This window comes from Glandiceps talaboti, chromosome 3, assembly GCF_964340395.1.
Source record: "Glandiceps talaboti chromosome 3, keGlaTala1.1, whole genome shotgun sequence".
NCBI lineage: Eukaryota > Metazoa > Hemichordata > Enteropneusta > Spengelidae > Glandiceps > Glandiceps talaboti.
Window position 1 is genome coordinate 23,587,531 of NC_135551.1, and position 70,378 is coordinate 23,657,908.

General features: G+C 37.1%; 3 protein-coding genes across 3 annotated transcripts in view; all 3 read left to right on the top strand.

Annotated features, from left to right (window-relative positions):
* LOC144453893 (uncharacterized) overlaps positions 1-5,006 on the top strand; it is an 8,974-nt gene extending 3,968 nt beyond the window's left edge. Inside the window, exon 2 of the mRNA XM_078145244.1 lies at positions 2,778-5,006. Within this exon, the coding sequence (XP_078001370.1) occupies positions 2,778-3,898 (1,121 nt within the window). The 3' untranslated portion in view covers positions 3,899-5,006. The remainder of the gene's footprint in view (positions 1-2,777) is intronic.
* A 37,802-nt stretch (positions 5,007-42,808) lies between these two features.
* Positions 42,809-45,183, top strand: LOC144433238 (C-type lectin lectoxin-Lio2-like). The gene is made up of 4 exons (XM_078121547.1): positions 42,809-42,890; positions 43,051-43,274; positions 44,153-44,261; positions 45,083-45,183. Exons 1-4 carry the CDS (start codon positions 42,809-42,811, stop codon positions 45,181-45,183), a joined length of 516 nt encoding a protein of 171 aa, XP_077977673.1.
* Positions 45,184-51,236: 6,053 nt separating this feature from the next.
* On the top strand, positions 51,237-53,125 carry LOC144433239 (potassium channel subfamily K member 18-like). The gene is made up of 2 exons (XM_078121548.1): positions 51,237-51,615; positions 52,263-53,125. Exons 1-2 carry the CDS (start codon positions 51,237-51,239, stop codon positions 53,123-53,125), a joined length of 1,242 nt encoding a protein of 413 aa, XP_077977674.1.
* The last annotated feature ends 17,253 nt before the right edge of the window (positions 53,126-70,378 follow it).

Consider the following 70,378-nt stretch of genomic DNA (forward strand, 5'->3'; position numbering starts at 1 on the left):
TATGTTTGACAATTGAGGTCAAATCGAACATAAACACACATGAAATGCTGAGAACTATGGGCCTCGAACAGAGTGTTTCCATGGTCCGAAGAAACTAGTAGGTGGATTCTATATAAGATTTTTTTAAACTGCATAGCGAAATAAAAGCTATCAAAGTCGGATGAGTTCCGTCAGACGAATATATATATATATATATATATATATATATATATATATATATATATATATATATATATATATATATATATATATATATATATATATATATATATATATACTTTGAAAAGGACAAAACTGTTCTGTCTGAGTATACGATAAATCAGGTACGGGTCAAGGTTCCGTTTCCCGCCTTCTCCACTTTGACCGAAGACACAATCAAATATTTAAAGACCTTGATAGTTAAATGGTGTCTCTTTGTGATGCGACCTCGTTCATAGTAATTAGTCATGTCCCAAATACATGATAATTGCTCTTAACGAAAGTCCATTATCGACTGGGGAGAACCTGTGGGCATTTTTATCAAAATTAGTAAGATAATTAGATTATTTTGAGCTTTTCAGATGAGTTCCTGTGAGAGTTGTTTTCATCATATCTAGGTCACAAAATATCGTCATTGAGATTTAAATGCTTCATGATCAGAAAAAATAGAGGCGCCGTGTGAGCTGAGCACGCCTCAAGTCCTCAGTTGAATTGAAAAAAAAAAAGATTATTGAATTGTACATGTATGTGTTTTGTAACAATGACTTCTTTTTCATACCTCTTCGTATAACGCAATTTTGCTAGATACAGTTGGGTAAAGTGGCATTGTCTGTACTCGAGTACACTTTTTGGCCAAAGTCCGAGCATATATAAAACACACACTAAAAATGTTATTATAAGCAGGAGTCGATATTTCAGTGACGAAGATGGTAAAATGCAAACCAGAATGTTTTTTTTCCTAGAATTTATTTATACCTAGAGTAAGTCTATCCCAATGTGAATTCTACAACTAGTAGTAAAGTTATTTTTGGAGTTAGTTGGGATAATATAATCTGAATTTGAAACATAAAGATGACCACAAAAACCTTACACTAACTGACTGTGCCCCTGTAAGCTTGTCGATACGCAAAAAACTCACTCAATTATTTATAAAATTTGCCATGCGTTGTTGTTATAGCTAGTCCCAGTGGTACCACATATCAGTTGCCGTATCTGTTCACTCGGTGCCATAAATCGCGTAATTAGTCAGGGAAGGAGACTTTCACTATGAAGTACGCTTTATGAATAGTTACTTAATTAAACAAAAGAAATCCATAACTCATCGATAGAGGTCGGATATGTTCATGATGTCTCACATCATGATCACGCATCACTTGCGAAGTCTGAGTTGATGGAATGTGAACTAGGCTGTGCCACTCCCCTTTGTTATAGGGCATGTATCAGATATTGTAGGGAAGGGAAACGTCACTTCAGGAATGAAAGTTATTTTCGATTCATAAACATTGGGTTCTGGAGAAATATTTACACGACTACGAAGAGAAACGTCGAAATGAAACTCTAACACAACTTTTATTCTAGCAGTGGTGTACTTTTGGACTTAGAAGACATGCATATTAAACAATGGTTACTCATGAATATTTACTTGCTGGCAGACTAAATACTTGGGAGTCATGAATATTGGGCGTTCATCTAGTATGTATGTATGTATGTATGTATGTATGTATGTATGTATGTATGTATGTATGTATGTATGTATGTATGTATGTATGTATGTATGTATGTATGTATGTATGTATGTATGTATGTATGTATGTATGTATGTCTGCCAAGTCTCATCAGGCAACAGTCGACTACTATATTAGAACAAAGAATGTGAAATCGAGTTGAAATTTGCCAAATTTATGTGATTTGAAACCATGAAATTTAAATGACTCCAGAATCCAAAGTTTGTGAAAATGCTTGTAAATCATGAAGATACTGTCAAATGAAAACAGGAAACAATTGTAATCTGATATAAAAAAAATGGTAACAAAATAGACTACGTATTTGTGATTGACTAGCGTCTCTGGGACTGACGTTGATAGTTAAAACACAGCAAGGACTACACTGCGCAATGTGTATTAAATGTTGATGTTCATAATCAACAAAAACGTTTAAGAAACTCTGGAGTTTCAAGCAGCATTAATGCCAACTGTTTTAGAAATCTTACTGAAAATTGGACCATGCTTCTTCTGTGATCTATGCTGTAGATTCGTTATTGGTGATTATGATAATATTGCATTGCACACTAATCGCCTTTACCGACCCATGTAGTACACAAAGTCTAGGTGTGTCATCGTCGTCAACCACAGCCATTTTTACGTGCGCTCAATTCAAGTTCGTTATTTCGCATGCGCGGTCATTGTGTGGCGGACGAAATTACAGCTCTGCTTTGCGAGAGTTTGGGTGTGTTTTCATTTCCGCAATATTGTACAACGGGGAGTCTTCCTGGGAAGCTTTCTTTGTAAATGCAGTCTATTTCGGTATGGTTATAAGGAAATTATTCAGCCTGGGTAGTTGATCATTTTACATTATGTAAATTCTGCAACTTGGGTTCAGATAACTGTTTCAAAAGAAGAGATCAGAGATCATCAAACAAACTGTAAGGGTGTTTTCATATCGTGTTCTATCTATTAACTGCATGCAGATATGGCTTCATGGAGACTGACCGCTCCTTGTAGTTCTCATTTTCTGTATTCCAGAACCCAAGACAATTTTTGTTAATGAAATAAACGTTTTTTCATTATTTCCGTTCACAGGCTATGGTGCTATGGTTCCTGTAACTAGGGCGGGGAAGATCGTCTGTATGCTGTATGCTGCTGTTGGCATTCCTTTGTTTTTCTTGTACCTCATAAAACTTGGCCAGGTTTTATCACAACCAGTGAAGACATTGTACAAAAAGTACGTACGCATGCGTAGCAAGTCAACAGAAGCCGCAGTGCGCTGGAGTAAGCGCTTTTCGTCAAGACTTTCACGGTCGTCGCAGAAAACGGAACGTAGAAGAGAGGATAGGGACGGAGTCGTGACACAGAAGACTGACTCAAATGGTCACCCAGTGGACGAAACAATCCCAATGTCGTCACAAGATCAAGTTCAAGAAAACGGACCTAAGGGATTTGAAGAACAAGAACTTGAACATGAACATGAACACGAACGCGAACACGAACACGACAGACCTCTGGAACTATCGGGAGGAAGTTTATATGAAAGCTGTGAAGAGTTGAAAGAACTCGAAGTAAAATTAAACAAACGTGCCAGTGAGAATAATGTATGGAACCATGATAACGGCCAAGGTAAGAACAACGCCAGCGACCAGCAAGACTCGATCGAAGAACTCCCCGATGAAACAAAAAGTGTTGAGCACGACGACCCAATTTCAAGTTCACGTGACATTAGCCCTACGCAACGCAGAATCAGGCAACGCAGACGAAGATACGCAAAGCCCCGTAGGATTGTAAGAAGAAAACCGTATGATAAAAAGTCGAAGGAAAATCAGAACGAAAAAATTCAAGTTTCTATATTTTGGCTTGTTTTTATGTTGGTTGGTTATATATTACTCGGGGCTCTGATGTTTGTTCGTAGCGATGGTTGGTCTTACCTCGACAGTACCTACTTTCTTGTTATGACATTTAGTACTGTCGGTTTTGGAGATTTTGTTCCAAAATATGACCGGGAGCATCCTGGTCGTCAGCAGTTATATCAGACGACGTATTTGATTGGCGGTCTTCTTATTATGTCGACTTGTGTCAATTTGTCACAGGATCGCATTAGGAATCTCGCGTCGAGGCTATTTGACGAATCTGCAAACAATCCAAAAAAGAAGAAAGTAAACGAAGTTCGTCTAGGTAAAGAGTCTACTCAGAGTGAAACGCAAGTATGAGTATATATGTTTTTGTGCCTTCGTCTTCAGATTGCTCACGACAGCAATATATCGCGACATTGACATTATCAGAGAGAAAGTTGAAGGCTTATTTACCATAGAGGCACTGAGTCAGATATTTGTCTCGTATTTTGCCAGTTCTTGAAATGCAACATGTCAGGATTCTGCCCATTACAGAGTGCCACTTATACTCAAATATTGGTCGTCTTGCACATTCAACGACAAGGTGTATGTGTGCATGAGCAGAATTGTGTGAATGCATGTGTGGCTGTATTTGTGCAATATGTGTGAGTTTGCTTGTGTGTATGTATGGTGTGTATGTATGGTGTGTGTAAGGGATGGGTGTGTGTGTGCGCGCGCGCGCGCGCGCGTGTGTGTGTGTGTGTGTGTGTGTGTGTAATGTATATGTGTTTTATAACTGTTCTTTCTGTGTTATCATGTATATCCAGGGATAAAGTAGCTATGCAAGGTACGACACTTATTTCAGGTTGTTCCCTTTCTTTAATATGTCAAACTATATATGGATATTGATCATAGGAAACAACACACTACTATGACTAAAAGTATATTCTTGGAAGCAAGTTTTTGTTACAGTTCGACTATATTCTACCAGTGGTTTGAACACTCTATCACGCGTTGCGTGTGTTTGTGTTTTAATTATCGCCACGTGTGTGATGAGATACAGTACACAAAGCCCATGTTTGAACTTTAACAGTATTTTAAAGTGTAATATATATATATCAAGATAAAGATACCTGGAATGAATTTTGTTATAATTCTTGTCACAGTCACTGTTTGTTGAAAATTACGATTTTACTCCATTGATTCTTTGATACTGATATACCCTTTAACGAACGTTATATTAGAGGCATCTCTTAATATTTACGTACTGCCTTTAAGACTTTTTTTACCGCCTTGTACCTTTATGAAGTCAAGATTACTTACTGTTCCATTTCTCTATAATGCAATAGAATTAATTAAATACAATTGTACAAACAGTGAATAGGGACGTTTGGAAGTTAGAAAATGTGTATTGTTATGAAAAGGCAAATAGTTACTGTAGTGCGAATTAAGTAATAATCCATCTTGTGTATATCGGAGAGAGAGAGAGAGAGAGAGAGAGAGAGAGAGAGAGAGAGAGAGAGAGAGAGAGAGAGAGAGAGAGAGAGAGAGAGAGAGAGAGAGAGAGAGGGGGGGGGGAGGGAGAGAGAAACATACACAGACAGACAGACAGACAGACAGACAGACAGACAGACAGATAGACAGACAGTCAGGCAGACACACAGACAAGTGTGTGCGAAAGACAGAGACAAACAGGCAGACAGACAGACAGACAGACAGACAGACACAGAACCAGAAACGACATATGTTCACGCGACCTGCTGTAATACCTTGTCACTTGTGTCTGAATGTTTTCATTTCATGTGTACATCTGATAGACTGCAGTTGTCTTAATATGCCACAAACAATCACGTCACTCATGCAACACAGCCCATATCAGCATACCATATTTGCAATATGCACGTCCTTACCATATGTGCTCGTGAAATTGCATGGTGAGGCATGACGAACAGCGAGTTACTTTTAGTAGCTCAAAGCTTGCTCGTTACTCCGTAGCTCGCTGTTCGGCATGATGGCCTCACTGTCGTAGTTCTGTATGATCGGCCTGATGGCCTCACTGTCGTGGTTCTCCGAATATTGTCATGAATTTGTAAATTATTGTGTTTGGTTTCAGACATGACGCTGTTAATACATGTCGCCAAACACCTAGGCTTAGTTCGAGAAATGAATATTTATTGCAATGGCCCACATGGGTGCCATGATAATGGGTACTAATATCGTATGTTTAGAGATGTCATTCAAGTTAAAGTTTAGTGTCATTTGTTTCAATTCCATGATGAATAACCTATTGTTATCTTAGGAAGCTCACCTCAGTCCTATGCGTGACTTACTAGTATTGCCTATTGTGATTTAGTTATTCTAAAGATCATAGCGTCACAGTTTTCAGTACTTGGGATTTGACCGTGGAGCTGTGAGCACTGATCTGTCTCACCTCCTGGCTTCGAGTGAGGCCAAACTCAGGACTTTGTCTGTGTTCCAGTTATAGACACCATAAATCGTATCATAAGCAGTTTATATTTTACTAGACATACTTGCTGATCTGTCCTAAGTTATGATACTATCATTATATAGCGACTTCACGAGCACCTGCGGACAAAAAAAGATAGAATTGTTTCTGGTCAGCGTTCGCATCACTTAAATACCCTCGCGTCAGTCTTTTTGTGTGTGTTTGTCCAGCCCACGCAGTCTGCAGATCCGTGGGGAAACACAAAATTAACCCTCCCTACTTCGGTGACGACAACACTGCAGAGCCAATCATGAACAAGCAAATGACGTCTGTCCCACATACACACTTGCTCTAAAGTACTAAATAAAAAGAACAGTAACTGCTATAGATAGTAGACTAAGTGACAGGTTTCTTGAGGATAAAAAAAAATCCACGTCGTCGCACCATTTTAAACAAACTGTCCTGACCAGAAACAATGATTCTCTTTGTTGGCATAATACAACTTCTGCAATTCGATTAGCGCCCGCTAGAGGTATCAGTATCTGTGTGATGAATGTACGTACATACTAGTATATACTAGTATGTTCCATGCATCAACATTCACTGGTATCCTAGACTACAACAATGTCTGGCTGTTACGTAAATGCACCATATGGTGCGAATGCTAAAGACTAAAATCATTTTAAATTTGAAAAATATGTTAAATGTGAGTTCCTACTTTAGAAACGATTATACTGCTGAAAATCAATAACACTATATTTACATACTAGACATTGTGTGAATGTGAGTGTGCGCATCTGTATGTCTATCTGTGTTTATGTGTGTGTCTGTGTGCATATGTACTTTGTTGATTTTTTCAAGCACCCCCTCAATCCCCCCTCCTCCGGATCAGGTGTCTGTGAATGTTACTGTATATACTTTAAAATACTATACGCAACTATGGTTGTGTTGTTCTCTATATATGTTATTTGCAATATGCAATCCATGACCAGATTACAAGACCAGCCTAGAGATGATGGTGCCGGGTTTTAATCTTTGGTCACGTGAGAGCCTTTCTACTATAGCCCATGGCCAGCAAGCATAGTGTTGACGGAGAGCTAGGAACGTTCAGGGAGGTATCATTTATTTACGGGGAGGGAGAAGGGGTGCTGAAGAACCATTGAAAACTAATATCGTTGGTGTACATTGTGTATATGAGCGCCACATAGAGATGGTATGTACTGCAATTTAAAATTCGGTAATGTTCAGCAATATTTAAGTGGATTAAAGTGACGACAAAAAGCTGTAGCTCACTTACTTAGAAAGTATACTTTGAATTGTATGAACATTAAGTAATAAATTGTTTCACAGCCGCAACATTTTTTAAAAATAATTAGTACCACTTGTAGTTTGTAAGGGGAGAGAGAGAGAGAGAGAGAGAGAGAGAGAGAGAGAGAGAGAGAGAGAGAGAGAGAGAGAGAGAGAGAGAGAGAGAGAGAGAGAGAGAGAGAGAGAGAGAGAGAGAGAGAGAGAGAGAGAGAGAGGGAGAGGGGGGGGGGTCAATCCTGGAGGGGTTATCATCCTGTCACCGTGTGGAACTTCTGTTAAATTGTATTTGCTTAGGAAGTATTTTATCAATATCGATATGTAACGTTATTTATCTTAATATGGGCAAGTCGAATTTGCAACTCACAAACTAAAATACAAACAAATAATTCGATAAATATCACAAGTACTATTATATCACAAAGAGGCATTCATTCCAGACATTTAACATGACGACAGGTCATTGGAAATCCGCATTGCGATGGTGGTCATATAAGAAAACGTGCAACGGGTTGACCTGCAAGCCAGCTATCCGAAGTGTATCAAATTTAGGTGTTATTCGAAACCTGGTTCTGGACGACTAGTCTAAGAGTAACACAAATAGCAAATTTACTCAAAATTATATTTTTAATAGCATCCATGCTTAAATTTTCTCATTATTTAGTTCGAGAAGTATCCCCTCGTGTCAAGATCCTATGTATCGATATCACTGATGTCTTCAGTGGCTGCCATATTTGATTCTGATTGGATGTTTGTGACGACTTGTAAACAAGATGGCGGCCTGCAACCATGACATAGTGTAAAGCATACACGGGACTTCTTTTTCCAATCAACTTGTTATTGTGATCAGAGATGGTGGATGAACCATAAACACCATTTCGTATCAATGATGTTATTCCTTCTCAAAGGTTATGAATATACTGTAGATTATCTGACAACAGTGCAATGCGCATGTGTATGTTTTTATTTGTGACATGGCCACTACTGAATGCAGTATTGTCTGAACTATTCCATTGGAAGCGGATGGCGGGAGATAGGTTTCAGCAACGTTGTGGTGTGTTGTTGCCTCTAGCTCCTCGTGCATGTGGATCTTTCTTGTGACCATCTAACATCCTCCGAACCTCTCCCCAGCCATATAGATAATAACGAATTCCTTGAAAGTTTGAGGGAGCGATTTATGGGCGATTGATTGATGGATGGATAGATAGATTGATTGATTGATTGATTGATTGATTGATTGATTGATTGATTGATTGATTGATTGATTGATTGACATGATTCTGGATGTGTAACAATATCACCAGTTATGGTCCTTACAACATTTGCAGTCCTACCGATACACCAATTCCAGTTTCATGGCACAGAAGTGAAAGTTAATCAAAATAGCTAGAACGGAATGAGTTTGTTGACACGATAAAGACATGTCAAGGCTATATACAGCAGCTAAGCTAGAGATGGCCCGGACTGAAACAGCACAATAATTAATTATAATTTCCCTACATATCGAGATTTAGTAACACTTTGCGTTTCACTTCCAAATCAAATTGAAAATATTTGAGTGCTATTGAGTATGTATTTGAGAAGTAACAGATTCTATTTAATTTGTCATAATGGCCATATTGGATATCCATATGGTTTAATGCGTACTTATGCTTTCTGTACATGTACACGCATATGAAAATTTAATCATGACATACGATATGTTGGTATTAGTAAAATTCTCATATTTTACGCAACCTGGCGTCGAAACTCCTAGTGTGCGTCATATCGGATTTTTGTTCTCTTCCATACGTTTCCACGTCAAAGCTGTTTTCGAAAAAAAAGTAACCATTTTAACGCATTCTAATTTTCGTTTGGACTTAATCCCCGGATGTAACCTGAAAAATTATTCATTTATGGACATCAACAGATCTACTTGACACTTGTGTCCAAATTTTGATTTTCTGAGTGCGGTTCCCTTAGTTCTTGTCTGTAAAGAAAGAAAAGGTTACAGGTATAGTTTATTCCAAATCGGACAATAAATAAAAAAAAGAAATGTCCCTAGAAGCATACAAACACTTGGACATTTTCAAAACTATGTCATAGAACTAACTAGTACTTGTGCATAATTTCTCCACTCCGGGTTGGTTTACCTAATGAACAAACTTTCTATTATAAAACAAATATTTTAGTGTATACACAGGATATGTTAATGACTATAATTAGTATGCACACGTCTTTAAAAAAATACCCCTGTATTTTATGGCCAAAGACAAGTGTAACTAGCAAATTTCAATCAGTTTAAATTTAGTGCGATCCTATCGAAGTATACGTGAAAAGCATAAAAATATGCTAATATGGTCATCAATTGACATGCATAGCTTTTCACATAAAAATTCTTATTGAATGTGGTTGAATGAAATGGCATGTATATGGAAACTTTAACTCAGTTTAGGCCTAAACAAAATAGAAACTCGGAAAATGTAAAATGTAAATATATGCTAATAGACCTTATTTAGTATACATGTGTTTCCACAAACAGGTAAACTGTGTTCTATCTGATGAGTATTGTCCTTAGTAACAAGTTCCCTTTCTCGAGGTACACACAAATATAACAACTATGCTAATTAGTCAATTAGTATACACGAATTTTAACCTTTCAGTTTCTGACGTATTCCCGAACGAAACACTAGCTTATATTCGAGTTCTCACGACGATCTTAGTTTTATAGCCTCACGAATACGAATAAATTAAGTTGTTGATGTTGGATTAAGGTGGGCCAAATAATACTCAGTTTAGTTCTTCCCAGACAACTTTCTTGACGCTATACACATTTATTGATATCAAGGTATGAAGTTTGAAAGCTAATTCTAGTTGAAATGATTCTAGAACGCTATAAAAGAGGTATACATGGACAAGGTTTCTTAGAGTAAAAATAAAAAGTGATAAATAATGAAATTTTCAATGTTGACCACCAGGTGGTGAGTGAATCTGTATCTTTTTTTAGGTGAATTGAGACTGCATGGCGGCTAACGTCATATTTACTTAGTATGTGTCCTCTTTTTGCTAAAATAGAGCTAATATTCTCTCATATGCATGAATTTGAGAGATGGAGTGATTTAATGAGTAGAATCAATATTATGATCAGAAGTTACACACAGCTTGCAACTTGGTATATCCGTAAACATAATTCCATACATTAAATATTGTCTATGTTGTAATATGAAATCCTGTTATAAAGAGTTCATAGAAGCTGAAAGACAAGTGTGTAAGTGTTTACTCTCCGAATGCATACCAATACCCAATATACATACTGTATATATATATATATATATATATATATATATATATATATATATATATATATATATATATATATATATATATATATATATATATATATATATGAAACTTAGTATATACATTGTATATACATTGTATATACTACATATAATTCACGTAATTAATTACATTAATTACTTGCTAAAATGTATATTTACATATTACTCAATAGGAGAAGTTTTACGATCACAGGAGGGTACTAGGGTAATTACTCTCAAGCTTAGAGCTATCCACAAATATATTACTTGCATGGGCTTTCACTGCACAGATATCATGTCAGGAATATGTCATTTCCACTATTTCTATCAATTCAATAAACGTAGTTTTTAATCATCTTCCATAAGTTAGATTTTCTAGCCATAGAATTATAATATGTAGTTCACTATAAAATCATGAGCACAACTGATTAAAATTCACTTGTAATAAGTCAACCCCTCTTTTGACTGCACTATATACATGGATATAAAGATAGATACGTACATACATAGATACAAAGATATATACATAGATACATACATACATACATACATACATACATACATACATACATCCATACTATATACATGGATACGTAGATAGATACATAGATATATCCATAGATACACACATGCATACGTACATCCGTCCATCCATCCATCCATCCATCCATCCATACATACATACATACATACATACATACATACATACATACATACATACTTACATACATACATACATACACACATACACACACATACACACATACATACATACATACATACATACATACATACATACATACATACATATACATACATACATACATACATACATACATACATACATACATACATACATACATACATACATACATACATACATACATACAATGTACATACATACATACATACATACATACATACATACATACATACATACATACATACATACAATCTCTGCTGGCAGCTGTCTATAACATAAGAGACACATCCTGTTCTGCTTTCATATTGTTTAAAAATCTGTGCATATATTTTATTATCATAATACGTGACGTGGATAACTACAATTATAGCACTGTACTGGTGCCAGCTTTAACACGTACTTCCATACTTGGTATGACTCATACACGAAGAATGGTACCAAATGAACAGTCATGTTTTCATTAAAAGTGGATATCAAAATAAAGACATTATGACATCACTTTGTCAAAAGGCTGTCTTTTTAAAAAATACCTAGATAGTATTATGATATCAGATTAATAAAAAATAGGATTTTATTGACTAGGACTCGTATTTTACAAATGTGAGCAAGGTGACTTTTGGGGAGTATCGTGACTTTCTGTAACTTACTGGCTCAGTATGTACCGGTTCAAAATGCCACTGCCGCCACCATGGAACCATAACATGATCACACCATATTAGTCAAATCACTGCAGAGAATCAATTTTTAGTGGTGATGTGAAGAGAAAATGGGTCTCTCTGGAATAAAGTTGAATAAAACAAGTCTGGTAAGATGTTTGGTACAGTGAGGATGTATGTTTATAGTAATATTAGTAACCGACTGACATAATTATGTCCCGATAATTTACAAAACATCGGTGTCAGCGCCCTAATCTAGTCTTTGGGAGGTCTGGCCCTTTATTTGGCTCTGCCAATTTTACTGTGGTGGTATACGTAGTAATGGGAAAGAACGTCATGCCTTAAAATCGTCAATGTAGTGGCAGTGGTGGGATCGAATCCTTACCATTGCTCCTGTGACGTGTGCCCCTAATTATCAATGTAGTGGCAGTGTATGTTATGTATGTTATGTTCAGTGAGGCTCAGGACGTCGTGTTGTACTATTGCAACTAATATCACTTTATTGACATAATGTTGACATGTACATATGATAGTGATGATGTCATTGTCAGAATGATCCCATGTATAATTCATTAGATATTAATGTATAGATCATATCATTACAGTGGGATCGAGTCCTTACCATTGGTTCTGAGACTTGTGCCCCTTATCAATGTAGTGGCAGTGGTGGGATCGAATCCTTACCATTGGTTCTGTTACTTGTGTCCCTTATCAATGTGGTGGCAGTGGTGGGATCGAGTTCTGAGACGTGTGCCCCTTATCAACGTAGTGTATGAGTATATATATAATACATTGTGAATAATAACATAATATACGTTGTGTAGGTGAAATACACGTGTGTGAACGCCTATGCATTATTCTCTCTTATCTCATTACAACAAAAGATAACATATTGTATCGTGGTCAGAGTCGACGGTTTGATCTCGGGGGAGGGGGGGGGGGTTAGCTGTAGATACAGGTGGTAAACTGCATCGGGTAAGGACAAACACATATTGCTACTTCCCAGGTTTTGTGACCAATTTTTCATTTTCCCTTAATATAATTCATACTGCACTGTCCTCATCCAAAACGGGAAACGTGAGCAAATTGTATACATGTATTGTTGAAATACCCCCCCCCCCCCACTGGCCGTAAAATCTGAACGTTCCCTATAACTGTGGTCGGTGGTCAACGAGATGGATGTCTATCGTTTGCTATTCCACCACTGTCAACTACATTCCACAAGTACAGTCAACTTGTACCGTGACGCCTGTCTACGTATACGGTAATCACGGTTACACTTGGTCTGACGATACTGTGTTGCCACGCATCTTTGAACTCTAGTGATCGCTGGTGTACTATCTATCGTGACTAATAACCAAAGACAGATGACAAAGGTCTACCACGATTTATGAGCAATCCAACCTGCTACCGAAACACATGCATCGAGTACAATGGCGTACATATATACTGTTAAAAAACAAAGGATTATGAAGGTAAAAATAACAACAAAATTGATACATTAATGACATGAAAATGAACCGTGCAGTGCGCAGTACAGTGTGGCGTGACATAATAGCTGACTTGAAGTAAGACGATATGTTTTAGCGATAAAAAGCTGTTTACGCTTTCATCCGCCTTCATAACAATTGTTTTGAAGCACAGCCCAATGCTAACTAGTTCAACAACGAATACGGCGTGTCCAACTTGTATTTTAATTTGGCAGAGCTCAAAGGTCACTGATCTACATAATAATGGAAACAACAGCTTATCTTCGCCAGTTGTTATCACTGAACCTTTAGCCTCCAAATATCAATTACCAGATCAGCAATGATTGCCTGTCAACGTTTAAACAGACGCAAATCAGTAGTTTTCAAAATGGCAGCGTCCCCAATTGACAACTCCGGTGCTGCACGTCGACTCAGTACCGAGAATGAATTCACTCACTCGTCTCCTCCACACATTGAGGGATCGGCGTTCTGGGGGACAGTGTGCAAGTCGAGTATATTTTCTTGTCTCATCATTCTGGTGTATATATCGTTGGGAGGACTTGTTTTCAAAATGATCGAGACACTGCCTAAAGAAAGGCTGGAGACAGAGGATACTACTCTTTACGTGCACAGCAATCAAACAAATGCCAACACCTCTACAAAAAACAAGACCGTAAGATACAAAATAGAAACGTTTCAATTACGGAGAAAATTCTTCCAAAACTTACATGACATTTGGGCAACAGAGTCCACCAACTGGACGGAGTCTGCTACGATGGTGTTAATGAAGTACGAGAAAAAAATGAAGAAAATTAAAGACAAGAGGAAGATCGATCTGGCGGACTTGACTAAGAATCCGTTGATGGACTGGTTAAATTCGTGCTTCTTCTGTCTCACCGTTGTTAGCACTATAGGTAAGTCGAGTGCCTGACCTCAGTATGTATATGACCGAGCAAAGATTATTAAACACGGTCAGTCCCTATCAGCTATGATAAGCCGCTAGCCGTGGTATTCACCCAAATACCAGCAGTAATTCATGTCACTACAGCATAAGAACATGTTCCATGACGATCTCATGATCAGACAATGAAAATACAGTGTATATATCCGATACTACTATCAACAATGAAAATGCAAATATTATCTGATTCTGGTATCAATCAATCAATCAATCAATCAATCAATCAATCAATCAATCATTCAGTCAGTCAATCAGTCAGTCAGTCAGTCAGTCAGTCAGTCAGTCAGTCAGTCAATCAATCAATCAATCAATCAATCAAAAGAATTTGTATAGCGCCAAAATCCAATACGACGTATTATAAATATTCTATGGCGCATGATTTCCAGTTCCAGAACTAAAGCTATCTATCGACTACAGTAGTACCAATCAAGAGTTTCTCCCCGGGAGTTTCCCCGTGTTTTGTGTCAGAAGTTTCCTTCTCTTTCAATTATTCTCTGACTTTGATTTTAGCTTACACAACAGATGACACTGTCACATTCCAAACTCCATTAAGTAATTTACGGTGCCGCTATCCCTCTCGAAGAAAAGCATCCACGCCAAAATGCTCAACAAAGACAAAAGTGCACCAACCTAAATATGTTGCAGCCAACATGTACATGCTTACTGCTGTTACGTAATATGTTTTAATTTATCTCTCGTCTGTTTAATATCGCCTTATTGCCTATATTGTTCAAATCCGTCACAGCTTGGTAGCTGCAAATGTTTGAAATTACAGTTTCATTGATTAAGTTGAATAGCAATATAATGAATCGACCTTCCACATGTTTCGAAAATAACTTCGAGAAATATTGTATTTGATAAATAAGTAACCCAACCCAAAACTCAGCTAACAGTATTGTGCTAGCAAAGAAACACTTTTCCTCCACACTTTGCTCATCTTTTAATTTATCATCAGCATTTGCCTTTTTTCAGTACATTTTTGATCGTATTGGTCGAGTATTTACTATGTATGATTTTGTTGTTTTTCGTGTCTCTATAATTTATCGTATTACAATTACAATAATATGTATATGTGTTCTGTTGTCAGTGTTAATGTCAATGCAAGCGATAAATGTTAATGTAATTTTTTTAATACCCGCTAGAATACAAAACTCCCTAGACAATTCTATATACCGGATGGTTCTTTAGTTTATTTTTGGACCTTGGCACGAGCGAGTCATCTGGTGAAACACAAAAAAGATGGCAGTTATTTTTAGAACTGAGAAATATTGCTCCCGCTGTTTGATCGTTGTCTAAATAACGCACGATTCGAATTAATTGACCAATACAGTCACTTTCGAAGTCTTTATTCACTCTGAAAGATTACAAGACTTGTTCGCTACGTATTACACGTACGAACAAATACAGCTCGTTTTATGTTAGTGTTCGCTGTCTCTATTTTGAAAGACTACCAGATCTAGACTTGTTCGCTACACGTAAGACAAACTACAGCTCGTTTAATGTTAGTGTTCACCAGTCTGGTTCTGTTTTGAAAGACTACCAAATTTAGACTTGTTCGCTACACGTACAACAAATACTGAGTTTAATGACAGTGTTCACTGACTGTTTGATAAAACTACGCAGAAGCCAATACGAAAGTGCACACTGTACACTTTCTAAGATAGCAAGATCGCCGCAGTTTCTTGGTAGTAAACGCAGACACGCGGGTACCAATTTTTCAATGTCTGCATAGACGTACGTTAGTTCATTTCACCTTGACAAAATTTAACAAATTTAATGATGAAAATGTATTCATACAGTCTTGGTACTATGTGTAGTTTCTCATTGGTTTCTGTATGAATGGATGAAACAGGGCCAGTGACCACTTATATATGAAACAGGCAATAGTAAAGTTCTGGAATTGACAAAAGTATGGCCATCATTTTGCTTTTGAAATATAATCGTAAAATTACATACAACCATATTGTATATGTTACGTAATAAATGGAGATAAGATCGTCCTTGACTACCACTGTACCAGTCTATGCATTGATGCATGTACTCTAAGTCGGTTGTTTTTGAAGGATTATGCTGGTTGGTCAACGTTTATAGAATAGGCGAACGTAACAATACTTTATTTGATGAAGGACACAAACTGACGTTTTCCGTCGATATTTGGTTAGAAATGACAACATGAAGTTCTGCAATTTATCGCATTGACGCCAGACCCTCTCCCCTCTAAACGAACCGTCGAAGTTCGCTTTTTGAGTTTGTGTGGCATTCATTGTGAGATGGTCCCTTACAATCAGAAATGTGTGATTCTCGGTGATTTCAACTTCGATGCATCTTAGGCTGGAGTCAGAATTTACGGCGCGGGAGATGGGGGGGGGGGGGTAGAAATGGTGGGAGCAAAAAGGGGGCAGCGAATATTATGATAGTCTGAAAGGGGGACACGAACTGTTTTGCTCATGACATGAACCAAATTAAACCTCAGGAGCGGTCGTTTACCAAGTAAATTAAAAAAATTCTCCCGGCTTTGCTGCAATACCTTCTAAAACCTAGATTCAGTGATGAGTTGGGTGACAGCCATACGAATGTATTTGTGCATGCCTTTCTCTGTCTGTCTGTCTGTCTGTCTGTCTGTCTGTCTGTCTGTCTGTCTGGATGCATGCATGCATGTATGTATGTATGTATGTATGTATGTATGTATGTATGTATGTATGTATGTCTCTCTCTCTGTCTCTCTCCCCCCCTCTCTGTCTGCCTCTCTCTCTCTCTCTCTCTCTCTCTCTCTCTCTCTCTCTCTCTCTCTCTCTCTCTCTCTCTCTCTCTCCTCCTTTGTTTGAACATTCAAACCTCCTCCCACACCCTCCCCAGTAGCTACCATGAGGGATGCTGTTTCTGCCCAGAATCAAGATCGAAAGAGAAAACCCTGCTAGCTAATAAGTATCTCTTTAAGTTTATTTGTATAGAAATATATCATTATTTGTTATGTATGGACGCTGAAGTTGATTTCCACCCCTGAAGTGTGATATGTATGTTTCTTTGGTTCATTTTGGGAGGTCATGAAATTTCTTGAGAGCGCGAAGTGCGGGAGGGGGGGGGGGGGCTGCGAAAAAAAATGTTGACCTATATAATTTCTCCCCAGGCCCCCCGTCGTAAATTCTGATCCCAGCCTTACCCTCCTGAACGGTTACAACTTTGAGTTAAACTTGAAAAAAACGACACTTCAACTATATTCGCCAGCTTAGGCTGAAACAGCTATTGATCACGTGATTACAAATTAATAGTACTAGCTATTTTATCAAGTGTGGGATTCGAACCTGTGTCAGGTGATACACACACTCACTCGATCAGCGACCACTTTCCGGATGGGGGATTCTTTCACTTAAATCTCAGAATCATATCATTCAAACTGCTGAATTTAGATCAGATCGATTTATCTCATTTGCATCATTGATAAGTTATTTAAAGGAATCGAATAACAATGGTGCACAATCAAGGTCTTACGTATTTGCTTACGTTATTGGTCCCAATCAATACCTTTTACATTCCATATTCAGACGCACAATGTCGTGACTTAGAATGACCAGCATATAAATTCAGTATTTTCAGTTCGAATGCTTACAATTTCGCTTACACATGGTATAAATACTGCACTCGATAGAGTATCGAAACACTCTATGAAATAGTTATATCCACATATTTTTTTCTGTCACATTTCTCTACTATACCGGTGACACAGTAGTAAGTGTGCCTTCAATATTATTGCACATCATCACATCATTCATTTTGATTTGATACTGACTAACATTCAGTTTTGACTGTTATAGTACCCCTTGATAAAGAGAAAATGTATACATTTACATGACATTTACGTGTATTACGTCACAATAACGTGTGTTTTGACCTTTGGAATCGTACCAATAACCTCAATGATTAATTAGAAAGTGCTTCGCGAATAAGGTGTTCCTTCGTTTTTGTTGTTGTTGTTGTTGTTGTTGTTGTTGTTGTTGTTGTTGTCGTCGTCGTCGTTATTGTCATTGTTGACCACAATGACATCATATATAGTGTAATACACTAGTAACGTCAAACTTGATACCACCTGTAACATGGAAATATTCATGAGCACAATAATGTATGCACAAAAATTTCCAATTAAGTATAATATTTCTTTTGTTATGATTACTATAATAGTGTAATTCAGGCATCGCATTGATGTACGCTAAACGAACACACGTGTTACGTATCTGAAGTAGAGCTAGAGTGCATTTAACGTGGTATTAGATAACCGTTGAATGCTAGCGCTGTTGTGAGCTTTAAACCATGGTTAAACATATGTTCTATGGACAATGTATTCTGATACCGTGTAAATACTAGAACAAACTATACTATCAATCTAGCTTTTAATAATGCATTTCATCAATGTTTTTTCTCTTCCGAACCGTTTGCAATCGTTATTCATTTAATAATTGGATACTACATCAGTGGCACATCATGCTTGGCTATCTAGCTGGCAGAGGTCACAACCGCCAATGATGGCCGGTAAAAAGTTAACAGTAATTATAACATGATTGGTTGTCAATGTAATGCCTGCCTTCAGAAATCTGCGTTAAACTTAAACTTGGTGCTCCCCCAGCCTGTGAAAGGCCTATAAACATTTTGTTTGGTTCCTGTTACCCGACCCCACCTAGTTTTTCGCTGTGGACCTTAAACCTTTTTTACGTGTTCGAGAAAAAATAGTAAAATCGCGAAAATTGTGAAGTCTCGCCTGAAATAGCGTACACGGAAACTGGCATCAACTTAAAACAATAAAAAAAACTGTTCTTCCAATCTGTAATGGCTGTACATCTGATGAGAAAAAAACCCCAATAACACAGGCCATTTGGAAAATACATAACTACCCGACCTAGACTACCAACCCGTGTAAAAAAATATATATATCTATATCTATCTACCCGCTACCTATTCTAAAATTGAGTGTAATCTGAACTACACAATTTTTTATTAGGCCTAACAGTAGATTAATGATGACCCGTCTCTCAGAGAACGCATGTCCATTGACGAAGAGGGCGTTAAATGTTATGGATGCTAAATTTTCGCGCGTTCGCGTTTCAAATAAACAAGTTGAACAAGATCTACTTGAATTGGTATTCATCGTGTTGAATTGCATATGACGTGACTGTTGGTTAAAATAACACTTAATAAGAATATGTAGGAAATAAACGAATGAGGAATAAATTAAAGGAACCCAAATAGTCCTCGGTAACAGGCCCCGTAATCATGATTGGTCCGCTTACAGTGTAACCACTGACTATACCCACGAATATCATGACAGTACTAGTACAACGATGACCATGTACATTAACGTAGAAAGAACGCTTGAATCTTTAAAGTAAGTACCGAAAGTGTAAATTAAAAACAAAAGAGAATTTGCAATGTACACACAAGTGTTTTTAAATAAACGAATGCGCAATACAGTAGTGAAATGTGTGCATACGTAAAAGAATATGGAATAGACTTAATTGGCGAATTTAGAATACTACAAGCGAATGCGTAAGGCTGAATTTGTCATATGAGTGTGGTCTACGTCATTAGTTATGTAGTAGTGCTGGAAGTCAAACGTTAAGTTCTTTATCGTCATGTTCCCAATTTTATACTTAGATAATACGATTGCGCTGGTCTACTTATGTTTTCTAATATCGTCCTTCATTCAGCCGGATAATGCGCATGACAAAAGGATTGTGTCACAACTCGTCTCCAACTCGTAGTGACAAGGCCCCTTATACCACTCGTAGTTTCTTTGGTTGAAATAAGAAAAATGTTGTATGTACATGTTTGTCATATAGCTAATGATGACCTCTAAATCCACGCTTGTTCGATAGGCAAATCTAACATTTGCTAAATCGAACACAGCTTATACTGTCAGTACTTTAGTTTTACTGTTCTAAAAACTTTCAAGGAAAGATCACGTGTAAAAGGCGGTATACAACAAACACACCAAAAGCATATCTATTTAAATTTTCAAAACAGGAGTGTTGCGGGCAAGCAAATTTCTCTTTTGCTTTAATTACCCTGGGTGAAAATGGTCAGTATTCATCATGAACATGATCCTGGGGAAACATAAACATTCTCGTATCGGTCCGATCTAGTGCTGAATTTTCAGCCAAGAATAACCAACTTGAATACAACAAGATCATCGGTTTTGTCAGTGATAGCAAAACATTTACATCAACTTAAGGGGCTCAAACCCCGCCAACAGTCCACTGGCCTTGTGCAAAGGCATATTGGAAACGATTTCACAAAGTGTAGCATCGACAGCATGTCGGACAGCCTTGACAGTTACCATATGACGAACATTGATTACAATGGCTTTTAAAACCAACCTCCTCACTTACCCAAGGATCTAATATATATTTAGTTAGATACAAAATGTGGTTTATGTAACATCGAATGTTACACATGCAGTTTACGTCATCTGTTTAAAATATTTGTTTCATCTCTCTACAGGTTATGGTCATGTTTCACCAACAACGACACTTGGTCAGATGGTGTGTATAGCATACGCCGCTTTTGGAATACCTATATTTTTGATGTGTATAGCTAAACTTGGACAATGTGTCGCTGTTGTGTTAAAAAGAGTATACGTGAAATGCAATTGTTCATGTAGGTACACCATACCATCTCGCCCTTCCCTCGCCACAATGTGTGGCAATCGTCGCGACCGTGATCTCGAATTAGAAGCTTTAGCTTCTCAAGACGGGAATGCAAACCAGGCGTACATACCAGACAACGCAGGTGAAAAAGATGGCTACCTCGACTCACGGGAAGATGCGCATGCGCCAAAACTACTGTTGCAATTAGATGAATCTGAAAATGAATTACAAGTGACAGACCAACATACTTCACTAGAAATAAATGAACATGTACAAGTGATCAAAAGTGAAAATACATTCGAAGAAACAAAATATTTAGAAGACGAAACACAGCATTCAGAAGATGAAGAGTCGATCCCTTTTATAGGGCCCGAAAGAAATTCGCAAGAATTTGATCAAGATGGAGTTTCTATAACAAGTCTTGCTTCGGATAGCCTCTACGAATATGACGATGACCCGGATATTCCAGTGCTACTTTTAACAATGCTACCAGTTGTCTACGTTTTGATTTGCTCTTTTGTAATTTCAGCGATGGAAGACTGGTCGTACGCCGAGTCCGTATATTTTTGTGCAATAACTTTTTCAACTATAGGTTTCGGTGACTACGTTCCGGGGTTTGATACGATCTTGAAACATGTCGTTGTAGCATGTTATATTGTTATAGGAATGGTTATTATTTCGGCTTGTTTAAATCTATCGCAAATTAGAATTTCAAAGTTTGCTAGGTGGTTCCTCAACTGTCAATTTACAAGCAAAACTTGCTGTTGTACAAGTTAAAATGACACAGTCTGTAACTAAGGTTGCTGATGTACTAAAATACACAATACTCTATATTAGACGCAAACCTGAATCTCCAAAGTGTGGTTTCAGAGATGGTTAGATATATGCCACAAGAATTTTGAAAATTGAGATGGCGGGGGGGGGGGGGGAGGTGTTATTGGTGCTCGAACCTGGAAATTATATTAATTTTCATATAATGTCAGCCGGAACTGTCCGGCTGGTTAGAGTTCTGTCAGTTAAAACACTCGGTTCTGCATGTTGTATTCGTTGGAATAATCGTGAAGTTTTATTTACCTCCATGAGATATATATATATCATGATTTCCGTATGCCAAAATAATCATCAAAGACCTTGAGTCAGTACTCTGACTGCGTTTCTGTAATGTTAGAAACAAACAAACTAATATATATGTCATATACTTTTCCTTGCTCGGGTGAATAATGCAATACTGCAACCCGATACTATAATGCCTAAAAAATAATTGTTTGGTTCCGGTTACTCGACCCAACCTAGCTTTTCACTTCCGACCCTAACTTCTTTTTACGTATATGAGAAAAAAATAAAATCGCAACAATTGTGAAGTCTCACGAGAAATAGTGGATACGGAAACTGACATCAACTTAAAAAGACAAAAAATAAAGCTGTTCTTCCAATCTTTGATGGCTATACATCTGATAGGAAGTAATAAACAACACAGAGACCATTCGGAAAACAATGGAAAACTTGAACTAGACACTCACACAGAAAAAATAAAAATAAAAATTCGACCTATCCCACCTATTCTAAAATTGAGCGTAACCGGAACCACACAATTATTTTTATTAGGCCTAACCTGAAATATTACGAGTTCATTTTTACTTCGATGCAGTGTAAACTGTTCAGAACTTATTCGCAGCTATACTCTATATATTTCATGCTAGCCCCATTGCCATGATTTGTATCTACAAATGTTTAATATCACAAACTGAAATAAAAAGAAAGAAAGAAAGAAAGAAAGAAAACCGGTGGGATAGTTGTTTACAAGGCATCGGGTTTAATTTTACACGTGCTTGAAAAAAAGCTAATTTTGATATCAAAAGAAATACAATGAAAGTGAAGACAGGGTTTTAGCAACTGACAAGTCCATATGCATTAACTGTAAAACACTGTCGTTGGTGACTTCAAATACTGCGATCGTTTGTCAGTGCGCCACCAACGACGCCGTCTGGATTTTACTCTTCATGACACGGAGTCACACGAATTGAAATCATCTTCAAGTCATTTTTCATTAGGTGTAACAACATATTATCTATAAACCTGTCAAGATTAGAACATGGAGTATTTATTGAGTCCTTGGAAAGCTATAATAATCGTTGTCTTTGTGATATTATTGTATGTTATTATGTGTTATATTTTGGAATAGATAAATTAAAATATGTTTTTAATATAAAGAAACACTCAAGGCAAGTCAGGACTAACAAAATGTTATGCGGATTGCGTATGTAGAAAACAAAACTGGTGATATAGATAAATCAAAACAGGACAAATCAAATGAAAATAAGCTATGTGAATTTGAAGAATCCAACTTTGCGTGCGAGCGCCCTCAACACAAATATTATGGATACTGTCGTTTATTGAGCATGACACCGGTGACTCTGGAGCGATTAATTAGATAATGCAGCTAGGCTTGTGTCTCTCATCCCTTTATAACCACAACCCTTCCCATCGTCCATGGATCTCTGAAAGCGCAATTGTCACACCACAACAGAGAGAGAGAGAGAGAGAGAGAGAGAGAGAGAGAGAGAGAGAGAGAGAGAGAGAGCGAGCGAGAGAGAGAGAGACATAAGTACAGACAGACAGACATACAGACAGACAGACAGACAGACAGACAGACAGGCAGGCAGGCATCGAAACGGGTAGGGAAATAGAATGATGTTTGTGTTTTATGGTTTGTTAACTAGGAAATAAACATCTAAAACATTGTATAAAATAATTTATGTGAACAACAACAGATGTGCTCACCCCAAAATATATATTCTATAATTGTCCAATATATAGCCTACACATGATGAGTGAATAAAAGATGAATTCATGGTGAAAATACATGATTTATTTACAAACCTTCTGTTCAATCATAATTGATGTCTCGTTTTCATCTCATAATACTGTTAACGATGCTATCATTTTACTCGGGTGACATGAATATGCAATCGTGGTAGATATATAACAGATAGATAACAGACACAGCGCTTCATCGACCTATATGTATACGCTTAAAGATTAGCCGTCTAACATTGGAAGAATACACTATTATAATTACGTGTTGTCATGGAATCCCTCTCATCCATCACTGGTCGTGTAAAGGTCACCACAAGGATGGGTGGTATGGACCCTGGGCAAAACGTTGTATTGTAATATGGGTAGTTATAAAATACTTGTCGCAATCTCGAAATCGTTAAAATAACATAAACATGAGTTATAAAGTATTATTAACACACGGAGCTCATGTACGGAGCCTAATTTCTAACAATCCAACGTACGTGTATCGATAGAATCATGGGTTATTGCAATGATAAAAGTAAATAAACTATACAACAATGTTCGACCAACTGTATCTCTTAGCCTGTCTCAAGCTGTGTTGAAACTACCTACTAACAGCAAGTTTCTAAGACCAAGGCTGGATAGTCATTGCACAGATAATATGACAGACAGTAAACAAACAACTCCAATATTTGATGTTAAATTAGCAACTAGAACACAATACAACATTGCAACTTTGTTTATTATACCAGGTTAGATATCCCATAGTGTCACTATCCTGAAGATTCTACTTATAAAACACTACTGGTGAAATGTACACTAATTAAATATCAGGAGTGAAAGATTATACTGTGATCAATAGAGTAACTTGCTGCTACAGTAGGTAGTTGTAGCATAGCACAGCTTGAGACAGGCTAAGAGAAACAGTTGGTCGAAAATTGTTGTATTTGGTTATCTCTGTCATATTGTAACTTTCTTAGCCATGTTGTCTGCCATTCTCACAATATTTGTTTTATCATTTATGTGTCTATGTGTCTATTCATGTCCCTGGTGAAGGGTCAACTGTGTGGAAACTTTGCCAAACATGTAGATGGAGAAACTAAATACATTGATAACACTACTTTTTCAGTAGTCTAAGAATATATCTAAAGCGTTGTGGCTCATGAAAATTGATAGTGACAATGTGAATATTTACTGGGTCAGATCTTATGAATGAGATTCAAATGCAGAAACGTACGTATATTCTTTGCGTTGATTATCAATCAATCAATCAATCAATCAATCAATCAATCAATCAATCTTTATTGCCAACAAAATAAAGAAATAGTGGATTGTATTGAGGACTGAAACCAGGAGAAGAAGAAGCTTTGTGTTCAGCAGCCTATGTTTGGTGTACTGTAATTACAACATGTTTGTGTTAGGCTTTATAAAGTAGGTCATTGTTCTAATGACTTGTCAGCACTTTTCTTCCTTCTACAGTACAACACGTGGTTATGACAAATAATGAATTCGAAGCACTGAACTATAATAGAAAGCTATTATGGTGGTCTAACAACGAATGCATTGAATAAAATTCTCGATCTATTTGTAGAAACGTGACGTAAATTGACCTTTTCACAGGCCTTCCCATGCCCCTTCTGCATTTGCGGTCAACACTCTCTAAAATGGCGGAAACGTTGAAAGAAGGTACCCAGAATTGTGCAGAGATGTTTCCTGGTATCGGAACCCAAAGCAATCGTAAAGGACGATGTCCCAAGTTAGGCATCTTGTGTAGAGTTCACGTAATTTCCTTCATTGTTGTCACTGCGTATATTCTCCTCGGTGGTCTACTTTTCCAGTTGGTTGAAGCAAAGCCATGGAGAAGCGACGTCAATAGTTCAAACTCAACGGACGTTGCGAATTCTGTCGACAACAGCTGGGGCAACTTGTCAAATTCGTCGAGGATGGAATTCCTTCTCACATTGCAGAACTCGTGGGAGATTAGTCCAGCGAATTGGACCACGCTAGCTGTACAAAAGCTCATAAACTACGAAAATGACTTGAAAAGGCATACTAAACACTCGTCACAATGTACCGATTCTGACTCGGAGGGCAGTGCGTTCAAATACTGGGTGAATTCTATTGTGTTTTGTTTGACAGTTGTGACTACCATAGGTATGTGTAATGTCTACTCGTTGTAAGGAGGTCAATTTTATTTGGCATGAAAGTGAAGAATGGGGTCGATTGTGTAGAATTTGAATGTCAATTTTCATTTGACATTGAACTGACAATGACTAAACACCAATAATAATTCTCATTGCCAATGTCGAAAGTTTCCCTGCCAGATTTGGGGAAATGTTTGAATGAAAAGTGTACACTTATTATTAATTAAAATGAACTTGAACTCTAAGATTTAAATAGTTCATTGTCAAATGAAATTGGAATAACTTCTAAAGTAAATAAAGTGGTACATGCATATATACAATCAGATTTAGTGATGACGTCTTCAGCTTACACAATAGCAAAATAAAGTAATACTATATATAAAATATTTGCGAAAAACAAAAAGTGTTCATCATCATCATCATCATCATCATCATCATCATCATCATCATCATCATCATCATCATCATCATCATCATCATCATCATCGTCGTCACCACCACTGAACAACAACAAAAACCCCACCAAAGCCCCCCAAAAACAGACAAACACGCACACATATATATGCATACATACATACATACATACATACATACATACCCAAACAAACAAGTAAACAAACAAACAAAAGTTATTTGTGGTTACTTCCTAGGTTACGGACATATCACACCAGTAACCCCAGCTGGTCAGCTGTTATGTATCGTCTACGCCACCATTGGAATTCCTTTGTTTTTATTATACCTTGCTCAACTCGGAGCCTTGCTGACTGCACCAGTTACACATCTTTATCTGCATTGTCTGTCATGTTTGCAATGGATGAAGAAATTTCCTTTATCGTCTAGAACCAGACGAAATGATCTCGAAAATGTCCAATTGAAAACCGTTACAATCGCAAATGAAGCTAAAGATGCAAGCAACGAAAAGATGCTCCGCAATGCTAACAACGAATTTGCCGCGAATAAGGATATTATTCGCCAAGTATGTGAAATTATAAGTGAGGATGATGTCAAAGCCGACGATCAACTCGAGGCGGCGAATTTAAACGAGGAGATGTCCGACGATCAAATTAATGTAGTTATCCCAGATTCGGGATCAATTACTTCATCAAAAGCCTCTCGTAAAGAACGGACAGATATTGATTTACAAAATACCATATGTGATGCTGAAACGAGCGGACACACAGACTCACAAAACAATCATTGCAAAGAGAAACAGAATGAACAAAATTTGGAAAAGGTAAACAGTCAAGGTAGACCTAGAGAACAAAATACCGTGACAGCTGATACGAATGGATTCACCAACACAGACACCGATCACTGCGATGAGATACAAAATGAACACATTTCAGAAAGAGACAACTTCAAAGATGAATTAGTGCAAGTTCCACCAGGTTTCTTATCTTTGTTTCTTCTCGTTTATATACTGATTTGCTCAGCAATATTTTGTGAACTCGAAAACTGGACCTACGTGGAGTCAGTATACTTTTGCTTTGTCACATTCTCAACTATTGGTTTTGGTGACTATGTTCCCAAGGGCGAACCTGCTAGCAACAATGTTTTTGTGACGTTTTATATAATCGTTGGCATGGTAATCATGACTGCTTGTTTTAGTCTCTCACAAAAAAGGATTTCTAAATTTGCTAAACGCTTTTTCAGCTGTAAATGTTGCCAACATTGCTCTCGATAAACACATATATCAGTCTGTGTATTCAAATCCAAACAGTGTAAAACAAATAATCACTGAATAATCAAGTCTGCGCATGTATTTGATGCTTACGCATACTTAGATTCATCACCGTGCATAACTTTGTGATTTATTAATATGTTTGAGCAGTTGTTGACAAATTACTTCCTGTATGTACAATAACAAACTTTTTACACCTTTAAAAAATATTTCATGAGTTTAACACACGGACCTCAGGCTGTCACGTGCTGTTATATTTCTATTTCAATTACAATCACATAGTGTTTTATTGTTGTAATCCACATTTTGGCTACTTTGAGATAAAAATGTTTGATTATTGCTTAAAGAAGGGTTAGGAGAATTTAAAACGTAAACTATAAAACTAATGTGAGTTGATTTTTTTAAATAAAACTTTCCCACTACGTGAGCAAAACACTTTACCCCAGGTACGGACCTATAGTAGCACAACAGTCCCACTATATCATCCTTCATTTGTCCGGCGCTATACTAACGACATCCATTTTGGAAAGCGCTTTATTAAATGCGAAATATTACTACTTATTGTTGTAAAGTAACTCCTTTTGGGGGCATTGCAGCCTCTGTGAAGCGTAGACTACATCATGTAGTCACCTGTGAGTTAAAGGGGCACAAGCTGAGTTTATACGTATTTGGGCGTAGATTTTGCCGCCTATGTAAAAAAAAGTACTCGCAGTATTGTACTTACTGAAGCACATGCACTTAATCAGCACTTGCAATTGACTGAACTCAAACCTGGTATCAAGATATATAACCCATAAATGATCCGATGACATATTTTATCCTACGTATGAAAAAAAATGTTCAGGAAATTCGTACTCTGCAACCAGCTGTTCTAGCCGCCATGCCAGAAGACAACCACAATATTATGTTATAGAAGACATGCGTCAACATTATGTTCGCCCCTTTAAGCTTAGTAGTATTAGTAGTACAGAACATTAACATTATTAGGTATTTACGAATTTGCCTCATCGGGTACTGCACTTGAATTTTTTAATTACATTCACATTTCAATCTCTATATTATATCCTACTATGGCACCTCGATTGACTGTCTCTAGTGTTATTCACAGATAAAGCCGTCACTCCTCCTGAAATCCAGCTGAATTCAGTAAAAAAAAAATTTGTACGGCAAACAGGGCTTTTACACAAACCATAATGTAAGTTAGAAAGTTATGCATATAGTTACACAAAAATGCGGGTTTGTAGGAGCGACGAGTGTAATCGATATTGATTGATGTTGCTATCAAATTAATCGTGCATATATGTCTGTTGTTTTATGCCATGGAGGTAGAGTTGTTTTTTATACCTCGGAGTCCATGATCGTACGTATAATTCTGGACTACACGTATTACAAATGTTGAGACATGGATTGGGTTGAAAATTCTGTCCTTTTGATCCCATCTCTTCTCAGGCGGTATTTCAAGGACGAAATAGTATGTTATTTGTTTCCGTAAATCATTGTGCAGTTATTACATTGTATTGTGTTTACATGTATATGGCTCAGTAATTATGACCTTTCACCCTCACGGGCCGGCGTCTACTCGGTACATACACTGTCATGCCATTTGAGGACGCATCCTTCAAGATGGCCGAACCTGTCGATGAAGGTGCTCACGCACGTACGTATACGGTTTCTGTTATCGGCGATGAAGATAATCAGAGCGAGCGATGTACTGAATGTAAGCCCCGTCTTATTTCATTTGTTATCGTGACAGCTTACATCTGTCTCGGAGGACTGCTCTTTCAGCTTGTCGAAGCACGGCCGTGGATTAACAACACACCAGACAATAGTAATACAACGGAAACGGATGTTGCAGACAGCTTGTCTAACATAACTAATACGTCGACAAGAATGGAATTCCTTTACTCTTTACACAGCATATGGACGACGGATCATGACAACTGGACGACACTAGCTGTAGAATTATTGTCGGACTTTGAGGATGAAGTGATAGAACGAACGAAACAGCCGTCACTGGGTCAGGGTTCAGGTACGACGGATAGTGCCTTCTCACATTGGTACAATTCCTGTGTCTTTTGTTTGACAGTTGTGACAACAATAGGTATGTAAATATATCTGTTAACGTATAGGGTACGTACTTCAATAACACCACATAGTCACTGTGTTGGCTTTGTTTTCTTATAGTTGTTATTTATTTCGTATTCATTGCACCTTGCACTGAGACATGGAAGTATGTAAGTATATAACCCTCAGATGTCTGAGGTTAAACCATACAACCATGACTGAAACCATGGAGGAAGGAAGGACCTCCATACTGTAATAACAAATTACATCTCTCCTTTTTACTAAATAAGCTAACTGTACATGTGTATGCAAGGATGTTTAAGTCCCTTTATACCTCCATGGTATATGCATGGAAATACCACTTCCATGGTACATATGTAAATTTAGATTTGGGCACAGATAATTTAGTTAAATCTAGCCTATTCACTTCGCTGATGAGATATATCGTTAGCTGGTTCGTATCCCCAAGGTGGTAAGAGCAGCTAACGATGTATCTCGACAGCGAAGTGAATATGTTTAAGGTAGGTTTATTTTAACAGTACTGAATAAACCACAGACAAGTAAGAAAAATAAACCCGACATGAACCGGAATTCTGTGAGACAATACTATTACGATGTCGGATCGTCATAGACCTTATGAAAGTGGTGAGTTTTTAGTTCGCAGGTGTATTTTTATATTCGCTATTAAACACCGTCGAAGCAGGATTTCCAGTCGTCAACTAAAATGATGACAGACGTCAATTATATGAATGGGACTTCAGTTGAAACATTGATCCTAGAAGTGTTGCCAACTATCGACATCTTGGAAATGCTGTTTACCTGTGATGTGAGCATGCGCAACATAATAAACATAGTTATTAGTAGACAAATTTTGCGCCGTTTTTTCATCTCCCTCCATCGTCAATGGTTTCAGACACATCAGAGTTCATATAACAGTTGCAATGTTTATATGAACGACGATATGTGGCCTGAGAGTAAGCGCTATTTTTTTTTAGAAAAGGTTTACACGCTCGAAGAGAAGATACGGGGATGGGGGTAATTTGACAAAGCGTTTTCATCTGTTTCAAATACATCAGTTGCAGTTCTTACCTCAATGACTCACGATATAGAGAGACTGTACCATTGGCTGATATATTGCTTTGAAAGGGGATATTAAATTTGAAGAAAAAAACATGTATTAAACGAACTTCATTGTGTTATATGTATGGTATAATTTCTTTAATGTTTTGTGGTTTTCTAGGTTATGGACGAATTTTTCCACTCACCCCGGCTGGCCAACTCTTGTGTATACTCTATGCCATTTTTGGAATTCCTTTATTTTTGTTATTTCTCGCTAAACTCGGCGAATCTCTGAGGAAACCCGTAATACAACTCTATCTGAAGTGTTTATCGTGTTGGCATTGGTTAAAAACACGTCTCTCTTCATCAATATCAAGGCGTAGATCCGTCATTGGCAATTCCGACAATGTTCGCTTGCAGGTATTTACAACCGAAGAGGGCTGTGAGAATATCAAACAAGAAGACACAAACTGTAATGATGAGACGAATAGTATGAAAGACACTCAAGTTCATGAAACGGTACCATTGGATGAAGTCCAGGGTGAAGGCCAAACGAAGGTTCCAACGACAAGCAAAGATGTATTAAATGATCGAATTGATGTTGTGGTTGGGGAATCGGAGCCACGTTTATCAGAGAGTTCAGATCACACAGAAAGGAAATATAATTATTCAGAAAGTACCACATCTGACTTTGCAGCAGATGGGCATACTGATACACAAAAGTATCATTCAGGGAAAAAGTACCAAGAGCGTGGGTTAGAGAATGGTACACTTAGACCTGAAGATGCTCAAGTTCCCGTTATCTTCTTATCCCTATTTCTACTTGTTTACGTAGTGATTTGCTCTGCATTTTTTTCAAAGTTTGAGCAGTGGACGTACGTGGAATCGGTGTATTTTTGTTTTGTGACTTTCTCAACAATTGGTTTTGGAGATTATGTTCCCAATGGCGAAAACGCCATCCACAGTCTATTCATAATGATTTATATAATAATCGGCATGGTTTTAATGTCTGCTTGTTTTAGTCTCTCTCAACAGAGAATTTCTAGATTTGCAAGATGGTGTTTCCGATGTAGGAGTTGTCAGCATTGTTCTTCTTGTTACTGAGGATTGTGCGTTAGGCACATTCGAACGCCGTCAAATTGCCAACGACATATATTGTATATTACACCATGTATTCATAAAAAGGCTTTGTGTAAAATATGTCGAATATATTTCTAAGTATACAGTGTAACTGTTTTCTGTGTATTTTGAGAAATAAATTGCAATGTTTGCTGCTTATATGCGAGGTCACGAGTACGTTTATTTCTTAACTCAAGTATGTGCTGGCTTAGTCTATCAGCTAGCCCTCGGATGTTCTTCCGATAAAATACGACACACAGCTACACCCGAACAACGCTATCGAGGATGGAACACCATCCGAGTTCGGGCAAGCCCTCACATGTGAACTTCGTTCGCTTATAGCTATAGCATCGAAAGAAAGCCCGAACGTCTAGCAGCAAGACTAGTGCTGGCTGTACTGTATCTGCCAAACGTTGACCTTGACATGAACACGATAATCACTTGCTTTAGACTGTACAATTAGTCGTTGATGGCGCTGTAATAACTGTGTGTAGTGCACATTAGGAAGCCCACCAACACCAGTATTTTACCATGAATATACATTGTTCCTCTAATACATATTCATGTCTCACTTGGTGTCCAGTCTAGTCGTCGGAAATATCTTTCGTGATCACGATCAGTGACACGGGCTCATTAACAGCGCCCTCTGCAAGAGACATTGGGGTCTGGTTACCACGGCGAGCTGTTAAACTCTATGACATAAGCTTACATTCAAGACAGTTGCAACCGGTCGTTAGAGTAGCATATATACACCATGATTAATAGACGATAATGTATCGCCATGGAGATGGCTATCTCACTAGTTTCGTAGGTGGTGTTTCTAGTTGTTCACCAGAACAAGCTATGTCGAGTCAAATAATCAAGCAAGTCCATGGGTTACTCCTTGATTGATCAACTCTTCAATTCATCTTGATACCTCTAAAGACAATAATACCAAATCAGTGACATCTCTATAGTTTTATAGTGGTCTCTGAGATGATATCGATATACCTTTAGCTGTTTTTGACTTGAACCTAATTTACCATGAATAATTTAACATCTAAACTAACCTGTAGACATTTCCAAGTCAGATAGCCAAGTGTCTGGGTACGTTATTCACAGTTTGTAAAGTCCCGTGATGGGGCGCCCTCAAAGGCATTGGGCAACCCCTGTCGTAGCAACAAGACCAATGAGGACTGAGCAACCCGCGTCCGACAGATGTGACAGTCTAGGCTATCTATTCAAGGACAGAATAAGTCGTCTGATAACCATAACTTGCCCATTTTTGTTTTGTCTAATTACTTGCGTAAATCATATGATTATGTCATCCGAACCCGATGGACTTCGAAGAAGATATATGAATGAGTCCATATATGAATTCTCGCAATCAATATTTTCTTTCCGCTGACGCAACGAAAAAGAAACGCTTGGTGGTGCGTTTTGGAAATGTCATAAGGAGCTTTGTGGTTTAAGATGATAGGGCGTTTGCATTTATTCATATTAGAGGGCGCCTATACTTAATTACATGTATATGTTTCTCATCATAACACCTGAAAAATGATTGGTCGGTCGGTTCAAATGAAGGATAAATTGAAATGGTGTTTTATGAATACATATTGACGATATTTTCATGTACTGATTGTACTTTACAGTTTGAATGAGTGGAAATGACAATTCAAGTTAGCTATGGATACCAATTGTTTTAATAGTTCCAAAATTTCAGCAATAAACTGCATTTTTCTGTCGTCACGTTGGTGTCGCCATCTTACAATCAGCGATGTTGTTATTTTCTTCTACTGCCGTATAATTATAAGGAGTCGTTTTTTCTTTATTTCACCAGATTGAAATATATAGGGTATAGGTCGGCCCATCGGGTCTGGAGATACGTGCAGAATTAAGTACGGCCGCCCTTGTGAAAATTATGTGACCATAACATGACACTAAATCACCGAAGTGATGAATAAGTTTATTTACGGTATGCCAGTACAAGATACCGGTACACATGTATCTGCTCTGTCAACACAATGTCCGAGTCGTGAAATGGTACTATTGAGATATGAATAACAGATATATGGATAAGCGATATCACGAAAATTTCAACAAATGTTCCGTTCACAGACGGTAAACTGTAAACAACAATTTCTCACAGACAGTGAACGACTTCTTCGACACAATACGACATAATTATGTGACACGACTCTCAACAGGAGACAAATTCTCCATTCCAAAAGTTAATCTCACTTTGAGCCAACACAGTTTCAAGTACGCAGCCACAAAACACTGGAATTCGTTACCTGACCAACTGAAAAAGATAGGAACAAGATCTACCTTTAAATCCCAATTAAAAGAGTATTTACTAGTCTAAGTTAATTTATTTTGAAATATCGTTATAACCCTCGTTTACCCCTTGTATATATTTTCGACAGGTGTATTTTTTTGGTATTAAAACATTGCACTTCATGCATATGTTTTCTTAAAAGCAGCTGACGTACCAATCTTGACGAAATTCTTGCCAGGGGTATAAATTCAGAGTTTCTCCAGATACCATATTCTGTGTCCAGATCGGTTTCACAAGAATTATAAAATATCCCGTATCTTGCCGACCAGTTGCGTAAAAATGTCCTACCCGAAACTCTATGACTAACTACAAACCATGAGTTCAAAACATTTACATAAAAGAAAGGTAATTGTGTCTGTATATTACTGTGCAGTTTTTTCCATTCATTATTTTGATGGAATACGTCCGTCAAACGGTCGCAGTCCAGGTTTTCCCTTTACCCATTACAAGCCGTTTTACCCACATTGCCCAAATAGCTTTCAAATGATTAGTGAGATTCACATACTTAATACCACCTTTGTCATAAGAGCACTCGAGGATACGAGTTTTAAAAGGACGTCTTCTTTTTGTGAAATTGTCAATAAGCTTCTGTATCTTCACCCTGACTACATCAAGTATACCAGTCACCAAGCTTTTCAATTTCTTTTTACCAATTTTTGGTGAATCTTATTGTTGGTTTAACGAATGAGTGGCCTCTGGGGGGATGGAGTCCAAGCCCCCCCCCCCCCCCCCAGATCTGCAGTTTTTTGTTTCTATTTAGGCAATTTTTAGGTTATTCATAGCCTCTGAGATATATCATGCCAAGCATCGAAAAGCTAAAGTAAATATAACTTTTTACATAAGTTTTCCATGTTATAAAGGTGGGCCTGTAACATTGGTATAGGGGCATTGATATTGCATGTATAATAAAGTTACTGATGTGTTAGAGCACTTTAGGAGGTCATACCTAGTGTACAATAGAAACTTGAATTTGAGTTGTGGTGTCGATACATGTAGTGTCTGAAATAGGAAGTATATCATCCCTTTTGACAAATTCAGACTAGAACAATTTAGATTAAGTTCTTTTATAAACTATCCAATAGTATGAAGGTTACCATTACAAAACCTTCAAGTTCACTTTTGCCCCAAAGTGTAAGATAAGTGAAGCATTGATTGTGAAACAGCCAAACACTGACATGGCATGTTCTGTAACTAGTGTTGTAGCTAGGTAATACATGTATTATATGTATAATTTTATGTATAGTTATGTTTGAACCCTTACATGAAGTAATATTTAAACCATTTATGAAAGAAACAGAGACAAGAACAAATATATATATGTACCACAGGCTAACGAAACTGACTTGTCCCTGACATGTGTTTGAAACTGTTTGTCATGATTTGACAAGTGTCCTGGTTGGAGAGGTACGAGCAAGTTGAACAGTATACTCGAACCTGTGCATCATTTCCCTGCCAAGACATTTTTTTTCTAGCAGCAGTGGTCCATCTCTTTTTTCCATCACCCTCTCATATCCGGATTTTTTTTCAAGCAAATCCATTTGGCATCTTTTTTCCCCGAAATCTTCCAAGCCCCCCCCCCCCACCAGGATATCAAATGGTCCACCTCTTACCACGTGCAACATGCTGAGGAGTACTCCCTAGCCTGTTTCATATTAATACTCGGTTAACGTATGCACTAAATTATGTTGAATTTGAAGTATGTATTCTTAAGATATAGTCTAATTACCAAAAATGATTAATTATGCAAAATATTCATTAACGCTGTAAGATACATCAACGAATTTTATAGGACAAATGTATGTTGTTATGTTTAAAGAATGTACTAAATTATATTGAAATTGAAGTATGCAATCTTAAGATATGGTGTAATTAGTTGATTTCATTAATATGCAAATTTCTCTAATTAAACATTAACATATCTTGCTCAAAACCTAATCAGGTCTAGTTATTACCCTAAAGATTATATATCCTAAATCTCATTACAATTGAGCCAGCCGATTTTTAGAAAATGATGACACAGACACACAGACACACAGACACACATTCCCCTTTTAATACCTCCCGTACCCTCCCGTACCCTTACGGGAAGTAATGATTGGTCGGTAGGTTCAAATGAAGGATAAATTGAAATAGTGTTTTATGAATATATATTGACGATATTTTCATGTACTGATTGTACTTTACAGTCTGAATGAGTGGAAATGACAATTCAAGTTAGCTATGGACACTAATTGTTTTAATAGTTCCAAAATTTCAGCAATAAACTGCATTTTTCTGTCGTCACGTTGGTGTCGCCATCTTACAATCAGCGATGTTGTTATTTTCTTCTACTGCCGTATAATTATAAGGAGTCGTTTTTTCTTTATTTCACCAGATTGAAATATATAGGGTATAGGTCGGCCCATCGGGTCTGGAGATACGTGCAGAATTAAGTACGGCCGCCCTTGTGAAAATTATGTGACCATAACATGACACTAAATCACCGAAGTGATGAATAAGTTTATTTACGGTATGCCAGTACAAGATACCGGTACACATGTATCTGCTCTGTCAACACAATGTCCGAGTCGTGAAATGGTACTATTGAGATATGAATAACAGATATATGGATAAGCGATATCACGAAAATTTCAACAAATGTTCCGTTCACAGACGGTAAACTGTAAACAACAATTTCTCACAGACAGTGAACGACTTCTTCGACACAATATGACATAATTATGTGACACGACTCTCAACAGGAGACAAATTCTCCATTCCAAAAGTTAATCTCACTTTGAGCCAACACAGTTTCAAGTACGCAGCCACAAAACACTGGAATTCGTTACCTGACCAACTGAAAAAGATAGGAACAAGATCTACCTTTAAATCCCAATTAAAAGAGTATTTACTAGTCTAAGTTAATTTATTTTGAAATATCGTTATAACCCTCGTTTACCCCTTGTATATATTTTCGACAGGTGTATTTTTTTGGTATTAAAACATTGCACTTCATGCATATGTTTTCTTAAAAGCAGCTGACGTACCAATCTTGACGAAATTCTTGCCAGGGGTATAAATTCAGAGTTTCTCCAGATACCATATTCTGTGTCCAGATCGGTTTCACAAGAATTATAAAATATCCTGTATCTTGCCGACCAGTTGCGTAAAAATGTCCTACCCGAAACTCTATGACTAACTACAAACCATGAGTTCAAAACATTTACATAAAAGAAAGGTAATTGTGTCTGTATATTACTGTGCAGTTTTTTCCATTCATTATTTTGATGGAATACGTCCGTCAAACGGTCAAGCTGAAAATACATCCATGGGATCGCAATCAAGGTTTTCCCTTTCCCCATTACATGCCGTTTTACCCACATTGCCCAAATAGCTTTCAAATGATTAGTGAGATTCACATACTTAATACCACCTTTGTCATAAGAGCACTCGAGGATACGAGTTTTAAAAGGACGTCTTCTTTTTGTGAAATTGTCAATAAGCTTCTGTATCTTCACCCTGACTACATCAAGTATACCAATCACTGTAGCCAAAAACTGTATTTGAGATATTGCCAACACTTTAACAATTAACACTCGACCATAAATGGTGAGATTTCTCCTTGACCGTATCTGTGCTCCCTCTGCTAGTACCTCGTATATGTCATTTAGCTCCTGTTTGGTTTTCGCATAATTCTGTATATTGTCGTAAGTTTAAGCTATTCTTTTATGTATACTTTTTTTTCTCATTGGCGATGTGATTACTTGATTATTTCATTTTCCTCACTTGATATGTAAATTTGGTTGTTGTTCTTTTCGACCTCTGGCAAATAAATAATATATAATAAACCACCCGCGTTTCTTTTCGAAATACATTGCCTAACAACTTGACAATAATTATAACTACAAAGTCCGCCATGAAAACAACAACAACAACAACAGCAACGTTAACAACAACACAAATAACAAAACATTGAGTAGGTGCCTGTGTGATAGTCTTCGTCATAGCTTGAATTAGAAACAGGAACTTGAAGAAACGAAGAAACAATTCATTGATATGGTGTCATTACACAAAATAATTCCGTAAAAAGCTATTTTAGAATATTCATTAATGGCCATATGGATGAGGATTTTTAATTCATATAACAATTTTATCATGGTTTCCTACTTGAAAAATGCAGCTCCGACATGAGAAAAAAAAACAACTTTTTTTATTTCGGACCGACCCCTGAGTTCATCTCAGCAACAACACACTAGGTTGTAAGGTTCGAACGAACATCAAACGTTCCTCATGGCGTCTACCCCCCCTTGTCACGTCGGAGCAGCATTCGTCTATCATGGCTGAAGTCGTTGAGGTTGGAGGGACATGGCTCAAAATTAATGTCGTCCCAGCGGCCCGGGGCCGCCAAATCTTCAGGCTGGACCGGAAGACGTTCTTCGTTCATTGCTCATGTGCAATAAATGAAATTATCACAGCTTAACGTAGCATAGGCTCACGATGTTTGTTACAACTTGCAAGCTTCATTTGTGTCATAAACACAGGTTTTAGGCATGGATGTTACAAAAATTGTACAAAATGACTCAAAAAGAGCAGTGATAGCCGATCATTTAAATAGTTTCAGCATTGGAATGTTTGAATGTAAGTTTGTCGGTGTCGACACTATGCAATTGCTATTGCCTATTGCTAACATTAGTAACAACACTTTATATACCAGTTACAGAAGACGTGTAACGTATACCCTACTGCAAGGTCAACCAAGACAGTCTTAATTTTGTACACATGCATGGCATGTTAATGTTACCGATGTTTACATTGTTACTTTTATACAGTAAACCCCAAAGGAGTACTGAGTTCTAGAAATGTTTACATATCTGGCGGATTATTTAGACAAGTTCACAGTGAACAAAAATCTTTCATAGAAGTATTGATTTTCAGTCAATGAGATATAAAAATGATAGTTCTTCTAGCACACTGATGACAACCACGCAAGTGTTTCAAAAAGTTACATACTAAAGTTCAAATTGGATAACTTAAAAAAAAAATTCTAGCGATGTTTGTTTAATAGGACGAATGTATTAGTACTCCTTATAAAATCATACAATAGTTCATGGCTACAGATCTAGATAAACATCCATCAGGATGATGAGTATTCATCATCTTACAATTTACAAAATTGTTTTACGGACTTGTCAGTCTTGCTACAATGAAGGAAAGGGACCTATAAAAAGGAATTCAATAAAGAGAAGAGAAAAGAAGTTGTAGAGAGACTGACAGGACAGAGAATGGAACTGAAAAAATGTAGATTTTTGTCCCCTCCCCTTTTTTCCGCCTGACAAGTGACCCTTATCTCGTGCGCACGAGATAATAAGTCGTGAGCACGAGATAACTTCGTTTTCCGCAAAATTTTTTGTTTTGTTTTGATATCTCGTGCGCACGTGATAACAAGTCGAGAGCACGAGAGATATATATTTTTTTTTTGTAGATGCCACTAACGGGATGTCATAATTGTACGTACAATAAGAAAGGTTTTACACGTTTTAGCTTTTTGCAAAACCATAAAAAAAAGAATAAATAAATACCATCGCTATGGGGGGGGGGGGGGGTGTAATCATAGTGTTATATAATCTCAAATATTGGCCCAGCCAGGAACACATCGATTTCAGCGACCGACTTTAATTTGAAAATACCAGATAAAATTTAACCAATTTGAAAGTACAACTACCAATGAAATCCCTATAAAGTATATGCCCATATCTGACAACTGATCCACATCAATATCGACCACAAACGTACGTCACTAGATATGTAAATATTTGCGAAGTACAGAGCGACATATGGTGTCACTCACTGATTAGCATACCATGATATCAATTGAACTAAAGAATATGCGACATGAAACATTTTTACTAAAAAAACTAACCATCAATGAAATATAAATGATTTGAATTTCCATGATACTGGACAACTGATCTACAATAACATTAACTCTAGAAACTGATTTATCAACGTGTTTTCAAGGATATTATACAAGAATATAAACTAATCAACCAGTATATAACGTATTATAACTATCTTGTCTGGGTTTTCCTTTTATCTCTTGTCCTAACACATGTACTATTAACCCAGTTGTTACTGCCTCAGAGTCAAATGTGTACATGTATGAATATTCTGAACGTCGAGAAAACACAAATCAAATACTTGATATAAACGACGTTAAAGAGATACACACTGAGTTTATACTATTTTGGCGTAGTTTTGCTGCATATTTAAAAAAGGTACTCGCAGTATATTACTTACTGAAGCACGTTTAACCATCATGCACCACTCGCACTTAACTTTAACAACTCAAACCAGGTATTATGATTTAACCCATAAACGATCAGATGACGTCATTTATCATACATCAAAACATGTTCAGGAAATCCGTGTTATGCAATCCGCTGTTCTACAAATGCCGGAAGAAAATCATAATGTTATAGAAGACATGCATCAACATTAACAATATATACAATATATACTGGAATGTTGGTTTGTTTAATAAGTATCGTCACTTGAGTAATATGCTTACAAACTCAGTTTGTACCACTTTAAGATAATTTATTCATCTACAACTGCCGACATCAGAACGTGGACGAACAGAACCTGTTACAAACAGGGAATGTAAACAATAAATTATATCAATAACACACAAAGGATGTTGGAAGTACAGAGACTTGCATTACATTCAATCATTTGCAGTTTTATGGCCACTTTACATAATAGTTCACATTCACAAACAAATTTCCAGTTCCCCAGTCATTTCATGTATACATATAGAGACCATAAAACTGTTCTTATCAAACTGCATTGTGTGTAATACAAGTCTCTCCTGTTCCAATTCAGTTGTTAACTTTCCCAGTTTGTAACAGGTTATGTTTGTGCACGGTCTGATGTCGACCGTTGTAACAGATCTTTGACTTTTCGACAAACGGTGTGAAAAAATTCTCCATGTAACTGTAATCGCATCTCGTTGACTTACTGCAGAATGTACTGTACTGAACTAAATTAGTCGGCATCGTCGGTAAGTAATACTTTTCCATACATTCGCGCTTTCTTTTTAAAAGTAAATCAAGTAAGAGGGGTTTCAACTTATTCTCATTTGATACTTTTACATGTTAAGTTCGTTAAACTGGCTTAAACTTATAAGAAGCATCTGTCATTGATAAATCTAGTTCCTTCCAAAAAAAAACATCTGAATTCCATTATTAAAATTAACGACTATATAACTATAGTAAAACAATGCTGCATAATTTCATAAAGAAAGATTGATAAAAAGTCTTCCATACTGTGACTGTAGGCAGAGTTAATTATCCAACAGGTGCATTTTTTTCATCATGAAATGTCAATACTGGGGCTTCAAATTTAAACCACGCAGTATTGGTCAAAAGTTCATCATATATCATATTAACATAAAGAATAAATCAAAATATAGTTTCCAATATATGATTTGTTAACTGGATAATTTATGTGCTGCGAAATTATTGATATAATGCATCTGTTGTTCATTTTATAACCACGTTTTAATTCGCGTTGCGTCATTTGTCTTGGAGTGTTGCGCTTCGTTGCATCTTGGAAAACCACGCACAGAGTTTCAGAGAAGTCAATTGTGAAGGTAAGCGACAGAAATATTTTGTGTGGCGCTTGGTTTCTGGCAACATAAATTGATCTTGCTATAACATAAGTAAATGTAGTTACAGTTATACTTTCAACTTGTCCTTGAATGAAAGCATTAACTTGAGAATACCTCATGCGAGTGATGATGAAACACAATCATACTAGTTTCGAAATGCCTGGCAGTAGCACACAATGTGAATAGTCTAGGTATGATAGACTAGCTGCCATATCGTGATAGTTTTCAGTAATAACATACATAAAAGGATTATTATATTATACCAGTATATTGATGGCGCAAATCGTGAGATCTGATTGGTCTAGACATCGAACTAGCGCGTCTAAAATGAGCGATAATGCACAGTTGGCACGCGTCCAAATTTTGATGTTCACTGTTCGTCGAGAGCGTTGTAGTCCGTGCAGGGATGGGGGCGCAAATGAAACCAGAAAATGTTGCGTCTTATCTTGTTTCCGATATTTTCAATATACTGGTATAATATAATAGCGATAAACCACCCCCTGGGAATGGTATACCACTCGGTTTTGACCAGTGAACTCAATATATGCACTCGCTATCGCTCGTGCATATATTTCGCTCACTGGTCAAAACCTCTTGGTATACCATCCCCAGGGGTGGTTTATTGCTTACGTTTATCAGGTTTATCAGCGATACTGATGCACATTACTGGCATATATTTTAACCTATCTCAAAACGTCGCTATAAAGCGTTAGCGGAATCCTTACCCGCTAATATATATAGTTCAATGTGGGATTAAAACTAAATTCATTTACTTTGGGGTGGGGGATTTTGAGCCATTTTAGTTCTCATCATACATAAAAGATTTTACTTTTAATGGATCTGTTTTGTACACCTAAATACAAATAAATAGTAAATTTATATCGTAATTCTGTAGTGCTGTGATAGGTGAATTGATGCAAGCGATTTACGTCATTACACGTACGTGTGTTAGTTCATTTCAGAGTGAATAGAAAGCTATCATGATGGATTCCAAGTATCTTACATTTATGTGTATACTGGGCTGTCTTTTACTGGGCAGGTCAAATGGAATAGCAATATATGAAGGTGAGTTTGACCAACTTATGTACGGATTTAACATGTCAAAATTGTATCCATATATATACTCATTACTACAAAGACACACACACACACATCTTCATTTAAATATTAGGTTTAATTCTATATTAAACTGATTATTTTATTCGTATATCTTAATTTTCATGAGATCCCATATCAGCTGCATCATGCGACAGTGGTTACTTTGCGTACGATGGATATTGTTATCGGTTCTATTCCACTGAAAAGGATTGGCACGACGCCTTGGATTATTGTCGTAGGGACTCCTACGATAGTGACCTTGCGGCCATACATTCTCCGGGTCAACAAACCTTCATCGAAGGAATAATCGGCGATAATGATGCTTGGATAGGTTTCCATGACAACTTTTCGGTAAATATATGAATGATAACATGACTTTAACGTGTATTAGCTGATAATATAAGGAACTAGAAATACTAAGTGTAACTACAAACTATTAGTTTATTTACTACAGTGACGATTTGGAATTAGCCGAAATAATTACAAATATATGAATGGCATCATCCGTCTAAGTTCTCATATTTTATTTCAATGGTAACATTAAGACCGTGACTAAAATCATACTGTTACGTCTTTAAGGAACTGACATAAAACACCCGACGGGCATCATCTGCCCGTGTTAGTGCAATACAAGCAAATAGCTGATGCAAAGTTCTCTTAGACAAGTGAAACGTACTGGTACCGTTATACAGCCTTTACTTTATCTGGTATTATTTTATAGCATTACCAATTCCAGTGAATTTTGTGACGTCATCGTCACGTCATTATTACTGATAATGTACTCCGTTATTGGGCATCGCGGCCCCGGAACGAGCATAACAATACAAGCTTATGTCCGTAAGTGTACGTACGTGTGTCGCTATGATTAGTATTCAGCTTCCGGGCCGAACATGGCAGACGATGTTCAGCGCTGTGTATATTATACGTTGTTTTGCGTTTCTCGGTCTACAAATTCACTTGAATTGGCAAAACTATAACATAATAACAATAATGTACGCCCTCCCAGTCCATAATGGACTCAAGCAAACTTTGCACTCCATAATGGGCTCGGCTGTCGCCTCGCCCATTATGTCGTTCAAAGTTTGCTTTCGTCCATTCTGGGCTGGGAGGGCGTCCATTATTGTTTAAATATCTCTAGTCATGTTTCTATTTGTTAATGTTGCAGAGTGTACTGTGAGTTAAGAAATTCATAATTTCATTCCCTTTACCCGTTTTATTTTTATAACCAGCAAAACAATTACTACTGGAGTAATTGGGAGTGCATTGAGTATACCAATTGGGCACCAGGAGAGCCTAGCAGTAGTAATGAGAGATGTGTTGAAATCAGACAAAACAAAGGTAAATTAAACCTCTCCACCACGTTGAAAGTTTTTTTCCCTTACTACTACCCCCGGATTAATTTGTATGTGAAATCGGCATTAATCAATACCTGTGTTTGGATATCATTGGCTGAGCTAAGGGCAGCAAGTTAACTTCCAAATTAAACACTACATATGCACACTCTCAATATTATTGGGGCAGATGTCAACATCTTCACAATATTATCCCTAATATCTTACCCAACTGTTCCCGTTTTACTCCTGTCAGACCCACTGTGACATCTCTCCTCACATCACACCTGACCATTAATTCACAACATTACAAAATTACACAATGAGTAAAACTAAAAGTAAAATGTGACCCCCCCCCCCCATCACATTTTCTAAAATATGGCCCTCACCGGAGAACCGAAGGTTACCACCTATAATCCCCCCTGTTATTAGGCTCCCTTTAATAGACAAATATTTTATCGTTCTGTTTGTTTGTTTGTTTGTTTGTTTGTTTGTTTGTTTGTTTGCCTGCCTGTCTGTCTATCTATCTTTCTGTCTGTCTGCCTGCCTGCCTGCCTGTCTGGCTGACTGTCTGTCTGTCTGTCTGTCTGTCTGTCTGTCTGCCTGATTTTGTCTGTGTGTAAAAATAATATATACTATTATAAACTTTATGGAATATTGGCGATTGGAGAAGGGCTTCAGTGGGGATTTTGTAAAGCCACCATGACGGCTCTACTATTAAATACCACGAGCTATTAAAGCTTCAAAGGCGTCTCGGCGTTGGGGTGGGGGTGGGGGTGCGGTCCTCTGAGTGCCCTCTAATTTTATTTTTCGATTTGTCTTTTTCAGACCGCAAGTGGAATGACGAGGGTTGTTCTAACAATAACGGCTATGTTTGCCGAGCATCACCGCGACCAGTCCTGGACCAGGAGGTCATTAATGAATCTTAAACCAAGGCCGTGTTAAACCTTATATATCAAGCAGAGGTTTCAACATTGTTAATCTTTATACATTGAAATAGATATGTAAGCACAGTGAACAAGGTTTTAATCATCAAATGAAATAAAACACACAAACCTGCTATTTCTGGTATGTTTCTCTTTGCGTGTGTGCAATGTACGTGATGTATATAAATATACGAAACTAATTTTTTCTAAATTTTATACAGGTAAGATTAAGCATGTATCGGTACCAGGCTCAACCAACTCGATGTGTTTTTTTTTTCATTTTCATTTCAACAGTCTGAGATAGAAAAGCTGATGTGACGTTCGTGTATTTATGACATAACTATTAAATTGACATCATATTTTGTATTTTTGTGTTTTACTCATCTCCAATCAGAACACTCCATATATGACAAGATTATGCTCTATTTTCGATATAAGTGTTACGTCGAATGATCGCCATTTTCAATTGGAAACTCGTATGACGTACTATAGAAGCGAGATAAGTTTAGCTGTGATTTTTCTTTACATTCGAATTCCACAACAACGATTTTCACATTGTTGTGGCCTATATGATGTCAAAAATAGTACAAACCTGATAGTACGTATACTCAAATATATAAAATATATAAAATGTTTCATCTTATCTCACTAGAAATGAACAAGCATTACTGCTACTCATGTAAGTCAGATTATAAAAGACAAAATGAAGCATTCTATACGTGTTTGTATTTTCAATGTCTGTATTTTGATCATTAAAATGTAAATGATTACGAATCGTAAACTATCTATTGTGCTATCGAACTCTCTAAACCGTCCTCGTTTCATTAGTGGTAGCAGTACCGAATAAGACGTTCATTTTTTTATATAGTGGTTTCCCACACTGCTCAAGGTACCCTTTACACGGACCTATAACGACACAATGAATATTTACGCTTCCTCAACTCTCTGACGACGAGCATACAAACCCGATTGAATGTATCTCTGTAAGCATATCTCAGAATTTAAAACATTCATACACAGCAGTCTCTATATGCAACCAGTTCTACGATTATATTATTTGATTGACTGGACGTGGCACAATCTTGATTCAAATTTAGATCTTACCCTAAGAATTTAGTTATTATTCAGAAACGTACGTTTCGATGCTCGAACAGAACCATGCAGACGTCTGCAGCCACCATGAGTGTACGTACATGTAGACATTCAACTCCACTGTGACATCCATATAAGTTGATTTAGACCATCAAATTAGTCATGTGAAGGCTTGGTACATACATATAGAATCACTTCAGTAACGTTAATTGTGAAAGTGCTGTCTGAAATAGAAGACTTGATACTTCAAGGTTAGATGAAAGTAAGCAAGCTATGAAGGTGATAACAGGGAATGGATAATTATATGCGTTTCAAAGATTAGCATATAATTACTATCTATTCGTTACGTAAGTGAATTCCTGTCATTGGTTGCTTGTTGTGATTCACAGGTGTTGTGGTATATATGTGTTTAGAAGTCCTTTGTTCTTCAGTCTCGGTTGTCTCTGCACGATGGCAACAACAGCAATTTTTTCCTTTATGTAATATCTTATAAAGTTTGATGTCAACTGTAAATCCTTCACCTTCAAGTATTAATATCAGATTTTTCATGGATGCTGTATTTCAGTTTATAATTCAATTGGAATTTATTTGTAACTGCTTCTGTAAGGGGGGAATCATGAAATAAAAGTGGTGGATGATTTCGGGGGTACATAGTGTACATCGTGGGGTGTTCGACAACCACCGCATACTACCGCATATATTCTGTCTTGTCTTTATTTATTAGTATGATACAGTTTAGTCTTCAAGCTAAAAACAGAGAAGTACGTGCAGTGATATAACTCAGACGCTGTCCAGCACAACACCTTCGACTTGTAGTTAAAATATTCTTAGTATGAATCAGCTAGAGCTAGAGCCGGACATTCATCTCTCGTCGATCTAGGAAATTAGCAATCATTTATCGGAAATTAAACTTTTCAATTCTTTGTCTTGCATGTACACATGTACACATTCCCGGGAACGTTGAGGGCAGTCTCATGTATGTTTACCTCGAGGTGGTACACAGTTGATTGATTTTTGTGTAAGACAAAGATTAGTACAAAAATGTAGTTGGATATTAAGGGGCAATCAAATCCTAATATCCTGCCTGTGTTAACGACATTGCCTTAAAGGTGAAAACCATTTAGCGTGATTAATGAGTGTAACTATAGGGACATGCATGTGATCATTAAGTTCACAGATATTACAGCTTACGCGCTACACATGCATATCAGGGAATTACAATCTGAAACGAAATAATATGAGAATGAGAATGTTTATAGCATGAAAGGCCACAGGCCCGAAGAGCATAGAAAACTAGTCTGGAAAAAATACTAAATAACTGAAACGTTGTTACAGTATATTTTTTCAAGAAAGAAGAAGAAATGAGAATTACTGATTGCATAAAAAACGAAAAAGGCTAAATTATTCAACTGTACACGTGTTACATTAGTGGTGCGTAAAAGGTCAGTAAACTTTTTCATATGGTGAGTTGTTATTACGCTAGGCTGGTAAAAGATCTTCCCTCAGATTTTGATACCGAAGACATTATTTTGTAATAAGCAAAAATTACAGAATCTTTCGTTCTCAGGGATAACATCGTGGCGCCCCTTTTCAATGTTTAAGTCGTGTGAGGAACAGCTAAATCTTGCTAAAGCAATTCTGAATATCAAATGATAAACACGGGTTAGATACTTAGATTTAATCTTTACATGAAACGAAATAATAACAGCACTATATTGTCTTCATACTGTATGTTTCACCACAACAAAACTAATTTTGTATATCCTTTGTTTCTGATGCAAGATTTACACTATGGGCAACAAAGTTACTTCTATACGTTTATATGTTTCTAGTTCTAATTGCGTGGTTTAAAGGGTTAATGCACAGCAGTTCTCATGGCACGGATTTGGTCATTTTTGATCTGAATTAGAAATTAGAAACAAAATGGGGGGGGGGGGGTCACAGCTAAATGTCCATTGAAACGTTTATGTAATACCTGTTCTCTCATGGGCACGGATTTGACCACTTTCAATCTAACATTAGAAAAGAAACGAGGGAAAATCACCGCGAAATGATTGAAATGTTTATGTAATACCTGTTCTCTCTCATGGGCACGGATTTGATCGCTTTCAACCTTAAGGAAACGGGGGAAAATCACAGCTACATGTAAATGTCCATTGAAACGTTTATGCTGCAGCTAGCTGTTCTCTCATTGCACGAATTTGATCATTTCCAATCTGAACTTAAAAAACAGTGGCAAAAGTTGTGTAAAATAGTGATGATTGTTTACTTGACAATCGTGTTAAAGTTGTTAGAATTAGGATATAACTTTACAAAGACATGAGCTACTGAGCCAATCGGTTTGTGAGTATTTAATCATGAGAGATGATTTGAAATATTTGCCAAATTAGCCAATATTTAGCAGTCTTGGTTCATTTGATAAAGATCTGTATTGCTCCTGAACGCCATTGGCCCAAATCACATAAATAAAAATAAATTCATAAAAAGAAAAATGAATTAAATAAAAATTATAAAAACGATACACCAAAAAAATACAAGGTTACAGAATACAGAAAAGGTGGATAGACAGTTGTTTTATATACTTATATATTGTCATGCCGTTTGTTACCGAGTTCTTATCATAGACTATTTTTCAATTGTTGGTTGTCTATTGACCAGTTGGGTAAATAGGCTTTCCTTAACTTCTGCCATTCTGAAATGAAACGAAATTCATCATCGACTTCGCTTGACGTACAATTTTTGCCAATGATGTATGTGATCTCAAATACTTAGATGTTTTGTTTTATATATTTATAAGCGACTAAAACTATCATTATTTTTTAACTACATTATTTGAGCCAAAATATTCACCAGATAGTTGATGTTGTCCCGATTGTACTTTTCTGATACAGATATAATGCATGGCAATTTAACCAGGAGAATTAACAGTTCACTGGTTTGATCACAATAAACATTTTGAAAGAACATTGCATGACGGGATAACAATTATGTATCAAAACATTCCAACTGGTAATTGAATAAAAAAGGGTACATTTTACGTGTAAAATGAACCGGGATAGATGTCTGTCATTCTGAACAGTTCAAATAGAACACAAGAATAAATTACACACGCAGTCGTTAAAGGGAAACATTCTCTTAACATGAAATAGTTGTACATATTGAAAATCGTCATGGACTTGTTTCACAGACATGTATAAATCCAGTCACGTCACGTGATGCTAAGTGGATCCCACAGATCACCGGAGCATCAAGATAAAAGTGCCATTAGAGAGGTTACTAGCCTTAGTATAATGTCCAATTAATTGATAGCATGGGCTTGATGAAAATAAACGTAGTGTATGACGTTCAGATGAATAAATATAAACACAGATGAACGTAGCTACGCAGTGAACCATACATCATACTTGTTCCTCTATTCGACACATGTATTGACCCAACATATATCTCTCTTAATCTAAGTAACATTTGACACACCTAATCCTTAATCATCGTTAGCATTTTACATTTTAAAAAATCGTGTGGCAGATTTTTTATACCCTCGGGATGTCAATTTTCCAGTTTCGTCCTGTTTGTTGGATTTCTTTATCAAGGTGCATTTGCCCTCATTTTATTTGTTTATCCTCACTTTGTACATCAGTCTTTCACTTCGCCAACACATTTTAATTCAATAAATTGTCTAACGTAATTTCTTCCCGCTTCTATTTTTTTCCGGATTTTGTCTTTTTATGTTTCTTATTTCTAACTTTGATTAAGTCACTTGAACAAATGTTGGATGTTTATATGTGTCAAGACATATGTAAAACAGACATCAATCTATCTGAAAGAGTTGGTTAACAGCTGTTTTAGCATGAACAGGAACGTACCAAGTTCCACTCATGTATAAACGTATGAAGTATAGCACTAAATAGTCTTCACCGATAGCGATATTTACAAATTCAAATAGAGTTGGGAGTATATATGTAAAGTCTGTCAGTATTACCAGGATTTTTGACTCAAGAACATTAAGTCAGTAAGTAAACATTTAAAACACAATGATTTGCTATTTACAGGGGAGATGATGATGCCTTGGTGTTTGGCTCATGCAACATAGTGTGTGGTTGTTGGTGCTTTTGGGGGAGAGAGAGAGAGAGAGAGAGAGAGAGAGAGAGAGAGAGAGAGAGAGAGAGAGAGAGAGAGAGAGAGAGAGAGAGAGAGAGAGAGAGAGAGAGAGAGAGAGAGAGAGAGCGAGAGAGAGAGAGAGAGAGATAGAGAGTGAGAGACAGACAGACAGACAGACAGACAGACTGACAGACACCTTAAATTGCATATAAATATAGAGCTGCATGCTGTGTGGATGTAGAAGAAGACTATTGCAAGTTATCATGTTGAGTATAAGCTATAGTAAATAATTGAAGCCATTGCAAATCATCAAGTCCATGTGTACTGTTTTCAGTAGAAACCTGTTTCTGCTACATTATAAAAGAATATTAATGCTAGCATGCAACAACAAAATAACGGGCCACATTGAACTATCTTGCAAACCCCAACTTTCTTATGTGATACATTACAAAGTCCTTATCGTGAAAAGATTAATGTTATTGTTTTCTACTTTTGACAAGTAGAAACGATTTTTTGACTAATCTTGTTATTATACAAACATGCCGAGATGGCTGCATGGCACGCCATTTGTTACATGACTGTATGTCCGCTGATCAATAACGCTTAAAAGATGCCTGTAATACAGGCTGTGTACACAGTGTCACGTATATATATATATATTGTCCGATCTATACCCGAAGGCACATTTCTCGGTGGATTGTTTTTAATTCAGTAATGGTCTATTAGGGAAATGGTAATGAATTTTCATGAATCATTTTATAGCATATAAACACGACTTGTTATCCATTTTAGAAACTTAAGTCGAACCCGGTTTTTGATTAGTGTAGCCATTCGAATTTGAAGAGACTCGATTTTTCATGAGTATCATGTCTCAAATGGAAGGCAAAGCAATAGGGTGTTCTTGTCAGGAAAACAAACATCGAATGCGAAATTGTGTTCTCATGTATATATTGATTGTTGCATACATAATGATTGGAGGTGTGCTGTTTTGTGCTGTAGAGGGTGATGCCGAGACAGACATTCAGACAATCCTGCTGGCAAAACGTGAATATCTTGTACGTTTTCTGTTAAATTCATCAGTTACTGCGGAATCGAATGAGACGATAATCCACGCGATGAAAGCACTCCAGGATTATGAAGACGAATTACACAAACATTTCCATTCACAAATTGGCAGTAACCAGCAGAACCGATGGAATTTCTTGAACGCTTGTTTCTTTTGTCTGACGATATTAAGTACAATAGGTAAGTTTAAGAAACTGTTTGCCACTGCTAAAAGGATTTTTTTTTACCTTTCTAGCTCCTGTAGGGAAGCTTTGTGATGTATCTGCCTGCATACCTGCCTATCTGTCTGTCTATCTGTCTGTCTGTCTGTCTGCCTGTCTGTCTGTCGTGTGCGTATTCATTTGCATCTTTGCATGGTACCTTTCACGAATTCTATTTTTAATAACAACTCCTAGCTGTGATGAAATGAAGTTTGGCACACATCATATATTTACAAAGTTGTATATAATGGTTACGTTTTCTCCAACATAGTTAAGGATTGGTGTCAAAGAAATGTAACAATGTGTGATATATTTTTAGCGAAATGATTATGTAACAATTGATTTCAGCCTGCTTAATCTGTTGTGAAAACTGTTGTATTTTTACTCTTATATGAGAAATAACATATCAAATGTTTTATAAGTTGAGCTAATCTGGGCTAGCAAACGGAGTATGTCTCTAGGTCCGTACGTCACTTCCGTCAATTGACGGCGAAGATATGATCGATGCCAACTCTATCCAATATGTGCCTTATAATAGTGTTTAACACTCCAGTTTTAGATAAAGAACTTGAATTCACATCAGATCCTTTCCCCCCTAAAGAAAATGTGTGTTTATTTATTTGGCAGGGTATGGAAATATGACCCCGGTGACCGCGAAAGGTCGTTTGCTGTGTATTATCTATGCAGTGATAGGAATTCCCATGTTTATAGTATACATCGCTAGATTTGGCCACTCCCTCTCTAATCTGATTCATAAATGTCAGAAGAAACTGAATTGTCAATGTCCATACAGGTCAATGTTACTGATGAGAAGACACATAGGTAATGGCAGTACAGGTGGAAAAAAGTGGTCTGATGAATCACAGATCGGAGGAGACCAAGGCGAGGCATGTGTATCTACCACACATGACGAAGAATCAGCTTTTGAAATCCAAGCTGTGGCATCAACCACCGTAGCAGAGGGCGCACTGCAGAAAACCCGCACATGTGATTTAAATGGTATTTCAAAGAAGAATATTTCTTGTGTCAATAATACATTACAACCTCATATGATAGAAAAATTCGCAGAAAACGATTCACGGCCAGTCACCAAGGAAAATAACACCATCGCATTTGAGTGTACAAATGTTGATAGCCAGCATGATGAATTGTGGCGACCGCCAAAACTGTGTATTGTCATTTTTCTAGTTCTGTACATACTAATTGGGTCGTGTATAGCTTACGCCGTACAAGACGATTGGAGTTTATTGGACTCCGTCTATTTCTGCGTTGTAACGTTTACAACCATAGGGTTTGGTGACCTTGCGCCCTCATTTGTTGGACAGCGCCACCAGCGTCTAATTCATCAAGTCTTTTTGTCTTGGTATATCGTCATAGGGCTGGTTATCATGTCCACTGTTGTCAATCTTTTGCAACGTAAATTAGTCCAGTTTGCTCAAAATTTGAACCACAAGACTTGCCACACCTGTCAGAAACGTCTACAGGGTTGATTTATCATCTGTTGTATTTATTTAAATCACTTTCACAGAGTTTGAAAACGTAGAGAAAGAACATGCTCCAAGAAATTCTAGCATATTTTTCTATATGTTCTTGTTCTGGTAAAAAAAATTACATGAGGCTGCAATGAATTGTATGCTACCCAGCTGTCTGTGCCTGGTTCAGATCTTGCCCACGGAATTAAGCCACTCAGAAACACGTTTCAGCGACAAGGCTCGAACCTGCATCATTCAGCATAATGTACACATACTATTGCTGTAGTTTCATACGTTAGTGTTTTGTATGAAACTAAAATAATAATTAGCAATCTCCTGGACAAAATGCATTCATAAATGTACCACTTGTTCTAGATACATTTCGTGAGTCGTATGTTCTTTGTGTAAATTGTCCCTCAAGAAAATAGTTTCATCAGAGATAAATAACTTATACATTTGTTAACTGTGTGTCATCATATAACGCAAGGGTCGTACAGAATACAGGGCCTGGCGAAGATGTATATTTGTACTTTGTATATGTCTTACACTGTATATTTGCATCTATCTCCCAATGAATGGTTTTCAGTAAAATCTTTTACTAAATGCTATGTATACCGTATCAGTATTGAGGATCTTTCATTAATGGCGTAACGCACATAATACCACGTTTCCATGACAACCGATCGATGTGACCACATTTGATGGAGAATGCGTGCGCGTGCGTGTGCATGTGTGTGTGTGTGTGTGTGTGTGTGTGTGTGTGTGTGTGTGTGTGTGTGTGTGTGTGAAAATAGGAGACGGGGATGCAGTTGTATAATGAACAACTTCAAAGTCATCACCACAAAGGGAGACAAGATTTCACCGTGACGAGCCTCTTTGTATGTCATTTATATGTTATTTAATTGTTTACAAAAAAGTAACTTTATCAGGGAAAAAAGAAAAAGAAATTCAAAGTATAATGAAAGAAAGATGCAGCATGTCAACTTCGATACTATCCATATATTTGAAGCGTTGACATTTTATCAGATATATATATCATGTTTATACCGTGCCTGCTTCCAGTTGTTTACAGAAAGGTAATTTGTCAAACCAAATTTCAAAAGTTTGACGTGTTCATGGGAACATAGACAGCATGCAGGATGTCGTCGGAGATAAGAGTAGTTTCCATGGTAGTTATCGAATGAATAAAACCTTTAATTGTTTTTGATTAAATGAATAAGTTCAACTAATTAATAACTATATTAATAACTAATAACTATTATTTAAAAGGGCACATGCTGTGTTTATACATTTTGGAGCTTAATTATTGTTGAATATATCAAGATGTGCCCACAGTATTTTATTTACTAAAGCAGACATATCCATCACTTAAAATTGAACAGAATCAAACCTGTGTATGATTAATCAACGATTTAGTGACGTAATTCATAGTACGCATAAGAAATGTCTAGGATATCCTTACGACATATGCAATCAAGTGTTCTAACAATGGAAAAAAGACAATTGTGTGTCTTAGAAGCTATTGTATTGACATTAACATTAACATTTATACTAGAAAATGTTAATCTAGGTTTTATGTACATATTTTCACTCGAGTAAAAAGGTTATAAACAGAAATTGTGTAGAAGGTTCAGTTGGTACCACTTTAATAACTAAAGTTATTAGTTTTGCGTGGATAGGAAGGATGGATGCAATTTGATTAGTATGATAAAAAGACAATATTGTAATTTTGATTTTTTTTCAAAATGATAAAACAAGATTTTGATGTGCTATAATTAAACAAAAATAACTATAATATACAAAACAAATTAAATAGACTGCATTTGTACATTGTTATAATTTTCTTATTTAAATGCTGAAAATGGTTCAAATAATGATTTGGGCTTACATTTTAGTAAAATTATATGGGCCAATCAAATAATTCCAATTTACTCACGCACTTACGTTTTAAAAATACCTTTAACAAGAATAGAATAGTTTAACTTTACGTCAAAATGCCAACAAAATGATGATGATGATGATGAAGATGATGATGATGATGATGATGATGATGATGATGATGATGATGATATTCAATGTGAAGAAAGTCTCTTAGATACAAAAATGTATGTGTGCCGTTATTGTTTGTGTCTAGATCTGATTCTGTTTATTTTGGGATGGTTATTCATCCGAAACCTACGAGCTTGGACACTTTCGTGAGAAACTACACAGATGAACAGAACACAATCTAGGTCGATAGAAGATAAGAATGCCCTGGATATCAACACCTTTATCAAAATTGTCAGTGTTTGTTAACTGCCATTGAATAAATATACATTATTTGATATGATATAAGTTACCCTGCCCCCTATTTTAAAGGTTGTGCACCATTTCCATTTACCGATACTGACTAGGAGGTTTGTCAGGGGGTGCTACCATTCATTCTGTCAGAGAGAACGTTTACCATGAAACTGATACGATTGTGATTTAACTTTACGTAGTACTTTTTGAATAATGGAAGAACTTATTTTTGTGTGGTATCAAGGTGAGTCCTGAGACAACGAACTCGTACAGAGTCTGATTTATTTCATTTGGCGATGGAAATATAGAGTGATCCCCCCATAATATATATATAGGTGAGTTATGACACCATACACGGAACAGAGCTAGTACCGGACTACTCTCAGTTACAAGACCCAGGAGAAATCTAGTTTACTGGAAACATATCTGAAAATGATAACCCGTGTGGCTTGTTTGATTCTTTTTGTTGGTCTGGCATTAGGTATGTAGGACATCTTATTTGACAAAAGATGAGAACATATTCATATATCTCTCTGTCTCGCTGTCTTTATGTCTCTGTCTCTAGCTGTCGCTCTTTCTCTCTCCGTCCCCTCTCTTTATTTGTCCCTGTGTGTTTGTCTGTCTGTATGTCTGTCTCCTCTCCTTCACTCTGTTTCGCTCCCTCTCTGTCACTATCTCTCTCTCCGTCCCTGCCTGTCTTTCATTCTCACTATCCCCGCTGTCTGTCTATCCGTCTCTCTCTCCATACCTGTCTCTGTCTCTCTCACTCTATCTCTGTCTGTCTGTCTGTCTGTCTGTCTGTCTGTCTGTGTCTCCTCTCCTTCAGTCTCTGTTTCTTTCTTTCTTTCTTTCTTTCTTTTTCTTTTTCTTTCAATTCTTGTTTGTCAATCTTCATTAAGGCCAAGAGTATGCTTATCAGGAAGAGCCATGCAAAAGTGCGGGTGGTTTGTGTGTCGATATGAGCTGCTGTCCTAACAACGACTACATCTCTGGACAATGCCCAACCCAGGCGAATGCCGTCAGATGCTGTTACAGTAATCCAACAAACGGATGTCGTAAGTATACTAACATTCGATATTAACAATATCTACATGTGTCCATCGAGGTTCACACTTTGTTCATTCCTGGATACATGAATCGAATAGATTATGTTATTTTTGTTTTTCATCTCTGACATATATAAACAGGCAGATAGATAGATAGATAGATAGATAGATAGATAGATAGATAGATAGATAGATAGATAGATAGATAGATAGATAGATAGATAGATAGATAGATAGATAGATAGATAGATAGATAGATAGATAGATAGATAGATAGATAGATAGATAGATAGATAGATAGATAGATAGATAGATAGATAGATAGATAGATAGATAGATAGATAGATAGATAGATAGATAGATAGATAGATAGATAGATAGATAGATAGATAGATAGATAGATAGATAGATAGATAGATAGATAGATAGATTTCTAAGATGCTTTAATTTTCAAAGCAGGGTTTATTTCAAAGTTTCTCCGTCACCTTCCAACACTTCCAAATATTTTATACTTTGCTCGACAGCATACAATGAAGATCCATGTCAGGCCAATGGCAACAAATGCCACTACGACAATTGCTGTCCAAACGGAAACTATGTGACTGGACAGTGTCCTACCCAAGCAAATAATATTAGATGTTGCTTGAACGAACCAGATTGCGGTGGTAAATATTTCAAGTGATTTATACTGAAGAAAATGGCATGTTAATTATTTTTCTGGTTCGAATTCTCTCTAACCTTGTCACTTGTGCCATCTGTCTGTGTGTCCAGTATATCTCAGTCTGTATGTTTAGTATATCTCAGTCTGTATGTTTAGTGTGTCCAGTATATCTCTGTGTGTCTAGCATATCTCTGTGTGTCTAGTATATATCACAAATTCACCATGGTTATTTTACGAAAGTGTACAACTTCATGCTCAGCTACAAAGGCACTATTGTGCAATAATTGATGTGTTAACAAGGTTATTTCTGTGACACGTAACATAGATGACAGCGACACATTTTCAAATAAATTTGTTTTGGGTAATTGAGAGACAATTTATCTCAAAGGGTTATATGAGCATAAATTGTCTTGATATGACACAGTGACGACAGAAAGCTATTCTGTTGACATTCCCAACAGAAAAACCCCCAGATGTTCTCAGCTATGACGAGTAGAATTCAATATCATGATATCAATTTTCAGTGTGTAGAGACAAACTACTTTTGCCAACACTATGATGTCATTATTTTAGAATAGGAGATGACACCATTTCCAACGAATGTACGTACATTGATGTATACTCGAGTTTCATATATTTGCGGTTAGTAGAATAACTTGGAGAAATGCGTTGAGCTGGAGATGAAGCAACACTTGTATTTGATAGTGTGAACTGAGTTTGCGTCCCTTAGATTGTCAAAGATATAGAGTATCGAATTGAACCTTTTTCCAAACACTAACTTGAAAATTGTACCTGAAATTTTCGACTGCACACACTTCAGTCTTTGCCAACATATCGACCCACTATTCACCACACGTGACGTTTTGTTTCAGGTACAATTTTCAAGTTTGTGTTTGGAAAAAAATAGTCCAATTCGATACTGTAGTTCACCAACAACAAAGATGAAATTTGATGTCCAATATATCATTAGGTTAGTAGTCGTCGGTATATAGGTCATTCTATATAGGATAATGAGCAACATTTTATTTTCATAGGATCGGGTTCTTGTGGTAGCAAAGCCCAAGACCTTGCATGTCAAATTCAATCTCACAGCTCTGTGGATTTACTTACAAGAAATCCTTCTGGTGTCGACGATGGCGCTGACTCGGCCTCAAACATCAGAGATACCTGCAACGGAAACCAGGCCAAGCGATCAAAGTAAATAGCTTAATGATTATACACTTTTAATGTCAAATTGTTAACACTGTGTTTGATATAGTCAATTTCACAATACCATGCGGCTTTTCTGTTTGATGCAACCACGCAGGTGGAATCAGGACATGCTACACTTTAAGATAGCAAGTGCCTGCGTAGAGTTGCAATGCATTTTAATGTTTTATTTCATTTAAAATATATGTAGCAAAATGTGCGATCTTGCTATTGAAGTGTGACAATTTCTTGTGGATTTCTGCATAGTTGTATCAAACAGAAAAGCTACATGGTAGGTATTGCGTGAAAAAGAGTGTATGTACGCGATTAGGAATCGACTAGTGGCGTTGATATTGAACAGTCTTAAAGTTTATGCAGTGATAACCAACTCCTTGCTGCTGAAGTCTTATGAGTAATGGGTATTGTAAAAAGGCAGACAGTGATTTAGAAGGTGGAAATTCCCGGGGATAACCTATTTAATAGTTCAAGTAAAACCATAGACGCCAAACCTTCGTGTAGGGCCCAGCAAGCAAAATCAGAAACCATATGTCTGAATATGAAATGCAAGAGACAGGACCCAGACGAAAATAGTTTGCCAAAATTACGGCGAGAATTTCATCATAGAGAAAAAGAGTTGAGGCGAGTGTTCAAAAATAAGTCATAGTACTACCCCATGGATGTATTAGTGACTGCATAGCAACAATCTTAAGGAAAGAGAGCACCACTGTTATAGTACAGTCATAAAGAAGCAAAAAACATGTCTGTCTGTCTGTCTGTCTGTCTGTCTGTCTGTCTACATATGTATGTCTGTCTGCCTCGATACGTCTGTTTGTCTGGCTGCCCGTTACTCCCTCCGCCCCTCCCCCAACTGATCATGGTTACGAATGATTAATTAACTTACTGAGTTTTTTCTATCCCTTGTCAGCTACTGTTGTTCATCTGGCTGTTCACCTGGTGGATATACATGTTTGCAGGATAGTGTACTGACTTACATACTGGATGTGGCAAACAGTAACTCAGCATCACCCATTAATCAACTTCAGGTCAGACACTCTATAATACTATACCAGTCAATGGTAGAATTTTTGTTATATTTGAAAGTTTCTGTTTGGTGTTGAAAGTCCCAATTGCACGAAAAAGAAGAAGTAGAAGAAGAAGAAGAAGAAGAAGGAAAAAGAACAAGAAGAAGAAGAAGAAGAAGAAGAAAGGAGGAGGAGGAGGAGGAGGAGGAGGAGGAGGAGAAGAAGAAGAAGAAGAAGAAGAAGAAGAAGAAGAAGAAGAAGAAGAAGAAGAAGAAGAAGAAGAAGAAGGAGAAGAAGAAGAAGAAGAAGAAGAAGAAGAAGAAGAAGAAGATTTTTGATTTTTAAATAAAACGTTTATTGCTGATCCCTACTGCTAAAATTACATTACAATGGAAATAGGGTGTCATACGAATAAACGGAAAGGTTTCACGATCTATCAAAATTTATATGGAGTTAATACATTTAATATTTTGCATTCAAACGTCGATTTATCTTCAGTCGATTAACTTCATTCAATATTTTGTTTTCCACCAGTTTTATCTTCATTCAATATTTTGTTTTCAATTTCTGTTCTATCTTCAGTTGAACATACGTTGTAATTGATGTTGAGATTTCTGAAAGAAAGCAGAATTCGTTAGGTGCATGTATGTATGTATGTATGTATGTATGTATGTATGTACATCTTAAAACTATGTCACAAAGCACTGATCTGTGGATGCCAGTATGATTTGACTTCATCTGTCATGTCACCCCTACATCCACAGACCCCATAAGGAGTACGGTGCCCAGAGTGAATTGTGACAGGGACGGGAGCTTAGATTAAGATTTTCAGTTCTCCGTCGCATGATACACTACAAAGAGTTTCACTATGTTCCCACATCAGTTTAAAGTAATCGGTATGGTTTGCTGATGTGTTAAGTTGGTATTCTGTCTTAATCTTTCTTTGTACACGGGAACGAAAAATGTCAATAGGATTAGTTGGAGTTTTGTTCTTTAATTTATTCCAGCGACTTAAATGAATAGATAATTTGACAGTGCATGTGAGAAAAAGATATATTCTATATACTTGTTTATTAACAAAATGTGGAGAGTTTTTTGAGTATCTAGGGATCAGTATGTACCACCATAATGGAAGCGTGTTTTCTCTTTCTAGAAGTTTCATTACCACATTATTGTAGAGTTGCAGGACAGGTTGGATATGCTTGCATTCTAAAAAGACGTGTAACAGTGTGTCTTTTTCATCGCAAAAGGGACAGTTTGAATGGTTCTGAAGTTTGCAATGTAGTAAGAAGGAGCCTGTTGGATATGCTCCATGGAAGAGGCGCCACATGAAATCGCCTTCACGTTTTGATATCGGTCTTCTGTAGCAAGCTTTGAAGTTAGGCTTAAGACTATTTGGTATGCTGAGTATATCTCGCCATACTGTATCTAGGGCTTGAGGGTTTCTGCGATGGTGCATGCAAACAGTGAGGAATTTGTAAATTGAGCCTTTCTCTATTTTGTAGAGAGGGAGGTTAAGGTCATCAGATTCATAAAGGTCAAAACTATAGTATGTAGGCATTGGATCTACAGAAGGCTGTGTTACATCAATATGTTGATTAATTTTGTCTTTCCATTCTTTGGGTATAGCTTTGTGGATAATTTCAATTGTAAGGTCGAGAATTCTTTTTGAATGTATATTGATGTTTCTGTGTAGTCTCTCGTTGGTATACCATTGTTTTGTTTCATTATCAATCAAATCTTTGATGTGTGTAATACCTCCTTCTACCAAGTGGTGTAAGTAGAATGGTTCACGGCGTATTGGGTGTAAGATCAACGGATTATGAAACAGGGGTTCATCTAAAATGTCATTAATCGTTTCTGGATTTCCTTTTCTCTTAAAGTTGAATTGTTCCCAACAAGAGAGAATGTCTTGATAAAAGGGGGGAATGTGTTGAAGTGGATATTTAAATTTGGTGACAAGTAGCTGTTTACAGTAATTTAAGTTGCCTACTTTACTGAAATAGAAGTCAGTGAAATCGAAATTAGGGTGTTTACTATTAGTGTATAAATACCTCTGTAAATACTGTAATCTGAATGCCTGTATTCTAGAGGGAATGTGGGTTAATCCCAGTCCTCCCCTTTCAATAGGAAGATGTAGAACATCTGCTGTCACCCAGTGGTGACCTTGCCATGTAAAATCTAGGAAGGTTTTTTGGAGATATTCAACGAGTTCTTTGGGGGGACACAGACACCTGAATTTATGATTGAGTTTTGAAGCTATTAATTGGTTTATGACATGTATACGTCCATGATAAGACATGATTTCGGCAAATCTGGCCCACCATTCCAGTTTTGTTTGGACGCTGTGACCGAGTTCACTCCAGTTTTTATTTACGTAATCATCGGAATTTCCAAGGTAGATTCCCAGTAATTTTAACCCCTCATTATTCCATTTTAGCCCCATGGGGGCGTCTTTACGACATTGCCAGTTGCCGCACCACAATCCTTCAGATTTACCAACATTCACTTTAGCATTAGTAGCTTTTTCATAGATATCAATCCATTTGTTAAGTTTTGTAAAGTCGTCCTCTTGTGTTACAAGAAATTCGACATCGTCGGCGTAAGCCGATAAAAGGACATTACGTTGTGTGTGGGGTAGACTGAGACCTTTCATTTCACTTTTTGTGCGTATTTTGTGCAAAAAGGGTTCTAATGCGAGGATGTATAATTGACCAGATAGGGAGCATCCTTGACGGATACCCCTTTTGAATTCGATTGGTGCTGTTAACATGTTGTTTACACGGACAAGACATTGTGCATTAGAGTAGATGAGTTGGATACAACGGGTAAAGTGTTCACCAAATCCGAAGGATTTCAATGTGTTCATTAAATATTTGTGGTTTACTCGATCAAATGCTTTTTCTTGGTCGATTGCGACAATTCCAAGAGTTAATTGCGTTTGATTCGCGTAGCATATACTGTCTCTAAGAACATTTATGTTGTCTTCTATACTACGAGTTGGTATGCTACACGTTTGATCGATATTGATAATACTCCCAAGTACATTGCGTAGTCGAAAAGATAGACATTTTGTGAATATCTTGTAATCACTGCATAATAAACTTATTGGACGCCAGTTTTTCAGTAATGTGTTATCACCTTTCTTTGGGATCAAACTTATTACTGCGCGACGGCAGGATTGTGGAAGTTCGCCATCTTTTATAGAAGTGGAAAAGACATCAAGAAAGTCATGTTTAAAAGTTGACCAGAATGTTTTGTAGAATTCATTAGGAATGCCATCAATGCCAGGAGAGCGGTTATTTGAAAGGTGTTTGACTGCGGTTGTTAGTTCATCAAGTGTAATATCTGAGTCGCAGTAGTCTGAATCATCTTTACTTAGTTGAGGAAGGTTTTCTAGTAGTTTTTCTTGGTCTGTAGTGGAGGTGGGATCAGGTAGAAAGAGTTCTTGATAGAAGGAATGTGTGATTTTGCACATTTCATTTTGTTCATTAGTAATATTCTGGTCGCTTCTGCGGAGCTGGGTTATGGTTTTACGACTGTTTTTACGTTTTTCAAGCCTCGAGAAAAAATCACCAGACATATCATTTTCATGCAAAAGTTGTTGATGTGTTCGCACGGCTGCGCCTTTACTTTCAGATTGAATGTATGTTTTCAAAAGTTCTTTTTTGTCATTGTATATATTTACCAAATCGGGGTTTGTATTCATGTTGTGTTCCATTTCTTTTAGTTCATGTTCAAGTTTATGTTTTGAATCTTTAAAGAGTTGACGTTTGTGAGTTGCATATTGCTGTGTCAGCAGTTTTATTTTGTGTTTGCCAATGTCCCACCAGTGTTGTATTTTCGTAAATTCTGTTTTTGTATTCTGCCACTGTGTCCAAAAGTCACGGATGAGGTCGCAGTAGTAAGCGTCGTCAAGTAGGTCGGTATTCATATACCAGACGGGAGAAGTGTTTTGAACTTTTGTGAGAGAGATTTTGATTTTCACAATGGAGTGGTCTGAGAAGGCTTGTGCTCCAGTGAAAATGTCAGCGGTGTGTATGCGGGTAGAGAGATGTTTTGATATGTAAATTCTATCAATTCTTGCAGCTGTTGTGTTATCGCTTTTATGCCAAGTGTACTGTCTTGTGTTGCCTTGGTGATATCGCCACGCATCCACTAATTTAAATCTGTGTGTTAATTTATCAAGGCAAAGAGAAGTGCGAGTATCCGGCTCTTTCTTACTCGAGCGGTCTATTCCAGGGTTTACGGTGCAGTTAAAGTCACCTCCAAGGATGATGGGGTCGTTATTTAACTCATTTAAAAGTTGTTTTAATTTTTGAAGGACATATAACCTTTCATTTCCGTCATTTGGTGCATATAGGTTAATAATGTGAAAAGAATTATCATTGACTTTGACATGAGCATGTAGAAGTCTTCCATTGACGATATTTTTTGTTGACAGAATATTTATATTTCTTTTGGGAGAGAAAAGAATTGCAACGCCAGCAGTATTAGTATTTGCGTGAGAAAAAACACACTGTCCTCTCCATGCAATACGCCAAGACGGTTCGTCGACAGGTATAGTGTGAGTTTCCTGTAGGAAGTGAAAATCGCTCTCATGGTTATTCTTGAGGTAGGCAAAGATCTGATATCGTTTGAGTGAGTCGCGGCCTCCTCGTACATTGAATGTTGTGCAAGTTAGACTAACCATGATTGTGATGAGAAATGTGATGATGTGGTGTATAACCATGATATGTATAGAAGTGGTAAGAGAGCTCAGGAGGATGAACCTTTTGTAGTGAAACTAGTCACTTTCAGATGTTTGATTAACTTTGCTTTTATTTTATAGATTCTAGCTTTCTGTGATTTGGATATTTGTTCGTTATTACGGTAGTTTTTCAGACTGTGGATTAATTTTTTTAGATCTGGACAGAAGTCCACACTTCTCTCAACGATTTTTTTTGAGTACATTACATCGTTGAGGAATTCTCTGATTGAATCTGCTGGTAAAGTGTATTGTTGGCTTTGATCGCCTATTTGGGAGAATTCAGACATGTCAGACATAACTGATTCTGTATCATCTTCTTCTTGTGCATTTTCTTCGTTTATTGGGTTGGTACATGATTGAATAGGAGAAAACAGGTCTTGTGAGTCGCCTATTGTAATGTCAGTATTGGGGAAAAGCTCTGACGCTCCAGGAATCGAAGAATCAGATAGTTCAAGGGAGAGAGGTTGAGACTGAGAGGATGAGGAGGTTGAAGATTCACAGAAGGAGGAAGGGAGAGAGGGTGGAGAGGGGAAGGGGGAAGGAGGGGTTCGTACCCTCTCTTCAACGGATGAAACAGAGTCGTCTGTTTTTTGTGCGTCACTTTTATTACAGTCTTTAACGGTGTGTGTATCATTTGATATGTTGTCGTTGCCATTGGTTACTTTGTCTGTGTTTTCTGTTGGTGTATTGATATTTTCATTTGTATCGTTACCACGAACGTCGATTGTTCGTGTTGTGTTGTTGTCCTCCATCATGGTTACATCTGTGTTTTCTTGAGTGTCTGTATCAGTATTTACACGTTGCAATTGATCACCTGTGTGTACCTGTTTATCGGTATTGTCATTGGTAGTTTTGTTATTGTTGTTCGATCGAGTGTCATCTGTGTTGTCTTGTATATCGGTATTTGTGGTCACGTCGTTGGTATGTGTGTTGCTTGTGTCATTTGTTGTCTCTGTTTGGTTATTCATGGTATCATTACGTGTGCTTTGGGTTTCATTCTGCTGTGTGTTGTCTTCGTTGACAGGTGTTTCTGTATTTTGACGGCAGTTTCGTTGTATGTGACCTGGCAACCCACATTTGTAACACCGAAAGTCGCCAGTTGTCATGTAGATTCGATATGCCCTGTTTTCATGTCTGACGAGGAAATGACCTTCCACTTCGTCTTTGTTGTGTAGTAGCATGTATATTTGTCTGCGAAAAGATTGTATGTGTTTCAAGTTGTCTTTTCTACACCCCAACGGTATAGGTTTTAGGTCGCTGACCATTTTCCCATAAATAGAGAGTTCCCCCTTTAAAGTATCATTTGGGATAAAGGGTGGTACGCCCGAAAGAATTACTTTCGTTGCTGGTTTGACGACGGGTTCAACGTTGACCCACGAACCGTCAATGGTTAGTCCATGCATACATACGGTGTCGACCCAAGTAACTGATTTGAAATAAACTATGATACTCCCGTTTGCACGAGAAGCAGCGATAATATTGCTTGCACCAACAATCTCGGCGATTTTCTCTACATAAGACTCGACTCTGAATCCGTCAATTGTTGCACACCTAATACCATGTTTGCTGGTTAGACCTGCAAATGTATCACGTGTCTGGCTTGATGGCCAGGTAGCCATCTTTGCTACACTGGCTAAAGCCGAAAACCAACCAAAGAAAAAGACCCAAAATAGAAAGAACGGGGGAAGTAGTGTCAAAAATAAACTTACAGGAAGGTAATAAACGGTCCTACCGGTATCCACAGGATGCTAAAAACACAGGATGAACAACAGCAAGCTAGATTTCGTTGGATTGTACGGAGCTCCACTTCAACACGTCCGTTCAAGATGGCGGAAGAAGAAGAAGAAGAAGAAGAAGAAGAAGAAGAAGAAGGAGGAGGAGACAGACAGACAGACAGACAGACAGACAGACAGAACCGGCCACTTTTAAGCAAGAGGGCGTCCTACTAGTATGTAGCGGAATTATGGTCACTGTCAGGTGTTGAACAGAACACCACGTCTTGCTTTACATCCTTGGCACTTTGTTATGACTCGGAAAAGTTAGTAGCAGAAACTTAAAATAATGGTTTTGTAAGTCATAAATATAGTCCACTTTAGGCCTAACAAAGAATTGTGTGGTTCCGATTACGCTTAATTTTACAATAGGTGGGGATTTTTATTTTATTTTTTGTGAGTATCTAGTTCCGGTTGTTGTGTTTTCCGTTGTTTTTTCACCAGATGTACAGCCATTGATGTCAGTTTCCACATCCACTATTTCTTCCGAAATTTCACAATTTGTCATTTTTTTTCTAGAATACATATGTACACAAAACTGTTTAGGGTTGGCAGTGAAAACTAGGTGGGGTCGGGTACCAAACAATTGCTTTTATACTAGGCCTTAATAACGGACTGTGAAAGTCGCACAGGATGTCTACAATGTTACAAGACTTGTATCTTTTTTGCTGTCTTCAACCATTAGAAACAGAATAAAAAGCGATTACACTTACACGCAGTCACTATGATGCAGATCATACTTTCGAAATGAAAAAACTAAGCTAAACTTTAAGTACACATCTACAGCCTTTTTTGAGATTCAAACACCATTACTAACACACAAACTGTTTTAGAATATATTCAGAGTGACTTTTCTTTTGGTTTCTCATCTCCTGTGGAATAGTCTGGCGGGGCGGATGGGCGAAATAAAAAAAGGGGACGAGGAAAAAAATCTGTATTTTTTTAGTTCTATTCTCTACCCTTTCTGTCCTGTCAGTCTCTCTACAACTTCTTTTCTCTTCTCTTTATTGAATTCCTTGTTACAGGTCTCTTTCCTTCATTTTAGCAAGGTTGACAAGTCCGTAGAACAACTTTGTAAGAGGATGAATACTTATCATCCTGATGGGTGTATATTTGTAGCCATGAACTATTGTATGATTTTATCAGGACATCGTCGCAAAACCACCACCTGTTGACAACAACGTTCTTAACGAGGCTCGAAGAGTAGCTTTAGTGGTAGAAATAATTCCGGTTTGCGAGAATGTATCAGGAGTACTAATACATTCACCTTATTAATCAAAGTGGCATTGACATCGCAAGCAATTTTTTTTTAAAGTTTATCCAATTTGAACTTTAGTATGTAACATTTTGAAACACTTGCGTGATTGTCATCAGTGTGCTAGAGGAACTTTCATTTTTTATAAATCACCATTTCTATGAAAGATTTTCCTTCAGTGTGAACTTGTCAAAATAATCCACCAGATAACATGTAAACATTTCTAGAACTCAGTACTCCTTTGGGATTTACTGTTTAAAAGTAATAATGCATACGTAAACATCGGTAACATGCCATGCAAGTCTTTTGGTCGACCTAGAAGTACAGTGCACATATCATTACGCGTCTTCTGTAACTTGTAAGTGTTCTTACCGTATGTTAACAATAGGCAATAGCACAGACAAGTAATGACTTGGCTGTGGCAATAGCAAGACATTGTTGCATAATGTCGACACTGCTGAAACTATTTAAATGATCTGCTATCACTGCTCCTTTTGGGTCATTTCGTACAATTTTTGTAACATCCATACCGAAAACATGGGTTTATGACACAATTGAAGCTTGTAAGTTTAACAAACATCGTGAGCCTATGCTACGTGAAGCTGTTATAATTTCAGTTGTTGCACATACGCAATGAACAAAGTCAAAGAACGTCTTCCAAGGTCATGAAACAGTCATTTCCCCGATGATAAAAAGCTGTATGTATGTATGTATGTATGTATGTATGTATGTATGTATGTATGTATGTATGTACTACAGGGCTCCCTAGCTAGGAGATTCATACAAATGATTGCTTATATTCATTATTCTCCAAATATTAAACTGACACTTTTCTGTTATTCTAATCGATACACACAATAACTGAACCAGCGAACAGACATTATGCTAGTTATTGGAAGAAAAACACATACTCGTTAACAAAGGGTGATTTTTGAATATTTTCAGAAAGCAGTTTGGCTAATTCACATGTGTTGTTATGCATACAGGTGAACTCAATCGCGGGAGCTTGTCATTCGACCAACTCTTGGCATTATCAAGGTACCGCCGTGGACTTCCAAGTCAAGGGTGGCAGTGACTATAACACATGGATGAGCATGTGTGCCGCTGCTGGTGCAATTGAGAATCTCGGTCCAGGTAACCCTGGTCACGACAGCCACACCCATTGTGCATTTTCATCATCCTAGACACTGATTAATATGAAAAGACCAAACCGTGTTTAAACTTTATGATTTTTTTTTCTTTTCTTGATTTAGGTATAACATGTAATTTATGATAAACGTGGAATAGAAAGAATTAAAATATATTCAGCAAAATGTACTTGCACACATTGATCTCGTCATTTCTCTTCTATTAAAATTACTGGATGTTGTGATGAGATAAATATTTTCTTTCATTTGGTCGAATTTTTCTTCATGGTTCAAGTTACCCTAAATATAATATCTATTCGTGTCAAACGTCATATTTCGGTAAAATCGAGTTTGATTGTTTGTTGAGTTGCGTCCTAGATGCAAAAAAAATGTGTTGGTCGTTTTCGAGAAGGTTTAAGTTTGGTAAAATATTGCTTGAAGTGGTAATGACTTTTCAGTTAGACCTTGAGGGCGCTAATTCAGTTCGAGTGTAATTCCAGAAATGGTGGTAGAATAAATAGACACAAATTAGATTAGATGCAAGGGGGAACAATAGTGTTCTGATGGCGTACTGTCGAATGCTTGCTTTGCTACAACCTGTAGGAAGATTGAGAAAACTATAAATTATGACTACGATAAACGTTTTTATCGGTAAACTAAAACACACACACAAACTAAACCTGTTGGTACTGCATGTGGTAATTTACACAGGTGGGTGGCAAAAGTGCTTCGGTCACATGGATATAACTACCTTGTAATCAAGACAGAGAAAACACTAAATAAAGTTGAATATGTCGACACATAATGATTTGAAACACCACCTTCCTGCGAGTGTAATTGCATCAGGGTATGTTGATAGTGTATATGTAACAGTACCAGTTTACATCTAGACTATGTCTGTGTTTGTTTTCGCTGACAGTTGCTTTGCTACTTGGGTGAGATTAAGATTGATTGTAATGAGGAATCTAACGTCGAACTATAGAAACAGTATAATTATGAAGTGATTGCTGATATGCACAGACAGACAGACAAACAGACAGACAGGCAGGCAGGCAGGCAGGCAGGCAGGCAGACAGCGACAGACATACACACAGATATATACAGACAGACAGACAGAGAGACAGACTGTGACTGACAAAGACGGGCTGAGATAGAGAAAAAGAGACACAGAAATCATGAAATGACAATAGTCTCTCTACTCATGTTTAGTACAGGTGTTACTTTTCGATCTTCGCACACAGCTGACAGACCAAGTAACTACACTCGAATCACTCTCACATCTTACGTACCGACTCAACTTCTGTACTACCGGGATCACTACTTGAACTTCAGGGAATTAGTCTAGACTACACACAGTTTATGTTCAAGCCGAAAGTCTACACTAGAACCATGGCAAGCACGTAGCATATATACCTCGTTCGTTGACTTCCCCCGATAGTGAAGTGCCAGCCTGCTAGTTCCAAGTCCAAATTTACATAACGGATGTGTATGGCCAAATAATTAATGCAAACCATATTAAAGTCTTCAAGAGGTGTTACCATGCCATAAAGACTATTCTCAAAACATTGATAAATGATCACTATGAATCCTAGTTATTTATGAAATGCAGACTGTCGTCTCATGTACTCGAGTACGCTTGGAATCTGGTCTGAATCCGACATCCTTGAGAGAGTCTGGTGACCTTTCAGTCAAAGTGGGACGTGCGATGTAGTTAAAATATTGAATTTACTAAAATTATGAATATGTCATCTCTAAAATTTGCTTTCGCCGACAGTTGCTTTGCTATTGTCGTACTTGGGTAAGATTTGATTACATTGAGAAATATAATGTCGAACTTTAGTAGCGGTATAATTATGAAGTGATTGCTGATATGCACAGACAGACAGAGACATACATACATACATACATACATACATATATACATACATACATACATACATACATACATACATACATACATACATACAGATATAGATATAGATACAGACAGCCAGCAAGAGAGACAGACTGTGACAGACAAAGACGGGCTGAGATAAAGAAAAATAGAGACAGAAATCATGACATGACACCAGTCCCTCTACTCATGTTTAGTACAGGCTTGGGAACTCGGATTGGTAGTCAGTCTGTAAAGTACGCCTTGACGGGACGCCCTCAACAACAGAGGTGGTTG

Excerpts from the sequence above, each read along its gene's own strand:
- LOC144433238 (XM_078121547.1), top strand. The coding sequence starts at position 42,809 with ATGGATTCCAAGTATCTTACATTTATGTGTATACTGGGCTGTCTTTTA. Across the intron at positions 42,891-43,050 it reads TGGAATAGCAATATATGAAG|ATCCCATATCAGCTGCATCA; the intron begins GTGAGTTTGACC and ends AATTTTCATGAG. Across the intron at positions 43,275-44,152 it reads GTTTCCATGACAACTTTTCG|CAAAACAATTACTACTGGAG; the intron begins GTAAATATATGA and ends TTTTATAACCAG.
- LOC144433239 (XM_078121548.1), top strand. The coding sequence starts at position 51,237 with ATGTCTCAAATGGAAGGCAAAGCAATAGGGTGTTCTTGTCAGGAAAAC. Across the intron at positions 51,616-52,262 it reads GACGATATTAAGTACAATAG|GGTATGGAAATATGACCCCG; the intron begins GTAAGTTTAAGA and ends TTTATTTGGCAG.